Genomic DNA, 72089 nt, shown 5'->3' with positions numbered 1-72089 from the left:
CTATTTCCCCCATTTGCAGATGTAGAAAGAAAACTCAGTCCACTAAAAGTATGTTTTCCAATGAGTTAGATAGGGTCATGACTTCAGACCCATCTGACAAGCCGTGATTGTAAGTGTCTATCTTTCTTTTCCTAAGCGAGTATTAAATTCTACAAAATTTAAAGCAATAGCTCATATTCTGTGCATCTTTATATTTGACTTATATACAAAACATTTCTCTGATGCCGACAGCAAAATTTTCAGAAGATAGATCTAATTGTAAGGCTAAAAGCTACGCTTTTAGCAATGCAACACAAAACAATTTATAAACACTATAAGGAAAACAGGTCAAGAACAAAAACTTCTAAAAATATAGCTCACAAGTAATGTTTATTATATATTTCATGATTTGTAAACAATATTGTTATAAAATATGAGATTTCACGCTATGAAGCAGTTTGGTAGCATGAAACTCTTCATCAATACTGGTTAAGTTTTATCTTTATTATCTGAGAAAAAAACTTTCATTCATTGCACAACACAGAACTAGAAACGTTATGGAGATAGGATTTTCTTCTTGTTCAAATACTGTTGTGTTGGATGCCAAGGGTAAAACTAACAAACTTAGTTATTACTGTCCTTATTATAATAGACATGTTCTATTCAAATGTTGGGAAAGGGCTAATTGCATTAAAACAAAAAAAATAATTTAAAGTATAGAGAATAAGTAGGCACAAGTTAGACCTCTAGTTCAGAGTAATAATACTTTAGAATGGTTTAAAGATAATGACACATTGGGTTTCTTCTGTCACATTTTCAACAAGTTTAAATGCTCTTGATACATATGTTACACTCGGTAACTATAAACACAGGAGACAACAATTGAACTATTGTCTTGATCACTAGGATTCACTATGTGGAAAATATTGAGCTCAAATTATAAAACTAGCTCCATTTTAACACTTTATACAAATAATACTTGCTCCACTTAGCTGTTGTTTGATATTGTTCTTAAATAGATTCTTTCAGACAGATGAGGTCCCAAGAAGCTTTTAGGTAAAACTGCTTTATAAATGCACTGTTGGAATGAGGAGTGGAAAGAATTCTATAAAAACTGCACTGTTGTTTAAAAAAAAAAATCTGTCTCTGCAACTTATTTGCTTCCAAAAAATCCCAAAGAGTACTAAACCCATGAATCTACTATAGAAACATTTTGAGAAATGTAAATAGCTGCTGTGCTGTTTACACAGGAACTGAACATTTTAGAGAATTTAGTGGGGGGGAAGTGATATAAAAGAGGTTTCTCCCCTTTAACATTCCATGAAAAGACTTAAAAACCACAGCAATGTTGGCGGTTAAAGAATCTTTTGTGAAATCAGCTTCGGCTAATTGCCCTGATAGCTCACTGGTTTTCCACTTGTATGTCTTTGACTGCCTTCTTTTAAAACTATGGAGAGGGTTTTTATTCTGAGATTTAAAAGGAGAGATTTTCACAGAAGAAAGTTCTTGTGACTTAATTAATATTTTACAGGGAAAGTTAGTTCTAGCCCAGAAAGCCAAAGTGCCTTTTCTTTTGAATCAAACTTGAAAGTAGGCATTTATGGGGAAATTTTCTTCCACTTTGCTTTCAGCAGCTAAGGCAGTTGATTCCAGTTTGCTGCCAGTGAGTCAAAGGTCATCAGTCTGATACTTGAAGTTATTTTGCTTCACAAAGAGAAAACCCTGCAACAGGACATCTAGAACAGCCTTCTGTCTGTCATAGCCAGCTGACTTCTGGGACCAAACATAGCCCTCTAGTACAGGAGAACAAGCTCTCCAAAGTTATAATGAGTCCCCTAATGAGCAACATAGACATTATCTTCATCAGCAAATCGTTTTTGCCAAAATGCAGATAACAACTCTCAAAGGCAATTGGATTATTTTCTACTGTTTGGGGGATAAAATTGTTATGCATGCAAACTTGAAAAAAAGGCACAATATTTTGCCCAGAATTCACATGTTCGTTGTGTTCTTTTATTAAATAGGCTAGAAAATTCCTCTATAAAATTAGGTGGGGGATGTAAGTAAAACATTTCTGGTCTAAGACACGAGAGTTAGGATGCTCCAAAAAGAATCAATTGCTTTAGAGAGCAATTTAAAAATTATACCCATATGCCACTAATTTTAGAAATATGTGACTTATTTATGCCATATACTTAAACTTCATTTATCTGTTACCATCTTTGAAATATTTAATTTAATTAAAACAGTTTTTATGTCAGTTCTATATGGGAGAAATTAGTGGGGGGCGGTGGGCGGGGGATGCGGGGGAGAGTCGCCTCCCAAGAAGTTCTGGGGAGATCCAGGAGCTTCAGCCAGCTACTCTTGGCCAACCAGATCAACAGTTGAATTTTAGAGCCCAAAGGTAGTGCTGCTCTGGGTCTGCAGTCCCGAGGAATGTCCAGGCCACCCCAGCCATAGACTGGACATCAGGGCTGCACCTAGTAAAGCTTAGCTGTATTACATTTGTTAGGACTGAACCGGGGACAGCCCTGTGCAGAACATGCACTTAAACCACTGCACTATCTCTCCAGAACTGAGAATTTTGATTTTACTTTTTGTTGATCACGTGTCTAATTGTTTGGGGGCCACACCTGGTAGTGCTCAGGGCTTACGACGGGCTTTCCATTCAGGAATCATTCCCTACAGGGCTCTGGAAAACCTATGGTGTTCTGGGAATTGAAACCAGTTTGGCCTTGTGCCAGGGAAACACCCTACACACTGTGTTACCTCTCTTTACCCGCTCTAGTATTATTGATCACTTACATTTATAAGTATATAACTGTCACTGTCACTGTCATCCCTTTGTTCATCAATTTGCTCGAGCGGGCATCAGTAACATCTCCATTGTGAGACTTGTTGTTACTGTTTTTGGCATATCCAATACGCTCGGGTAGCTTGCCAGGCTCTGCCGTGCGGGTGAGATACTCTTGGTAGCTTGCCGGGCTCTCCGAGAGGGGCGGAGGAATCGAATCCAGGTCAGGCGCGTGAAAGGTGAATGCTCTACCGCTGTGCTATCGCTCCAGCCCATAAGTATATAAAATAAAAGAAATTAAATAGCACTTGGGCTCAGTTTTAAGCCAATCCTCACTTTGCTATGTAATGGCTAACTAATGTCTATAACTGAAAACTCTAGGGTTTCCTCTTCATTTATCCTGCCTGCACTTTAATGCAGCCCCAGACAATGGCTTCACTTGAATTTCTTGATTCCTAAATGGGATGATCATTTTCATATTCAGATTTCACCAGGCTGTTTTCTTGCCCCCTATTTTTCTGTAGCACTACTGAGTCTTCCCTCAGCTCTCCAAGTTCCTTGCAACTTGGGCTCTATGACATGGGTTTATTGAATTAGTTATAGTTTCCCAAATATGCATGTCAGATTCATTTATACTATGCCTGCAATTTGCTTCCAGCAGTCATCTCATCCTCTTCTGCCTTACAGAATACAAACCAAAGAACAATGATTTTTTGTATTCCTCTGTACATCATTCAAATACTTTGGATTTACCAAGGGTTACTGGACCCATCAATTGTTTGCAGGATGGGCTGTGATTAATATGTCTATCATTGTGTTTTTCTCTTTATCTAATATTTTCTCTTGCCAAAGCTCACTTTTATGGTAGTCATGTAAATCTTACCTTCAGATTGACAGTCTTTTAGAGAGTTCTGATAAATTTTTCTTTACTCTTATAGCAAGGAACTACAAAAAAGGAACTACTCTTTGTTTCTAAGTTAATTCAAGTTTTTGGAGTATGTGATATTATAAATACATTAGAAGAACTCAAGACAAAGACTAACACTGGGAATAGAACAGAAAAAGAAAATAAACTTGGCTTATTCAGGTCCTCAAATCTCTGAATTAATTCTGGACTAATCTCAAATTTGTTATGGAAAACCCAGAAATACAAAACAGGTTAAAAGCATTTGTTTTGCATGCAATTTAACTCTGGTTCAATCTCTGGCACCATATATGTTCGGTCCCCTGAGCACTACGAAGAGGGATTTTCTGAGCACAGAGCCAGGAGTAAACCCTAAGAACTGCCTGGTGTGGTCTAACAACCACCTCCTTACAAATTTTATGAGACATTAAAGTCAAGTCACATTTCAATGAGTCTTTTGATCCCTGCAGTCATCATCCTGATACAAATTCCATAGCTTCGAAGAATATCTATACTGAGGTAATCGATACCTTCACTAGAATTTACTTTCCTTATGAAAACTTCTCTTTTCTTCCTATTTTTTCCATTAAAGTTTATATGGAAAGTTTTTACAAAGAATTATTACAAAGAATTTCAATGTTTTCTGGCAAATTCACGACATTTAGGTATGCTAGGAAATCAGAGAAAATTTGTTTTCATCTGAGAAGCACAAATTTATTCTTCTGTTACCTCAAAGATAATAAAGAAAGAAAGCATTTACATCACCAGGAACCTCTATGATGGGATTCCTATACTGTATGGTTTCTGTTATTGTCCTCCTCTTATTCAATCCCTCTGCTTATCCAATCTTAGTCAGGTTAAATCATTTTTATTCAAGTTGTAAACAGACAGCTTTAAAAAGCTTAAGCTAAAATAAATTAAAGACACAGATTTAGAAGATTTGCCTTTGTGCTCCAGTCATGATATATGCTAGATATAAATAATTTAACCTAGTTGAAATCCAGTGGTTGTGAGACTTAAATTACATATGTTCTGAAATATATTCAACAAATTAAGAACTTAAATAAAAATTTATTACAGTTTACAATAATTTCAGAATTCTCTAAAAGTTCTAAATAATTTTACTTTAAATATAGAAGAAAATTCATACATAACAATGTTCTTTTGCTGCTTACTCAGAGGCAAAACATAAGCCATAACAGAAAAAAGTTGTGTGGGGCTTTAAAGACCACATGTTATTAAAATGAAATACTTGAAGACTTTTTCTTAAGCTATTAAACACATTTAAAACTGAACAATCTATGTTCAAATTAATAAAATATTTTCAAAGTATAAAAATTGAATTGCTCTTTGCAAATATAAGTTGTTCAAATAGAAGATACATAAAGAGGTAAATTATCTCAACAGATAGGATCAAAGGTGATGACCCCATTTAAAAGTTTAGAAAAGAAGACAAAATGATTCTTTCATGACCCTTATGCTATGCAAAGGCCTAAAAGTAAGTTTTAGCTACTAGAAGTTTACTAAATTTACTCTTTAAGATATTTTATTCCAGGGGCCTGAAAAACAGTACAGGGGTAAAGGCACATGCTTTGCATGTGGCTGACCGCCAGTTTGATCCCTGGCATCGCATATTCCCCTGAGCATAGCCAGGTGCAACCCTGGAGGACTCCTGAACACTGCCATGGCAGTCTGGGTAATCTGTAGCACCACAGGGACTCAAAAGCAACAAATCTGCAGGACTTCAATTGAATCTCTTTGCCTCATTAGCTTACAATTGCTGAAAAGGGCCCCTGAACAACAACAAAATGGCTTTTATTAAATAGTATATATTGTTGGGCTGGAGCGATAGCAAAGCAGGTAGGGCATTCGCCTTGCATGCAGCCGACCCGGGTTCAATTCCTCCACCCCTCTCAGAGAGCCTGGCAAGCTACCTAGAGTCTCTTTCCTGCACCGTAGAGCCTGGCAAGCTACTCGTGGCGTATTCGATATGCCAAAAATAGTAACAACAAGTCTCACAGTGGAGATGTTACTGGTGCCCGCTAGAGCAAATTGATGAACAAAGGGATGACAGTGACAGTGACAGATACATTGTTATAAGTACCTCAAAATCAATTTACACTTTTCCAAATACTAATATGAAAGAATATTCACAATGATTAAAACTCTGGACAATTGATTGTAGGTTCATAGACAAGAGTAGCCAGACTCCCAGTTCCTTCAGCCCTTCAGCTTTCACATGAATAATGATTACAGGTTCTCTTCAGGTCATTCCGAGGAGGAAAACAGAAGAGAGGAGACACCCACATCTCAGCATGAAGGCAGACTTTGTGCTGGTTCTTTGAAGCAGAGTGAGGAGATCTTCCAAGATTTTTGTATGGAGCAGAGATGGAATGCAAAACTCTAATACAAGATAAATCCTTACTGGGCCTGTGCTGGAGATTCTGAAGGGTGTCAACAAATTAATTACCTGTGAGTGTGACTTTCCTTTATACCTAGATTTTCCAGGTGAAGTCCAAAAATGTAGGATTCGCTGCCCTAGACCTTACTAGACGTTCTCTCAGCAGGAGAGATGTTCAACACATTCCTTCAAGGGTCTGAACAGAGTGAAGTGTGCTTGACACACCTTGTTAAAACACACTCACTCTGGAAATATCCAGACCTTAAGAACTCCACAAGATGTATAACTTAACCAAGACTATTATTCCATTTTTCCCTACTAATGAGATTCGAAAACTGAAGGGTGTTGCATGCCTGTCTAAACCCAGCACAGCAGATTGGAGGATAGGGGAAGAGAACAGCTAAGAATCTCCACCTCTATACTTGGTGTGGGGCAACCTTACATGAAATTTTCTCCTGAAGGATAAAGGCTGAGCTGTTCTTATGGACATTTGTGCCTAGAATTAATTATTATTCACAATTTTTTTTAAAAAAATGTCAATTTCAGTTAGCATTATAGAAGCTGATCAGCAGAAGTGTACAAAAATGATGTCAGTTTAGTAAAACTTCTGAGGCCTGCTCCCAGGGAATCTAAATTTCCCCACCTAAACAAGTGTAAAATCATATGAGTTCATGAGTTTTTTTTTTATTATGTTTATAGTGAGAATCAATTACTTTAGTTACTTTCTGTTAGTCCGGGAACCATTCTTCTGGTTTTCTGAAATTTCTAATACCATCTAACACCTGAGGCGTCTGTTGCTATTGTCTCCCCTACAAACCAAACACATGCCATTGAGATGTGTTTCTTTGAAAGAACATGCTTTTCAGTTAAAATTCCTTGTAAATGATGCTGTTGAAACTTGTCCTGACCACCTGTATTCATTCTCAATTCCCTCAGGATCTACTAATACTCAGCATGTGATCACTCCCAGTCTGGCTACCCCACTGACTCAAGATGTGTCACTTGTTTTATTCAGTGAACACATTATTAAACTTAGCAAAAAACTAACACATCCAACACATCCAACACAACTCTCCTGAAATCCAACTGAGGTGGTCCATATAAAACATCTTCATTTCAGGCACCTTCCTGTTTCCATATATATTTTTTTCCTGGCTTCACAGTACAAAAGAAAATGGTTAAACCCATGCAATTTTGATTACTTAACTTCTAAACTAACTTCATTTTACTAACTTTATCATTTACTAACTTTATCATTTTACTAACTTTCCTCACATAGTTTTATTAAGTTGTATTATACAAATGGCCATCTTGATAAAACAGTTTGAAAAATTCTCATTTCAGATGCATTATTTTCCAAACCCATTTGGAAAATAATGGCACACACACGTGCCATTAGGAAACCCTATTTTTTAAATTTATTTTTTATTTTATTCTTTTATTGAATCACCATGTGGAAAGTTACAAAGCTTTCAGAGGAAACCCTATTTTAAATGAATTTGATTAATTTATAGCTGCCTTTATATTTAATGGGAAAAAATTCTATTACTGTTATTATTTTATTGATGTAGGGAATGTGATTTCCATTATATTTCTTATCATCAAGATAAAGATAACAAGATACAAAGATATTTTACCAACCACCATGTCTGTATGTTCTGGGAATTCCAAGTATTAGGTGGATACTGTGTGAATGATTAAGATGGAGCAACAAATCTCTGAAGGCGTATTTGCCAGACTTCTAACTTACAAAGTAGGCTTTAATTCTACATCAGCGACATTTTACTTAAAAACAACATAAGAAACTAACCTAACCTATCTGGTGAGATATTGAGGTAGTCATGCATCGGCTTGGTCATCCCAATAAAGAGATTATGAGGTAGATGAGACATAGCTAAACAACTATTTAAGGGTTCAAGTTTTGGAAACTCAGTAAGAATCTGTGAGGTTAAATATCTGATTATTAAGAGTGATACTATAAGGAAATTTCTGTAGAGAGCAACATTTGGTTAACATAAGCATGAGAAGAGCAATACTGATGAGCAGAAAAGAGTAAGAACAGAATGTCTTCTACATCATTTTACCTGAGCAGAACCATAAGTCTCTCATACTCTCATACACTGTTAAAGATGAGATGAAAGGTTATAAATACATGTAGGCATTTATTTTAGGAAGTAATGTCATGAGTTTTCTCTATCTATAAGAAACGCTTAATAGTTTAATTTGATATATGATCTTTTTCATATCATAGATCTGTGCCCATGCTCCATGTATGCCCTCACCTACATGCATACTCATGAGACCGGAGAGATTATTCTAGAATTACTATTTCTGCCTCATTCTGAAGCAGGACTTAACAATGGGCTTCTGAATGAAATCACTCTATAATGAGTAGCTATGAGGTGGAACAGTGCACCTGGCAGGAAAGGTAAAGAATGAATCAGATATAAGCTTTTCTAAGCCAACCAACTAATTCAATTAATGCTGTTTTTGAACACTCCAAATTATGGAGTCAGAGGCAAGTCTGTCTGTCATGGTTTATAGAGTCTTACTTAACAACTCACTCTGTCACAGCTTCCAAGTGGATTCACCCTACAGAGGCCCATTTCGGTGGGTTCAGTTCTCAGACTTTGGGCAGAATAGAAAATTATATCCCTTTCCCACCATGTGACTACAATTTCATGGTAATGTTTTGGCTTTCATAAGTGACTGGCAGGAAGAACTTCAACTACCACTTTGGCTTCCTGTCTGAATCCTTTTGTACAGGATATGAAATGAATAGGCACTGCAACTTCTAATTCTTTCTCTAGATTTCTGAGATTGATCAGTCTTTAGTGATTTACAATAAATCAATGAATATTTCAGATAATTTAAAAATAATTTCCATTAGTTATTCTGTCAAAGATCACAAAAGACAAGAGGACATCCAAAATCAATGAGTTGGCCGAGAACAATCCATATATTAGTTTTCTATCACTGATGTAATGATAGGCCATCACCACCAATAGATGGCCTACAACAATGGAAAACATCCTCTAATAGTCTGCTGAAAGTTCAAATACAACTGTGCCTAGATGAAGTTGCTGACTAGGAGTCACTCATTTCTGAGGCTCTAGGGGAGAATCTGGTACTGACATCTTCCAGTTTCTGGTGGCTTCCATTATTACTTTATTTGTGTTTATTTGTGGACATATCACTTCAGTCTTTAACTTTAAATTCACATTATCTCTCTTTCTTTATGAGTGCATTGGTTTTTCTTTATCTCTAATGCCCTCTTACAAGGAAATGTGATAATTTTAGTTTACACAGATAATCCAGGATAATCTTCCAATCTCAAAATGTTTAATTAGTTAAATCTTTACCCAACATTCTTTTTCAAATAATGTCTCATATCCCCTTATAAAAAATAAGGCTCATACTCATGAAGATCTGGTGGCCCTGGAGTGCCCTCCTGGAATGCTTAGGCCCAAGATGCAGTCTGAAAGTTTAGTACTCAGGCCTACCGTCTGGGATTTGGGGTCAGTGGTGCTGGGGTCACCCAATTGGTGTTTAGGGGGCATCCAGGTGTTTGAGCACTCTAATGATGCTCAAGGGGACAATGGAGGTGAGGCTCAGATTTTGCGCACTTCACACTTATTAGGAAGTGCTCTATCACTTAATATTTGATCCCGACCTTCCAAATACTTTCCAACATCCTCTAATGGTATACATGTTAGTTACTACTATCTTCCTTCCACAAATGAGAAAACTAAAGTACAAAAACATAAAATTACTAACATCATACCTGAATAATGTATAGCATTATCAGTCAGGTATTATGGCTGTTAACTAAGTATTTATTATTGAATATAAAACACCACTTACAAAAGACCAAGAGGCCGGGAAGGAATAAAATTAATCCTTCTATAAATGAACTGGAACAATAGCACAGCGGATAGGGTGTTTGCCTTGCACGCGGTTGACCTGGGTTTGATTCCTTCGTCCCTTTCAGGGAGCCCAGCAAGCTACCGAGAGTATCCCTCCCACATAGCAAAGCCTGGCAAGCTACCCATGGCATATTCAATATGCCAAAAACAGTAACAACAATCCTCACTATGGATATGTTATTGGTGTCTGCTCGAGCAAATCGATGAACGACGGGATGATGGTGCTAGAGTGCTTCTATAAATATGAATTTTTTACAAATACAGAGTTTAACAGACCTTTTTCCTATTTAAAATATAAAATGAATTCAAATTAAGGGTCAATTTGCATAAAATATATAGGCCAGTAAAACAACCAACCCAGAGAACCAGTAAGTATGCATAGTGTGAGAAAACTACCTGAAAAGATGCTGTCTTTTTTAAAAAAAATTTTTTATTGAGTCACCATGTGGAAAGTTACAAAGTTTTCAGGTTTAAGTTTCAGTTATACAATGCTCGAACACCCATCCCTTCACCAGTGCACATATTCCACCACCAAGAATCACAGTATAGCTCCACCCCGTCCCCCCACACCCCCAGCCCCCCCACGCCCCTAGCCCCCCCTTGCCTGTGTAACTGATAAATTTCACTTTACTTTCACTTTGATTGCATTCAATATTTCAACAAAACTCACTATTATTATTTGGAGAGTCTCTCCCCTAAAGTCAGACCTGCTGAAAAGGAAGCATTTGACAATTTGTTTTCCATTGCTGAGAATGAAGAGGTATGAGGTCGAGTGACCGTACCTAGCGGCCTCACGGTTTTGGGTTTCTGTATTTTAGTATTTTAGTAACTAAGTCCAGAGAAATATCTGCCAGAAATTGCATTACTGCCAACTTTCACTTTTCAATTATATTATATTCCACATATGAGTGCAATCTTTCTATGTCTGTCTCTTTCTTTCTGACTCATTTCACTCAACATGATACTTTCCATGTTGATCCATTTATATGCAAATTTCATGACTTCATGTTTTCTGACAGCTACATAGTATTCCATTGTGTAGATGTACCAGAGTTTCTTTAACCAGTCATCTGTTTTGGGGCACTCTGGTTTTTTCCAGATTCTGGCTATTGTAAACAGTGTTGCAATGAACATAGAAATGCAGATGCCATCTCTACTATACCTTTTTGCCTCTCCGGGATATATTCCCAGGAGTGGAATTGCTGGGTCAAATGGAAGCTCAATTTCTAATTTTTTGAGAATTGTCCATATTGTTTTCCAAAAGGGCTGAACCAGTCGGCATTCCCACCAGCAGTGAAGAAGAGTTGCTTTCTCCCCACATCCATGCCAACACCGGTTGTTTTTGTTTTTTGGGATGTGGGCCAGTCTCTGTGGTGTGAGATGATATCTCATTGTTGTTTTGATCTGCATCTCCCTGATGATTAGAGATGTTGAACATTTTCTCATGTGCCTCTCAGCCATTCGGATTTCTTCTTTAGGAAAGTTTCTGTTCATTTCATCACCCCATTTTTTGATCGGGTTTTCTTCTTGTGGAGTTCAACTAGTGCATTGTATATCCTTGTTATCAACCCTTTATCGGATGGGTACTGCATAAATATCCTTTCCCATTCTGTAGATTGTCTTTGTACTTTGGTCACTGTTTCTCTTGAGGTGCAGAAGCTTCTTAGTTTGAGATAGTCCCATTTATTTATCTCTGTTTTCACCTGCTTGGCCAGTGGCGTGTCAGCTTTGAAGATATCAGTGTCTTAAATGTCGTGGAGGGTTTTGCCGACATTGTCTTCAATGCACCTTAGAGATTCTGGTCTGATGTTGAGGTATTTAATCCATTTTGATCTGACTTTTGTACATGGTGATAGGTGGAGGTCTAAGCCCATTTTTTTGCATGTAGCTGTCCAGTTTTGCCAGCACAATTTGTTAAACATGCTTTCCTTGCTCCACTTAGCCTTTTTTGCTCCCTTATCAAAGATTAGATGGTCATATATTTGGGGGGATGTGTCAGAGTATTCATCCCTGTTCCATTGGTCTGCCGCAAAAGATGCTGTCTTAACTGACTTAAACTATTGTCTGATGCTCATTCACTTTCCTCATGGCCTTTTTATAAAACTCTACTTATTGAAAGCACAGTGAACAGATTTTTAACATAACATATACCAACATTTTCTTTATTGCTTCTCACAGCAGAGACAGATTACAAGATATCTGAAACCCAGATATACCTTAGTGCTTAATTCCCATGAGGCTGGGAAAGGATGTTGTTACTTGGCAATAAAATCACAAAACTTATAAATCTATATATTCCCATCTCTGCCTTTGTGAACTCAGTAGAAAAGTATGTATATAGCACTTGTTCCATTTTACCTTCCAGTGCCTGAATTATAGAAAATAAACTGTGGTATATGTCACACTAGGGGCAAACCTATGAATATAATAAGACAAAAAAAGGCAAGTCAAGGGAAAATAAATCAAAACTAATAATTCTATATGCTTTCACAGGTATTGATAGTGAGATTAGTACTTGGAAATACAAATTCCTTTTCAGTTGTTCTAAGGCTACATTTAATGTGCTTGGGAGCAACTTCCAGTTCAATACTTGGGGCTTGCTCCTCGTGTGGATACAGGAATAGAACCTAAACCTCCTAAATGCAAATAATGTACTCAGTTCTGAGTTATTACTATATTCTTAACAACTCAATTAAATACTAATTACTAATACTACTTTCCCAAGTTAATAATCTTGGAAAATCATAACTTTAATTCTCCGAGGGCAAGAATAGGATTTATATTCCTATTTATTTCTATGGCCTATCATAGTTTTAATAATGAATAAAAAAATTGCAGAACTCTTTGGCTTAAATTGGTTAAAAAATAAAATTCACTTATAAATGCAGGAAGTTTACATTATATGTTTAATTAATCATTGGAATGGGGAATTAAATTTATAATTTGGGGGTATAAAATGACATTATTTAAAAATTAGAAAACCAGTAACTTATAATGTGTTTTAATTATTTTTTTATAATTTTTTTAAACAAAAGTACCCCTTTGTATAATTCAACTAGAATTAAATTGGTAATTTTCTTTTGGTATTTGTTGAATTTAGCCAAAAGTTTAGCATATATAATACTGAAGTTTATAGCTGCTCTATGAAAAATGGCTGGCCTCTAGAAAGTAAACCACAGCTCCATTCTGACAGTCTCAGTGAGGAAGAGAACTGAGATGTTGTTTCATGCCAAAAATCTTCTAAATAAATTCACAATCGCTTTTGCCTGGATTACCCAGCTATTTATTATATGGAGCAGTCTTAAATTTTGTTTTCCATATGTTTTTGTGGACAGTAAAACCCTATGTAGAACTTTTTTCTTGAATAGTTAATCCTTAAGACCTATGTTTTATTTTGTTTTCTTCTCAGAACTGTAAAGGGGATATATTTTAAAATTATTTTTTGTAACATAAGATATATCTCATTCTCTTTGTGCTTTTAGAAATGAAGCCAAAAAGGGATAAAGTCTTTGATGTAAATACTATATATAGAATTCATTTAAAATAAGGTAAATATTTCATATATACATAAAACTTGGAAAATTCCTAACCTGTTAGATTAATGAGATTTTGTAAAATGGTTATGCTGAAATTTAAAGCCATTTCCTAAATTTAAAATTGTTTCTTACATGAATATATGTATTTAATATACACCTATATACTTTTTATAGTTATATATTTATACATTTTATATTGAGTATATGCAACATAGATGCACATGTATATTTAGTTGTAGATCATTAAAGTTATTGATTTTTTTAAATAGAAAATAAATTCATTGGTTTTTAGCTTTGGAACTGATATCAGATGTCAACTACTATTTATTGAAAGAGAAATTCCCTGAGACAGTCACAAGATGTCTCTTAAATGCAGCAGGGACTTAAGTTCTTCCAACAAATTTCATTTTATTATTGAATAACTGACGACATCAAATACTCACTCCTTAAAAACATATATATAGTGTTTTCCCCAAAACATACAATGAAATAGTTCAAATTTATATCATTTCTGCCTGTTATCCATTATCCTAGCTTTGTCCTTGAGAGCACACACAGTGAATCACATACTCTTCTGCATAATACTTGAAAGTCAGTTTTCCCTTTCCAAGTCTTCATTTTTCTATTACAAAAAACATCAACAAATAACTTTTCTAGGGTAAAACTATTTCACAAAATATATTTATTCTAGACATTGTTCCTTTATCTTTTTTTCAAATATAAAGCAAAAAGTTAAACATCTACTGTTTCATAAGCATATAGAACAGCTGAAATACAATGTAGTTTTTTTGTTTTGTTTTATTTTATAAAAGCAAGATTTCATTTACTTAATGAGTCCCATCAGACCAGTAGGTTTCTGAACACTTAACTATGTTTCTATATTTTAATATTTTGTTGTTTGTTTTTAAGTCATACCTGGAGGTGCTCAGAGCTTACTCCTAGCTCTGCACTAAGGGATCACTCCTAATTTGGGGGATAAAACTCATATTTGCTGCAAGCAAGATAAACACTTTGTCTTCTATAATGCGATTTGGAGACAACTGCTGGACTAGAGCTGTTACCAACTGGATTCCACAGGATGTCAAAAGACCACAGGATGTCAAAAGACCACCCACGAGATGGTCAGACTTCTTCATCAACACCCTGAATGAACGGTTTGGGGCTTTTTGTGTTCCTGGATTGAGCAGATGCCATTGGGATACACTAGCACATGACAGGGATGAATAGAGATATTACTGGCGCCTGCTCGAGCAAATTGATCAATAACGGGATGACAAGTGATACAAGTGATTATCTCCCTGACCTAATTAGTTTTTATTGTTTCTTCTATCACCTGTTTTTCTTTCCTAAATTATAAGCATTCAAGTGTTGTATCTTCTCTTGATTTCCAAAAATTCACTTTCAAATTTACATGGAATGAGTGTACCATACATACTAACAAATTACAGAAAAGTCCCTAGAAATTGACTCACTGTTGCATTCAGATTTGATTTATATTAAGTAAATCAAAGTTGTATTTGCAGGTCAATAAACTTTTAGTGAATTGTTTTTGTATTTTACTACAAATTTTAGGTAATATGTTTCATTTTAGGAGAGATGGTGTGTAGGTAAGAATTAAAATAATTCTTGTATTATTCTTGTATCTTGAGATAATCACTTGTATCACTTGTCATCCCGTTATTGATCAATTTGCTCAAGCAGGCGCCAGTAATATCTCTATTCATCCCTGTCATGTGCTAGTGTAGCCCAATGGCATCTGCTCAATCCAGGAACACAATTAAAAATAAACAATTAAAAATAAAGAATAATTTATTCTTAAAAAATTTACACCGACAAGGGCAAATATTTAGTTCATTAAGTTAATACTATGAAATACCACAGAAAAACTAGAATCCAAATCAATCAAGAAATCATTATGCTAATGTAATTTAAATTTAAATATTTTTAGGATCACAAATTCAGTAAGACGGAACTTTGTATAGTCTATGTAACTGGTATTAAATCATCTAAGCAAAGGGTGACTATATTATACTGGATAGTTAAGACTAGCACACGTATAAGAACATTTTATTGTTTTTAAAGTTAATATTTTCACAGCAAAGTTAGAAGCTGTAGAGATAGTACAGTGGGTAATACTATCTTGCATGCAGCTAACCTATGTTCAAACCCTGGCACCTTACATAGACAACTGAGTCTGATAGGAGTGATATTGAGCACTGAGCCAGGAATAAGTCTTAAGTACTATTGCATGTGGCCTCCAAATCAGAAAAAAAAAGGTACAGTTAAGTGTTATGTGTGCAGAATAAAATTTATATATTCACCTATGAGGAACAGCATAGATGGACTATAAAACAGTTTTGGTATTATCTACCAATAAAAATAAAAGTGTGAATTATATTTAACTTATCTGATGGCACAGAAAATAAAAGCATCACACATTTCTCTAACAAAAATAAGAAATTCCTAATAAAAATAAGAACTTTTATAATGAAAAACATTTTTTATTGTTAAAACCTGAAAATACTATTTTATAGCCTATTAATGCAAGTAAAGAGTTTTCAATTTTCATTTGTAAAAAATGCATACTGAAGGGCTGGAACAATAGCACAGCGGTAAGGGAATTTGCCTTGCACGCAGCTGACCCGGGTTTGATTCCCAGCATCCCATATGGTACCCTGAGCACCACCAGGAGTAGTTTCTGAGTGCATGAGCCAGGAATCACCCCTGTGCATTGCCGAGTGTGACCCAAAAAGAAAAAAAAAATGCATGCTGAAGTTGGAGAGACGGTAGAAGGGTTAAGGCACTTACCTGGAAAATTACTTGACCCTGGTTCAATTCTTAGCACTGTATATGTTCTCCTTAGTACTGCTGCATTTCCAGGAATTAATGACTGAGCACATAACCAGGAGTAAGCCCTGATACCCTTTTTGCAGATGTAGTGCAAAAAAGCAAAACATAAATGCAAAGTATAAAAACGGTTGTCAAAATCATTTATCATCATCATCATCATCATCATCATCATCATTATCCCATTGATCGTAGAATTTCTTGAGTGGCCTCATAACATCTTCATTCATCCAACCGCTGAGATTTTAGAAGCCTCTCTCTACTCGTCCTTTCAATGATGCTGTACTGGAGGCTCTTTCAGGATCAGAGGAATGAGACCCACCTTGTTACTGGTTTTGGCATATTAACACACCATGGAGACCTTGCCAGGCTCTCCCATGTGGGCTGTAAGATATCTTGTGGCCGTAAAGTGGCCATGCAATTCCAGGAGCTGGCTTTAAGTCTCTGGATGCTGGCCGTTGACAGGATTACACGGCGCCGGGGGCAGTGCCTGGGTGTGACTGCCTAGCTACTGGGAGATGGGAAATCTGGGTGGAGGAGGCCCAGTCCCAATCTCAGCAGCCTTGGAGATCTCAGCCCCGGGTCCCACACACCTGGGTTCCTCTGCCGGTTCCTTCATGCGTGAAGCTCATCCAAACGTGTGGACTGGGGGCTTTGAGCATGGCTGTGGCTAGGCTCCGGATGTCTTCGGCCGCCGGGAGCTCTGCTTGGGGTGGGGAGGGAAGCTGGAGCCCATCCCCTCCGAAGACAGCCAGGTGTGCGGGCAAGAGACTCTCAAAATCATTTATATATAGTTTAAATATCCACCAAAAATAGATAGAAAAGTATTTTTTCTTCCTTAAATTTTCTGACATAATTCTGAAGGTTAGAACGTGTGCAATCTTACTCACTTTTAGGACTATTACTGAAAGTTCCAAATTGTTTCAAAGTTGGGGAAAATATTAAAGTGCAGAAAATAATTATCTACATATCTGGAATCAACTGGAAATAACTGAGTACTGTATTTCACTGCTATCTAATATTTTATACTGTAAATTATGTACATAGTATGTTGACATTAAAATTGAAGGGGAATGCATTTAAAATACTTAAGAATACCAGAGAGCCAGAACAGGGGGCAAGATGCTTGTCTTGCACATAGCTGATCCAAGCACCACATATGCTCCCCCCAGCACCACCAAGTGTGACCCCACAGAGCCAGGAGCAATCCCAAGCACTACTGGTGTTGGCCCTCCCAAACAAAATACTTGAGAAAAGAATGTATATTTTTAAGCATACAAGTTAGACTTTATTCCTAACAACATGATTTATATATTTACCTTGTGATAATAAATATATGACATGTATATCAAATTTTAATTGATACTCAAACATTAATATAAATTTTGTCAAATCATAAAAGTTTAAGATTAGTGAGACAGTATAATTATTATTTCTAAGTTTCTTGAATACAATTTCAACATTTGCTTTGATTCATGTATCTCATTTTAACTGTGAGTTTCAAGGATAAAAAAGTTCTATCTTATGAGATATCTAGTAAAAACCTCTTCATTATAAATAATTTACCATGAATAATTTTTTTCTTACAGTCTTAAATTCACACATTTTCTTTGCTCTTTGTAAAATAATGCTTGAATTATTATAATACTGCTTCCTATAAAATTTGATATTCAGATTGAGTTTCTGATAGTGTTTTGCATAACTTTGTGACATAGAACATAATAGCTCTAAAGGTTAAATACATAAATTCAGAAGTTTAAGAAAATTTTCTATTAATACTTCAAACATCCCTTTACGAAGCTGTCAGGGGCAAAGAAACTAATTAGAAATGCAATATAAATCAAGATTTGGGGGAGAGGGAGATTGTTAAAGGAAGACCTAAACACTGTGCTTTGAGGGTTTATGCGACACTCCCAGCAACAGTTGGTTAACCAGCCAGATGGTTCAAGGCTCGGTCCTGGTGTTGTTGCTTGGATATTTGGGTCTAATGGATCAGGGCCACATCTGGCATGGCTCAGGAGACCATGTGGCAGATCAAACAAAGCGTTTTGCATTTGCTTCTGACCGACTCCTGAGATATCTCCATAGCCTCTTAACAAACATGCATTAATAGAATAAAACAATTTTCTCAACATTCCTATTTTGAAAACACATGGGATATAAGATAATAAGGCAACATTCTTAAATGGAACATATTCTAGGCATAAAATTTGAGAAATACAAAATGTATACAAAAAATGTCAGAAGATTTTATGACATTTATGCTTGGACCATTATTTATATAATGTCAAGTTTCCGGAACTTAAGAATTATTCTTCTGGAAGTTTTTTTCTTTTTCATGTTTGAGTTTCAGTCATACAATGATCAAACACCATTCCTCCACCAGTGCGCATTTTCTGCCACCAAAGTCCCCAATATTCTTCCTGTCACTCACACTCCATCTCACCCCCTGCCTCTGTGGCAGGCAACTCCTTCTTACTCTCTCTATACATTTGGGCATCATAGTTTGTAATACAGATAGTGAGAGGCCTTCATGTTTGGTCCCTAACCTACTCTCAATGCTGAGTATTTAGTGAAACATATTGAGAAGCATCATAGAGTATATTTCAACAAAGCTGAAATTTAGCTTTTAACCATTTAACCAAAAATCTAACCATTTTTCTGGTTAGAAGGTGATTTCTTGGTCACAGGCTGATTACTTTGTAGACTAAAAGTCTGAGTGGCCACAAGGTTCTAAATCTCTAAAAGAAATCCTGACAAATTCCCCCTGATTTTTATTCTTAAAAATAATACCTTTAACATACCTTTGATTTATAAAATGAGTGCTTAGTATGATATTTCAAACATATTTGGTTATGGAATCTGAAAATCTGTGTTTTTCAGCATGGAATACATAGTGGTTAGAGAATTTTAGAAACATTGGGAATTCTTATAGAATTTCACAACACTTACCTCTGAAGGGAAATCAACTATGTTAACCTTGCAGGTATATGTGTTGATAAAGTTAAAAAGTGAATGTGAAAGGCTTAGTAGAACAGCTGGCATAATCAATTAAATTTCACATAGAATAGCTATAGATAAATATCTTTTCCTCCTTTAAATAATCCATGACCTTATTGCTTGTGAGAATATTTATAATGTAAAATATATTTCACTGTCACTGTCATCTTGTTGCTCATTGATTTGTTTGAGCGGGCACCAGTAATGTCTCTCATTCAGAGACTTTTGTTACTGTTTTTTGCCAAAATATATTTAATAAGCAAAAAACTGTCTGTAGACTGCAGTTATTAATATGTTTAAAATTAATTTTGTGATGCTTATTTTGTGATTTTATACATTTTATTTTCATAAAGTCATTCAAAATAGTTCATTACAGATAATATTCAAACACCCACTCCACCAGTGAGCATCTTCCCACCACAATAAGAGGGAAGTGTGGGAAGATTGTTGTATTTCATTCTGGGGCCATTTAAGTCCATGTATTAGAGAAAACAAGCAAGTATGTTAAAAACAAACAATGTGTGCTACTTTAGGTACATCAGTGGGTTAGAGTATAATAGGTCACAGGGCCACAAATGCGGCTGCATGCTCCAGAAAATAATGCATCACTCTCTTCCGGGAGCTTTATTGTTATAGTCTCTGGATCTTGGCCATTGGTAAGATTACATGACGCCAGTGGCAGTTTGCGGGTGTGACTGCCAAGCTGCTGGAAAACTGGGGAACTGGATGGAGGAGTCCAGTTCCTATCCTAGCCGGCTTAGAGATCTCAGCCACAGGTCCTGCCTACCCAGGTTCCTCTGCCGGTTCCTTCTTGTGATGCCTATTTTGAAGGCTGTCTTCACTTGGGAATTTCTTTGGGTGTGTACTAACTGCCTTTCTATAGAAAGCAGAATACTGGATTAGGGTCTTTACTAAAGATCCCATTTAATACTTTAAAGATACTTTCCTTTCAATAGCCATATGCTGAGAATATAGGGATTATGATATAGAAACATTAAGCAATACTGGCAGTAATTTCATTACAAAAATAAAACACTGCAGCTTTGAGCAACACAATTAAAAAGAGGTTCTTAAAATTTTCATTTTTTCATTGTAAGCTTAAATTTACCATTAAATAGAGTGCTAGTTGGTTACTTTGAAGAGACAAATTTACATTGATTGCTAAAAATTACATATATTAAAGTTGGAATAAACTTAATTTGTCTCAGTATTTCCTTCAATGATGCTCAGCCTATAACTTAATCTCATAAACTGTGTTTTATTCCAACAATCATAATTTGACATGTGCAAAGTTTTACATAACCTTCATGTTTTGTCAAAGAGTATGCAGAATAAATTAATTCCAATTTTGAGATACAAAGTAGTCATGGTTACACTTTATTCTTATGTGATCATCACTTACTTAACTATAAATGCCACTGAAGAATATGATTACTAGTAGTTTGGTACCACTGTCTTATTTCATGCTATTGTACCAAAAGTTATCCACAACATTGTTTGCCCCGATATTGCAAACGTCCAAATAGTGAAAACTGAAAGAAGTGTATTTGTGTCATTGACATATAAGTAAATCTGGGACTTCGAGGAGCCTCATCTCATACATAGAGAACCAGAGGCTTAAACATATGTTAAACAGCAGACATTCTGTTTGAATATGTAATTCCAATTATGCTATGTAAAGGAATTAAATAAAGGTTGAAATTGTAATAAGTATTTAGATATGTTTGATCTTTCCTTTTATACTTTGGCTATGCTGCTTAGAAAATTATGAGATTGGTGCCAAGACAGTACAGCAGGTATGGTGCTTGCTTTGAATGTGGCTGGCATCTATATAATCCTGGTAATGCAAATAATCTCCAGAGTACTGCCAGGAGTGATTCTTCATAAATGATTAGGAGTTACCAAGGAACACCATCGTATATGGCCCAAATAAGAAAAAAGAATTGTCAAACTGAATGAGGAAATTTGGAACTTTCTTGAGCCTAGATCAACTTAAGCATGTTTATTAATGTTTGTTTTCCAAAATTATTTCAATGAAATGTTTTTACTGCTACATATTTTCATCAAAGCACCATTTTGAGAAAGTTTGATTCACAGGAAAGAAGAACCTTGTATACATTTATAGTGTTTCAGTTTTTAATCAGATAATCAAATGTATATTTCATTTGTGTCTTATATGACACAGCTCCAGCAAGAATTTACACCCATTTTCACTTTCTAGGAAGTTTCTGAAATATTCTTAATGACTGAACATGGTGTGTAATAGCCAGAATTTCTCTCTTTAGTGGCTATCTTACTGCCTGCTTCAGAATTTGTGCTTGTAGTTATTTAAATGCCAAGACTGTTTTTCTGTATTTGATTTTCTTGTTTTATCTCTATTGATAGTATATTAATTTCATAAACTTTTTCAGTAAAACATTAGATCTCTTGAAAAACAAGGGACTTCTGATGAATAGAATTAGAATTAGGTAGTTTGGGGTCTGATTAAGTACTCACCAGACTCTGAGGGATTTTTCACTTCCTCCCTTCTTCTTTCCTTCCCTTTCCTTTCTTTGCAGTTGTGATGTATCTGTCATGTTTGGGGACTAGTACTCAAGCATGCTACTTGGGTATTGTTCCTTATGGAGACCATGTAGTGCCAAAGATAAATTCAGGCCACAGCCATGTATAGTACGTAATTGTAGCTGTTTGATCTATATTCCCAACTGTAGACTCACTTTTATCTTTAAACAATAAAAAATGTTATAAGTTTACTGCGACTTATAACTAGTTTATTTATATATGAATAGTTACTAAAATAGTAATCTAAAATAATCCTAAAATTATAAAAGATGAAAATTAACTTAAAAGTACTTTTCTCTATGCAAGGCAATGTACTAAAAAGTAAAGAAGATGATAGAAACAGCAGTGGAGAAACTTCAGGATTTTGATCGTTGGAGGGTGGAGTAATATTGTATACCAATGCCATAAACATTAACAGTACTGTAAACATGTTACCTAAATAATACTTTTTTGAAAAATCTGTAATTGTATATAAGTCTTGTTTGTTTGAAGAAAATCCATAAAATATCTCAACCAGAATATATCTCTTAATGGACTTGTATCAGCATTTTAGATACTTTTATTCTGGCTTGCTAAGAATAGATCTGGTTTACTAAGTTGCCAAACATATAAAAATTCTATGTTTCTATATTTCTAAGACCACCCTTATTTCAAAGTCTACCTCTGTTTTCCTATTAAACCTTACTTAAAGAATACATATTCTAAGAGTGTACATTATTTAAAAATTATTCAAATGCATTTTTTGAAAACCACAGGGAATTCCTGATTTCCTGAAATATATGAACCAGTGGTTTATGGTATTGATTATTTTGTAGAGGGAAAGAATAACCTTTTTAGTTAGCAAAGAACATCAAAGTTGAATTCAGCTAAATAAAATAGCCTGTAGGTATATTTATGATGAAAGAATTATTGAAAGCTTTGATGTGAAATGTTCTTGCTCAACTCTGGGTCAAATTTTAACCTTCTTTAGTCTTTGCTTGTCAATAATTTACTTTTTACCTTCTTACCTGCTGTACTATCTCTCTGGTCACTATTTTTTACTTTCATTTTTCTTTAAAAAATACTTATGGCTATATGTGGGCTTTGATGAACATTGGTCTGCTCTTTTGTATAATTCTGGTATAATGGAATTTAGAAATAAAGGTTTTTAATCTTAGGGAAAATACAGAAGATAAATATATGTATAATATGTATGTAGTAATATATATAACCATATATATTACTTTATACTTCTATGTTGTATATGTGTATACATACATATGTGTAAAAACTAAGGCACGCCGATGGGCGTGTACACTCGCAGGCTCTCCAGGCTACTCAACTCGGTCTCACCACCCTCGTTCGGTGCTCTGGAACCACTGTGTATGGGCTGTATCGGGACGGTCGTTGGCCAAGGACAGGCAAAGGAAGAGAGAGGACCAAGCTGACCGCTGATTAGTTACCGTTTATTCAATCTTCCATCTTTCCCATCTCCCACACTCCCAGCTCTAGCCTCTCTCTGGATCTACTGCCGCCTGCCCTACTCTCCTCCCTTTTTCTCTCCTACCTTTTGCTCTCTTGCCCTTGCCCCTAAGTTACACACAGCCAAGTAGCAAAATCAACATAAGAAAGCCCTTCCTGAGGGCCTTCAGGTTCAAAGGCAACACTACTTAAGGGCATTCCAAAGCCCTTCCTGACTCTTAAGGTGTTTTTCTCCTTTCCTTAGTCCAAACACTTATTCACATCTTAATACTAGTTATTTTTGTATGGACATAGCAAGCGATACATTGAGACTTGCAAGGCAGCTCTCCTGGCAACATCTTGCCACAGACTCAGATCACAGCACTCAGGCCAGATAAATTATTCCTAACCCTAGCAGGGTCCGAATCTAGATATTACCTTTTGGATCATGACAGCATTTGTCCATGACCAAGCTCTTAACTTATAGTTAAGCATTAGGCACTTCGGCCAGGCCCATCTCGATGCCAGGGTAGCACACAACTCACCGCTTGCCCTGGGTCCGTCCTGTCCCTCCTCGGGACCCTGCTTTTAGGGATGATAGGAAGTTTAAGCAGCTGAGGATTAAGTCAAGAGAACAGATGCCCAGGAGGAAAATATCATGTGGAGTCAAATGACTCCCAGGTTACAAAAGCATAGCATTTGCTAAGTCTTCCTGTGTTCATACAAAAGGACATAGCTCTGAATAAACTATGCAAAGGACTCAAGGAGAAGAGAAAAATAGTATTTACAAATCAACAGAACACTAAGAAAGAAGCTACAAATAAACAGAGCAATGGGAGCACTGTGATGGAAGTAACCCAATAAACTTAAACTACCTGAGGCTATGTTATCCTACACATATGCATATATGAATATATATAAATGTGCATGCACTTGATTATATATTTCAAATAATAAAATTTTGATTCCTATTGCTGTTGGGGAAAAGATAAGTGACCTAATTAAACTCCACCCAAATATTTTTATTCTTTATTCCACATATTCCTTATTCTCCTTAGATTTTATGTCTGATGAGAGAAGATGTGTGGAAGTGGAGACAAATTTTAGAAATGCAGAACATCTCTCTCTCTCTCAAAATTGAAATTTTTAACTTAATGAGGCTTGGGTCCTGAATAAAGTTTTGGACACTATCAATCTTATTTTCAAGAACTAGTCAGATACTTCTGGTTTTCTATTTTAATGTGTCATTAAAAATCATTGTTCACCTGGTAATTTTTTTTTCAGAGATGAAAGGTGGACCAATCCCAGCTGTACTTAGGGGCTGTCTATGATTCTTTCTGCTCAGGAGTGACCTACCATGGTTCTTAGGGGAACCATATACAGTATCAGGGATTTAAATTAGAGTTGGTCACATACAAGCAAGGATCTTTGCTTTTGAAATATTTCTCTGACTCCACCAGATCAGATTTAAATTATTTTCTGATGAATTAAGTTATTGAAATAATCACTTGCAATATATTTTTTCTTAGAGAAATTGAATATTTTTTGTATAGTGCTATTATTTTCTGTGTTTTCTGCTGATGCTGTTATCTGCTGGTGAGAAAAAGGACTGTGAGTAAACTAATAGCTTTACATTGGTCAATATTTAATTAATAAAATTATTATTAAATTAAAAATATTTTCCATAGCAAAAGATTAAATTATATCTATCAATTGACAATAGGAAAAAGGTAACTTAGAATAAAAGGAAGAAACAAAATATAGTATAGGATTAGGCTTTAATTAGAGAAACATATATGTCCTAGTTCTATCAAATTTATTTTAAAATTGAACAACTGGTGTGTTTCCAGTATGCTAGTGCCATCCAATTTTCTTCAATATCTCTGCTTAATTTTATTACTATTTTATATTAAAAGTAGAAACCCAATTAAACTTTGCTTCCAGAAAAATCAAAGAATTGGACAGCAGAAAGATTCTGAAGCAAATTGAGTGTTACTAGGTATTTTTCCTATGTGGAATATACTTCAGAAAAATTTTAAGTTTTGTGTGATATAATATTTAGTAAAGTGACATTATAATATCATCAGATAAAAAAACTTTTTTCAGTAAAATTTAGTTTCTACACAAAATCATGTTATGAAGTAAAACTTAAAATGTTAGGCATAGCTATTTGATATAGGTTTCCATAGAAATTCAATACTGCTTCATAAAAGGTAATAACACCATTTTGTCTTACCTTCTCAGATAGTCTTAATGTCCATTTTAACAGGATGAAAAATAAAACTGTCCAAAACTATTTGTATTTTTATTCGTCTTAATGTTAATATCAACTAATACCATTATCAGTGTGGTAGAATATTGCTAACGCATTACTTGGTTTTGTCTTCCATTTAGAACTTGAAACACAATTTGTGAATCTAAAGGAATAGAAAGCCACATTTCTTAAAATAAAAGTGCTTGAATAGCAAATGAACATTACAATTCTTTAGAAAGCAATGCACACTTTCTTAAATTCGATCACTTTGTTTTTTCCCCCAATAGATAAAAAATAATGCAAGAATGTAGCAAAAGATTCTCTAGACATTAAACAGTTTATTAACTTTCAAGTGATGTGAACATTCTTAGTTAGGATCCTCATGCAGCTGTTTCTTAATACCATTAGAGTCATAATTTTACTCACATAAAATACTCATATGCATGAGTGTATGTGCAAGATTGTTTATATTTTAATATTTAGTTAGTTTATATTTTATGCCAAAGTATTTTCAGAGTAAATTTAATACTATTACAATATAATTCAACATCCCTTTGTAAACTTGCTGAAAATTCTATTGGTAAAGGGATGTGATTCAGAAGTAGGGCTCACTAGAACCGAACAAGAATGTATATTAATTGCAAACTCAATTATTTAAATAACAAATTAAATTGTGCAAGACTTTATTAGAAATTTAAATATTTAAATATATTTAAATAATTGATGTAAATTTACTCGATATAATTCTCATATAATATTACATCTATGTAGGACATTAAGTTAAAAAAATCATTTTAATTTAAGTTTCAATGACTTCCTGGGTAAAATTAATGAGAAAAATTCAAAAAGTATCTCATAAAATATATTCAAGCTAGACTACATTTGTTGAGTAAATGTAGCAAGCATTGTATCGTGACTTTTTACTAGGAATGCTACTTTAATGATTAAAAGCAATTCTTAAAAATAAAACAAATATTTTTATAAAATATTTAAAATCACTTCTTTTCATTTGGTTTCATTTGTAGATGTGTGGTAACAGTTGGAGAAACTAATATGCAAGAAAGTATAATCGCTAGTATTTTTCACCTATTAACATGATTAAAGAGTGCAGAAATATGGAAAGGTGACAAAACAAAGGCAAAAGTCAGGGAGATAAGTATAGATCGTGGGCTGTTACACGTACCCTATATGCATATGTTCTGAATTTGTTCCTCAGCACTAGACATCCCTCTTCCCCCCACCACACACACATACACACCAAGAGGTATCGTCCTGGTGGCCCCTGAGCACGTCAGCTGGACAGTACCACCTTCTCAGTTCTGAGCAGCATCATATTTGAAAAGCTGAGTCACTCTACGCTCTAAGTAACACCAAGAGTGTCCCTAGATCCCCTGAGCACTGCTTGGCACCTCTTACACACCAATAGGCTAACTGAAAATAAATATTACAAACCAAAATTTTTCCATCTTTAATTACCCTTTAAATTAAAAAATAATTTCAAATACCACATGATTAAAAAAATTTAAATCTAACATTATATTCCATTTCTATTGCTTTTCACTGTGAAACTAATATGCATTCTATATGATCTACCAGCTAACACAAAGCTCACATAAAATTTCCCAGTGAGAATCTTGCGTAAAGTGTAAATGTCGAATATCCAAAGTTTAGGCCTGCGTTTTGGGGGAAGTCAGGAAAGTGGCTGCTCAAGGATGACTCTGACCCTGTGCTCAGGAATCATTCCTGAGAGTGCTTTGAGGGACCAGATGTGAGACCCATCATCAGACTAGGGTCAGCACATGTAATGCAAGTACAATCTCTGACCCTTACAAATGTTTTCACATACTGCTAAAAAATGTGCTTTGAAATGATACATATTTAGAATATATGGTGCATATATTCAATTCTTTGCTACTTTACAATATTTAATTGTGATTTCTTAATTATAATAAATAGAGAATGTAAAAACAATTGGCACATATAGTATAAAAGATGGATTTGGTCTTTGTTTCTCTAAGATAAGCAAAGAATTCTTAAATATTTTTGTTAGATTTCATTTATTCATTCAGACTTTAATTCATTCATCAAACCAACAGCAAATATTTATTGAACAAACTATATAGAAGTGAAGTTCCAGAAAGAACTTCAATTAGAGCTTGTTTTTTTCTTATCTTAAATTGATTTTTAAATTTGTTATGTCCCAAACTATCCTATGCCTATGCATACTCATAAGTTAATTTATATATCTAAATATGGTGAATCATGAACCTTATCCGGAGTGAATTGCCACATTTATATTTGGAAATATGATTTAATTTTTAAATCTATTTTAAAATTTTTAATTTTTTAAATCTATTTAAATCTATTTATGGGTCACAAAGATAGCTCCAATGAGTGCACACTGTGCATGAAGGATGGTTGTGTTCAGCCTGAACATTGTCACGAGTGATCCCAATCACAGACCAGAGACTACCACTTGAGCACCACCAGGTATGACTCCCAGGCCCCCTCCCCAAAAATCTTTTTCTATTTTAGTGACTTCAAAAACTGATAATGATTTTAATCCATTATTTATTTAACCTTTGTCTGATATCTTTCTTTTTAGGCATTATATTAATGTCAGCATTTAGTCTTATTGACTAAGATATAATTATAATTAAAATCACATTAAAAATTTATCTTATAATTCCTATCCTAAACAAATTTTTTAATTGAAGACTTATACTTAGAAATATAAATGCAGAAAGACAAAAATCAAGCCCCAATATTGAGAGAACATATAGTATTGTATTGTTAATATGCCTGAATTATTAACATATAATATGTCTATTAACAGTCTAGCAATCTAAGAAGTCATATATATTTTAATTTTTTTAAATTTTTAATTGAATACAGTGAGATACACATTTGTGAAGTTGTTCATAACTGGATTTCAGTCATATAATGTTCCAACACATTTGCTACAGCAATCTAAATATGTAATTAATTGTATCAAAACATCAGGAATAGACTAAAGCCACTATTCAAATTAGTAACATAGACAAGTGAATAGTAATTTTCTAGATTTGTTTGATGTTAGAGTATAACTTCAGATGGATAGTGAATAGATTTCTTTTGTAACTATATGCCTTTAAATGTGTGAGAACTGGTAATTATGTTTTATTGCCTAACTGATTTAGAATACATAAACATCTTCTAAAGGTTGTATATATGTCATACTTCTCTTACAAATGTTTTTCTGTTCCATTTAACTTGGTTAATTATCACACAATGAAACACATATTTAGGAGATGGTTCAGTTAATGGACATTTTTTCTTTATTATTAAACTTGATCTTAGACCTATAGAAAACTTAATTTGTCATGTAAGAATTCTATTGTAAATTACCATTCATTCACTGTCTTATATTACCAAAAACATTTTGAAATAACACATAAAAATTTAATAAAATTTAATATAATAAATAACATGTTAATTGCTCTGAAAGAAATGCAATCTGACTGGGCCTAGGAGATAGTATAGAGGGTATTTGACTTGTATTCGGTTGACCGAGGTTTAGCCCCCATTTTAATCCCCAGCACCCTATATTGTTCCCTAAGCTTGCCAGAGTGACCCCTTATCGCTGAGCCAGGTTTAAGTCCTGAATACCACTGACTGTGGCCCCAAAGCAAAAAATAAAATAAAATAAAATAAAATAAAATAAAACAAGAAAAACCTAGACAAAAATGAATGCTACATTATCATTAAAAAATTCCATTTTAAAGAGGTTGAAAATATTTAAAAGAAATTAAAAGAAAATAGCAAACATTTTTTCTTGAATGTAACTCTTCTGGGAACTATTCACCTCGCAGCTCTATAACTGTGAGGCCTATTGAAGCAACTTCTTAGGTTGTTATTACTCACATTATCTATGGAATGCTAATTACATTTTAAAGAGGAAAGCTATTAAATGTAGTCTACCCGTTATTCTCATTTTGTGTTTTACTTTTAAAATTTAATTTGCATTTAATCTAGCATGCAGTAGTTATAAGTGAGAAAAAGCTCTGCACTGCTTTCAAATCAATACATTGACTTTGAAAATCAGATAGCATAGATAAAATGTGTGTGTCTATTTAAAATTTATTGCTGTTGTAAACATTACCTCATAGGCTATAATTCAACAGCATAAATGTGTATATTTGTATTTTATTCTAAAGGTAAGTGTTATGCACAACCTTTTTAGCACATAAAAAATAATTATTCATATAGCTGGAATTCCAGGGGAATATATAAAAACATTTGGGAATTCTTTCAGGCAAGAATTGTAAAACAAAAAACACTATTTCTCAGACTGATGAATTAACTAAGATTTACTATTTTTCCCTTCCCCTTATCTATTGTGGCTGTTATCACTGCTGCATCATCTAGTATTCTTGGTTGCAGTGCTCACAGCTGATTGCAGTGCATCTGAGCTCATGTACTTAGTTGCAATGGTTGTGTGTGTATGTGTGTGGGGAGAGGCGTGCACAGTTTAGAGGGAGATACACTTGTTATTGTTGCAGATATCACCAAAAGCCAGGATTGCTTCTGGTTGTGTGGTGTTTCCCAGGATTAAACTTGTGACTGCACAGATGCACTACATCACTGAGCCATACCTTTGGGTCCAACTGTTATTGTTTTGTAAAAAAGTTAATTTGATTGAATATTTTCTATATATTGCCCTAGAAAATATACTGTAACTGTAGCACTGTCATCCCGTTGTTCATCGATTTGCTCAAGTGGGCACCAGTAATGTCTCCATTGTGAGACTTGTTGATATTGTATTGTGAGAAATGAAGGGAGAATTAATAATTTATGTCATTTAAAAATTCTGTGTCTCCAAATCACAATTCCTTTCTGGGTGGACACACCTCTCAAGTTTGGATGGGGCGGGGGGGTGTGTGTGAGGGTGACTCCCTAAGATCCTCAGGCAGGGAAATTCAGTTCTGGGTCCTGGAGATGTGGTGCTGCTCCGATGCTTTCAAGATTGCATATTAAAATGTTTCAGCCAAATAAGCTTTTTTCTCAACATGAGTAAATCGAATTTACTCATGTTGAATAAATTCGAATATGCCGCGGGTAGCTTGCCAGACTCTGCCACGCAGGCTGCATATTCTCAGTAGATTGTCGCGCTCTCTGAGAAGAACGGAGGAATCGAACCTGGGTTGGCTGCTTGCAAGGCAAACACCCTACCCGCTGTGCTATTGCTCCAGTCTCTAGAAAGTATAATATGTAAAATATTAAAGAACCAGAATAGCGTGAACTCTTGTCAGTCAGACAAAGCACTGGTATCTCAGAACAAAGTTTAGGAGTGGGCACTTTGTCAATACTAAATTACACTCCTGCTTGCAATGGAAAATGTTATTTTGTAATGACGTGGCCTGTTTCTGGAGGAAACCTGAAGATTAATTTCTTCATTACTTTCTATGCTTAACATAATCACTTATTTATGCATGTTTGTTTTGATTTTATACTTTCTTTAGGATTTACTCATGTTGAGAAAAAAGCTTATTTGGCTGAAACATTTTAATATGCAATCTTGAAAGCATCGGAGCAGCACCACATCTCCAGGACCCAGAACTGAATTTCCCTGCCTGAGGATCTTAGGGAGTCACCCTCACACACACCCCCCCGCCCCATCCAAACTTGAGAGGTGTGTCCACCCAGAAAGGAATTGTGATTTGGAGACACAGAATTTTTAAATGACATAAATTATTAATTCTCCCTTCATTTCTCACAATACAATAGAACCGAGTTTCTCTGCCTTTTCCTACCCTGACCTTCCAGCCTGGTTTCCTGTGGTCCCTTAACCTACCGGTAGACACCCTCAGTCTCAGGTTTTGACCCCTTCCATTTGTGTGATGTTTTACCTGTCACCTTCTTGTAACACTGGGAGCCCACAGAAGACCATATGGTCCCTGGTTTAGAAACTCTTCACTAGTGTAAGCTGTGAAGGAAGCGCTTCCCTCTATGGCTGTGCCACAGTCAGGTCAAGAGTATACCAGTACATGGAAGCTTTGTGCTGTACGTGAGATTTACCCTTTAAAATAAAGTGGATATTTTTAGCACCCAAAGGAGTTCCTATTTTTTCCTAAGGACTGGAATTAATAGTAAAATATTCTATTTCAGGTTGGGAAGGGAGATCACAACTGTTTTAAAGCTTTAGCTTGAAGGGAAAAAAATAGAACCACTTCTTATGTGTTGCCTCATTAGATTCAACACAAGCTGTTGCAGTATGCTATGAACAGTGAAAGGATGTGCAAGCATTTGTCAACAGAGAAAGCTTACAAGAGACACTGGAGTCTGAATCCGAGCCACGAGTATGAATCTATCAGATAAAACAAGGCAGAAATAGAGTGACATATTATAATTAACTTCCAAAGCCCCAGGAGTTTACAGGAAGATTGTCTAACTGGAAAACATGACACTGAGGCACTCCGTTCAATGTGGACTTTTCTTTCTGGAAATACACTACACCTCAAAATATTTTGATGTGTGTGAACACTAGGATAGACCAGATAAAATAGAATTTTGTAAATCATTGTGTAAACCATCTCTGTAGACATTAATTCTGTATAAAGAAACCAATCAATAGGTCTGAGAAGACCTCTGCAGAGATCAGTGAGGGTTCAGAAGATGTAAGGATGTTAGGTGAGAAGAAATCTGGATGATGGATCCCTTGCACCAAATAGGGTCCCCTGAACACCAATAGGAGTTATACCTGAGAACAAGGCCAGCCAGGGTTGACCCGAAAACCCAAAAGAAACAAGTAAGAAATGTGGACAACCACTAAATAAGAAACTGATGACTGGCTAAAGAAACTTTGGTACATCTACACAATGGAATATTATGCAGCTGTTAGAAAAGATGAAGTCATGAAATTTGCATATAGGTGGATCAACATAAAAAGTATCATGTTAAGTGAAATGAGTCAGAAAGAGAGGGACAGACATAGAAAGATTGTACTCATTTGTGGAATAAAAAGCAACAGAATGGGAGACTAACACGCAAGAATAGTAGAGATAAGTATCAAGAGGAGTACTCCACAGCTTGGAAGCTGACTTTCTTTAGGTAAAGAAGCAGCTCTGATAGAGAAGGGATCACCAAGCAAAGGGTGCTAGGTGGGCCCAGTAGGGCTGGGAGATACAGGCTGAAAATAGACTATAGACTGAACAAAATGCCTACTTAATACCTCTGTAGCAAACAACAACACCCAATCTTTCTACCTCTGTCCCTCTCTTTCTGACTCATTTCACTTAACATGATACTTTCCATGTTGATCCAGCTATATGCAAATTTCTTGACTTCATCTTTTCTACCAGCTGCATAGTACTCCATTGTGTAGATATACAAAGTTTCTTTAACCAGTCATCTATTCTTGGCCACTTGGGTTTTTTACAGATTCTGGCTATTGTAAACAGTGCTGCAATGAACATACAAGTGCAGATGTCATTTATACTATACTTTTTTGCATCTCCAGGACATATTCCCAGAAGTGGTATTGCTGGGTCAAATGAAAGCTCAATTTCTAATCTTTTGAACTCATCCAGATTGTTTTCCAAAATGGCTGAACCAGTTGGCATTCCCACCAGCAGTGAAAGAGAGTCCCTTTCCCCCCACATCCACGCCAACACCGGTTGCTTTTGTTTTTTTGGATGTGGGCCAGTCTCTGTGGTGTGAGGTGATATCTCATTGTTATTTTGATCTGCATCTCCCTGATGATTAGTGATGAAGAGAATTTTTTCACGGGCCTTTTGGCCATTCAGATTTCTTCTTTGAGAAAGTTTCTGTTCATTTCATTGCCCCATTTTCTGATAGGGTTCAATGTTTTCTTTTTGTAGAATTCAACCAGTGCCTTGTAGATCCTTGATATCAACCCCTTATCGGATGGGAATTGGGTGAATATCCTTTCACATTCTGTTGATTATCTTTGAATTCCGTTTGCTGTGTCTTTTGTGATGCAGAAACTTCCCAGTGTTAGGTAGTCCCATCTGTATATCTCTGTTTCCACTTGGTTGGCCAGTGGAGTGTCCTCTTTAAAGATACTTTTATCTTTAGCCTCAGTGTCGTAGAGGGTTTTGCTGACCATGTTTTCAATGTACCTGATGGACTGTGATCTGATGTTGAGGTCTTTAATCCATTTTTTGATCTGACCTTTGTGCACGGTGTTATGTAGAGGTCTGAACCCATTTTTTTGCATCAGCATTCTCTGGTGCTGTGGGCAAAACTCTCAGCAGGGGTCACACAGCTGTCCAGTTTTGCCAGCATCATTTGTTAAAGAGGCTTTCCTTGCTCCACTTCACATTTCTTGCTCCCCTATCAATGATTAGGTGATCATATATTTGAGGGTGTGTGTAAGGATACTTCACCCTGTACAAAAACAGAGCTGCAGACCAAAGGAGGAAGCTTCTGAGATACAACTATTTCATCAGGCTTCCACCTTTCAGCATCACTCAGTGAAGGGCAGGAGCGCTGCTAGGCTGATGGGGCTGCGGACCCCGAGTATCCTGATTTCCCTTTCTTGCAGCACTGGGGCACCTTCTCAGTGCTCGGAGCCTCAGCGACTGCAGTTCTGCTCTGTGAGTCACTGTCTGCAGGAAACCTGGCTGAAGGCTTTGATTTCAATCACTGTCACTTCACTGTTATCCCGTTACTCATTAATTTGCTCAAGCAGGCACCAATAATGTCTCCATTGTGAGACTTTTGTTACTGTTTTTGGCATATTGAATATGCCACGGGTAACTTGCCAGGCTCTGTCGTGTGGGCTGGATGCTTTCTGTAGCTTGCCAGTTCTCTGAGAGGGGTGGAGGAATCAAACCCAGGTCAGCCGCATGCAAGGCAAACACCCTACCACTGGGCTATCCCTCCAGCCCTTTGATTTCAATAAAGTGAGGAATCCTGAGGTCCATATATGAGTGGGAGCTCTACATTCCAAGCCAAAATAAACCATTTCCCCAATGGCGTAGATGATCTAGTTGATCTTCCCCCAGACTTCCTGTACCTGGATGCCACCTTATTGGAGGAGGTGGTGTCTTCCTGACTGATCTGCCCTGCGTGTGTGCACATAGGCGAGAGCTCCTGGTGCAGCCAGAACCTGAGCAAAGCCCTTTGGAGCATAAGACAGACCTCTGTCTGCACCAGCTCTGGTGCGTTGAGGTGACCTGCCACGGGGGCCTATTTAGACTCAAGCCGCACGCTACAGTTCTTAGAGCTCGTCTTCACGTAGCTAGTCAAAGCCAAGAGCACTCTCTCCACAACTCCGGGATGGAACGTCTCAGGGGAATAGCTGAATGAGCAGAGAGGAAGAGGGGTATGCAGAATGGACTCATGGATGCCATGTGCCATGCATTCATGTTTGCGTGCGTGCTTATGTTCGTGTATGTGTGCTTGCTCAGTCGGTGCTGTCCTGAGGCCCTGCATCAGCACTCTCTGGTGCTGCAGGCAAAACTCTCAGCCAGGCTCACACGTGGTTTTTTTTCATGAGAAACTCGACATTGACACTTAAAGCAACCTGGGAAGGCCTATAAAATGGCATTAGCAAAGTCTATTTGACATCAAGAGCTCTGGGCTCCGAGGAAGAAGTGTGCCTGGTGACTGTGCCGTCCACAGCAGCCAGACGCTGTTCTAGGAGGCCGTGACGGGGCGTGCTGGAGACCTGATTGGTGGAGCGCTTCTTGTCCACCACCAGATGTAGGGCGGGGTGCATCTCCCTTGAAGGAGGTTCTTCAGCATCATCTTGGGCCAATATCTACAAACTCAGGGCCGACCCCTCTTGAAGGAGCCAGGAGGCTGGGGACTAGCCCACTGTCGCCTTACCAAGCATCCTCCACCACCGGGTCATTGGTTGTTAGAAATGCTGACATGGAGCCCAGGGAAGCTGCAGGCTCTTTAGATAATGTCTCAACTTTTTTTTTTAATGTTAGGGTCACACCCAGGGGTTACTCCTAGGTCTACACTCAGGAATTACTCCTGGAGGTGCTTGAGGGACCATATGGGGTGCCGGAAATTGAACCCAGGTCAGCCACGTGCAAGGCAAACGCCCTACCCGCTGTGCTATCGCTCCCGCCCCAATGCCCCAACCTTTGACTTCCAGTTGAGTTTCTGACATTTCTGGTATCTTGGAAGCTGACACTTTCCCCAATATGCCATCCAGGGTCACGAAAGAACTTTTTGAAATTATGAACAGCAATGCGGAGCCCCCCCTTTCCTTCCTGACATTCCAGCCCAAGGGGTGACTGCTGGACTGCATCCTCAGCTGTTCTAAAGATGTACTTCAGGTGCTGCTTCTCAACAGCTGACCATTGCCTTTTCGGGTTTGTGATGTCTGTTATGTGCATTCAGCGCAGCAAGGCCACGAGGCCAGCAGCACATTTCGCACCTGGCTGCAGGTATGTTTCTACTGTACCTCTCACCAGTACCACTGGGACTGCTGCACCTTGCCCTTGCCTGCAACTTGGAGACAATGTTGGAAATGCCCCTGCCCATGGTGAGCTAGAGGAGACTGGATGACGGCTATACCCTGTAAAAAACTAAAGCACGCTGACAGGCATGTGCAATCGCGGGCTCTCCAGGTGGCTCTGTCTCACCGCCCGCATTTAGTGCTCTGGAACTGCTGTGTATGGACTGGATCGGGACGGCCGGTGGCCAAGGATAGGTGAAGGAAGAACGAGGACCAAGCTGGTTGCTGATTAGTTACCGTTTTTATTCAATCTTCCATCTTTTCTCATCTCCCACACTCCCAACTCCATCCTCTCTCTAGATCTACTGCAGCCCCTCTCATCTCTCTCCTCCCTTTTTCCTCTCTCACCCTTGCCCCCAGGTTACACATTGCCAAATCAACATAAGAAAGCCCTTCCTGAGGGCCAGGCATTCCAAAGCCCTTCCTGACTCTTAAAGCACTTTTCTCCTTTCCTTAGTCCAAACACTCATTAAATCTTAATACTAGTTATTTTTGTATGGACATAGCAAGAGATACATTGAGGCTTGCAAGGCAGCTCTCCTAGCAACATCTTGCCACAGACTCAGCTTAGATCACAGCACTCAAGCCAGATTAATCATTCCTCACCCTAGCAGGGTCCAAATCTAGTTATCACTGTTTGGATCATGACAACATTTGTCCATGATCAAGCTCTTAACTTATAGTTAAGCATTAGGCACTTTGGCCAGGCCCATCTCGAAGTCAGGGTAGCACACAACTCACCGCTTGCCCTGGGTCCGTCTCGTCCCTCGTCAGGACCCTGATTTTGGGGGTGCTAGGAAGTAAGGGCAGCCGAGGTTTAGGTCGAGAGAACAGATACCCAGGAGGAAAATATCATGTAGAGTCAAATGACTCCCAGGTTACAAAAGCATGGCATTTGCTAAGTCTTCCTGTGTCCATACAAAAGGACATGGCTCTGAATAAACTATGCAAAGGACTCAAGGAGAAGAGAAAAATAATATTTACAAGTCAACAGAACACTAAGAAAGAAGTTACAAATAAGCACAGAGGAGTGGGAGCACTATAACGGGAGTAACCCAATAAACCTAAACTACCTTAGGCTATGTAATCCTACAGTACCCTGCAAGGTAAGCAGATGTCTTTGCTCTGCCAGGTCCTTCCTCTCCTTTTTTACTTTCTCGCCCTCTTCTTTGTCTTCAAGGTTCCTATTTGTGGCTCTGTTACTCTCTTTGGTCTTCTGCTTTATCCTTGAAGTATGAAAATAGGAGATACACCTATACACCTTTCCTTTGTTCAGGTATGACTGGATTGTGGATTAGATGTAGTTTCAACCATCTTAGTGGTTAATGGTGGCAATAGCAGTTTGTGTAGAGTTGTGTGTCCAGCCCTGGTCTCTGGAGACCCAACAATACTTACTGTTATTCTTTCCAGTAAAGCAAGAACTAAGGATGCAACCTTGCTGCTGCTGCTGCTTCTTCTTCTCCTTCTTCTTCTTCTTCTCCTCCTCCTTCTTCTTCTTCTCCTCCTCCTCCTCCTCCTCCTCCTCCTCCTCTCTCTCCTCCTCCTCCTCCTCCTCCTCCTCCTCCTCCCCCTCCTCCTCCTCCTTCTCCTCCTCCTCCTCCTCCTCCTCCTCCTCCTCCTCCTCCTCCTCCTCCTCCTCCTCCTCCTCCTTCTTCTTCTTCTTCTTCTTCTTCTTCTTCTTCTTCTTCTTCTTCTTCTTCTTCTTCTTCTTCTTCTTCTTCTTCCTCCTCCTCCTCCTCCTCCTCCTCCTCCTCCTCTTCCTCCTCCTCCTCCTCCTTCTCTTCCTCCTCCAAGGGACATATATTTTTCCACACTTTGTTTCTCTCTGCTTTCTCCCATAAAGCTCCCCCTCAACATAATAGAAAAGTGTCAGGCATGCTATTCTAATGAATCTTTTAGCTCCTTTCCAACCAAATAATTTCCACTAATCTCTCTCAGGGAAAATTTTAGCTCAATGCACGCAGTTGACCCGGGTTCCATTCCTCCACCCCTCTCAGAGAGCCCGTCAAGTTACTGAGAGTATCTTGTCTGCACAGAAGAACCTGGCAAGCTACACATGGCGTATTCAATATGCCAAAAACAATAACAACAAGTATCATGATGGAGACATTACTGGTGCCCGCTTGACCAAATCAATGAGCAAAGGGATGACAGTGACAGTGATATAAATTATATCAACCTTCAATTTCATAAACATATTTTAAATTAATAATACTAACACAGCTTACATTTTGTTAACTAATACTGATTTTGCATTTTTGAAGATTATTTCTTAATACCCTGTCTTATTTTAGGGACATAAAAGTACAATATAATCAACTTGAGGAAGTGATTTAATTTTATAAAAGCTGTATTTTTAAATGTTTATAGAGAAACCTAAACATCAGATGCTCAGCCTTCGTCTTTCCATGTAAGATGTTCAGTGATAGTAGCTACTGGTTTTACATCTATTACACTTGTGAACAACAAAGTATTTACATAATTTTGTTTAGCATCAATGTAATGCTCTTGGCTTTCCTGTGGGGATTTATTTGACTTATTTTATACAAGTTTTAGAAACACTGCCCAAGATTTACATTGACTAAATACCCAAGGGCCCATAAACCGATGTCTAGATGAGTGATTATTTACACAGTATTTAGAATAATTATACTTGCAGCATCTGGGCATGTTTTTCAAAGTGCTTTTTAAGTGCCGGGGACAACTAGTAGTGCAGCTCCCTTTAATTTTTTTCAGAGTCCTATAAAAGGTGGAAATTCTGCAGTCAAATATCCATCACCATTGACTGATGGTACAGTGAACCTTATCTAGGATGATTTATGGGATTAGAAAAAACAGTTTTCTTGTCACTCTATAAGAAAATGAGACTACTAGGTCTCTTAAGTATTTGTTTGTAAATGCCACAGGAAAGGATTGGACCACCAGATTTTACTCAAAGGCTGAACGGGACCTTAAGCCCTAGAGACTGCTCACAGGGATGGAGCACATGAATAAGATGTGCTAATTGATTAATTTTATATCAGGCTCCAAATAGCCTCCTGTAAATTTCTTCTGGAAAAATCTTCGTATTTCTTCACACTCAGCCATGATGTTTTACAGGTTAACTCAGCAATTATTAATTTTATAAAATTGATCCTTAAAATTAATCATCACACTTTTTATTATATAGTTATAACTGTTTTACATGTATGTAGCTACTTCTTTAACTTTCTGTTGATAATATATGATTATAATGAAAAATTAAAGTAACTTTAGCATTAAGATATATCCTATCATATATATGAATGCTCAAAACAATACAAGATTATTTGGCTTTATTTCAAATTTGCAAGGAACTTGAAAATTTATACTTGAACACAAGGTTAGTCTTGCTATTAACTGATAAAAATTAAAGAGTCAATTCTATGTAAGATTACTAAGTATTGCTTACAGATTTTATCTTAATATTTTATGTTTTATTTCAAAACTCCCTACTTTTTAAGGTATAATTGTCAAATTAGAGTGCAAATTTTAAGCTGTATAACATGATTTTTTTTATTTATCTTTTGTAAAATGATTGCCACATCAAGCTAATTAACATGTTTATCACTTGGAATACTTGCTATTTAAACTTGATATACAGCCTTAAAAACATACTAATAATACGCCATATAGAATGGAAAAATATATAGAGCTAGGAGAAGGAAGTAAGGAAAGAGTACAAGTAGAAGAAAAGCTCACAAAACTCTATTTTGTGTTCTGTTTTTAAATTTTATTTTTGCCGTCAACTTTTAAAAAATTCTTTCATTTATTTTTATTGTCTTATGTTATCATTTAAGACTTTCTAATCACCTATTTGATATTTTCTATTTTCCTCCAGTTGTTAAGTATGCAGTTTTTGGGTTTCTGTGTTTTATTGTTGTTGTGATTGTAGTTTTCATTGATTAGACCTGGCTGTTTTTCAGGCCCATCTAGGGCATCTAGGGATCAAACATTGCGTGTCACACTTGCAAAGCATGTGCTCTGTCATATGAGCCATATGCCTGGTATTGTGCTCTAGTATTTTTAAGGTATGTAGTACTTGGTGCTTGGGAGTACTTCTATAACTTGGGCACCTGAGCCAGATATTCCAGTTGTAGGGACCAACAATATGGTGTTGCTTGGACCCAGGCTGGGGCCCACCAGGGCCACATCTGGCAGTGTTTCTGATTATGCTATGCCAGGGATCAAACTTGGGTCCTTGCATGTGCAGGGTATGCTTCCCCAACCCCTGAGCACTGTGATCCACGCCCTTGTAGGTTACATCAGGAAAACTCTTTAATTTAAAAGTGAAACCAGAAAGAACAGGGAAGAAGATTGAGGACTATAGATCACAATATGTGACAATATAGATTGAAAGATCATGCTAAAAAAGACTTCCGTAATGTAGAAAAGTGCGCACGACAATGAGAATGCATATTGATTCTTCCATCTTGAGAGCTATTTAGTGCTCTGTGAGAATTAAGGGCAGCAGAAAAAAAAGAAAAAAATCATCAGCAACACAAGTAACACTTTTCTTAAGTGTTCAGTGTAATCCCTGTAATGGCAATTGAGATGCTGATGTAACAGTGTAAGAAGAGTTTAAAGAAGCGCTACTAAATACTCATCAGCCTCTCTTTTACATAAAGAAAGATCTCTACAGGATCGATGTTTAAAACTATTTTATACCATGCTAAAAAATAACTAGTTTTTCTTATTCTGATTTTCTTTTTCCCTTTGGGAATGTAGACAATTAAAATGTATTGCCGATGAAATCTGGTGAGGGCTCAGAATGGTTCAGAGTCAAGCATCGCATGTATGATAACAGTGTTATTGTTTTCCTTTATTTGAGAATTCCAGAAAGACACTTGAACCTCTACGGACACTGCCACAATAAAAACTCAATAAAAAACCTAGAGATCTATATAAACCCATAGATACAGTTATGTGTTGAGATCCTCTGCAGCAAAGGTATGGCTATTGTCTTTGTACAAAAGAGATCAAAATATGCATGTCAAGAGTCTGTTTATATCTTTTACTGCAGAGTTCCCCAGTCTGGTCTGTTTATAAAATGCTTTTGGCTATTTGATCACAGGTAAAAGCGAATTGGTACATTCCTTCAAAACTATTCAAGCTCTAACACTGAAAATAGTAAAAGAAGTGATGTGTGAAAAAAAAGAAAAGATAAAGTCAGCAAGGCTAAATTTATATAAATATTCATATAGATATTCATGTGAATAGTTTTGGAAACCTCTAAATATATGGATTGCAATGAGAACATAAAAAGTTGGATGTGATAAATTAGTTGAAAGTTTTTTTTTATTCATTTCAGTGAAACTACACTGATGCAATTATTGTTTAAGTTGTTAAAGACTGATAAATCAACATAACAATGCACATTATTTGCTGATAAGTAGAAATATAATCACTGTCACTATCACTATCACCCCATTGCTCATCAATTTGCTTGAGTGGGCAACAGTAACATCTCCATTGTGAGACTTGTTGTTACTATTTTTGGCATATCAAATATGCCATGGGTAGCTTGTCAGGCTCTGCTGTGCGGGCAGGATACTCTCGGTAGCTTGCCGGGCTTTCCGAGAGAGGAGGAGAAATCGAACCCAGGTTGGCTGCGTGCAAGGCAAATGCCCTACTTGCTGTGCTGTCATTCCAGCCCAGAAATATAGCCTGTATTCTTAAATATAATGAGCATATGATTTGATCAATTATATGACTAAGCCACTAAGTATCATGGAGTACAGGAGAAGGACTTCTAGAAGCTGACTCACTTGTCTGAAAGTAGGTGAATTTGATTAGTGTGTGAATGTGTGTACGGGTGAGAGTATGTATGCAATATATGCACCAATAAACAGATAGCAGAACACTCAGAAAAAAAAATGTAAGAATAAATTTAAAATGCAATAATTCCGTGAGGAAAAACCATTTCAAATTACTTCAAGTGAATTAATAAGATAATTTGATTTATTTTCAAGTTATTATAGCAAGCTCATTTTCTGTTACTAAGGAAAATAGAAGTCCATGTTGATTGTCTCAATATTCTGTGAACTCCACAGTTTTGGATTCTCCAAATCCCTTTGACTTCACAGATTCTAGAGGAAAATGTTAACAATCATTTTGCTCCTACTCTTATAAACTGTGTTAACCACAGAGCCGTGCATATTTATACTAGCCTGTTTCCTGCCAACAGATCTGCTCTGTTCTCTCTCCTCTACACCCCCCACCCCATGACTGACATATAGATTCACAAACATGCACACACACTAAAGAAAGATTTATGATTCTTTCTGGTGACTAGCTATTAAAGGCAGCTTTCAGCTATGTGAAGATCACTAAAACATACGCAGGTTAGAGCCCTTTTCTAAGGAGAAGCAATATCAAGTTCAGGAAGTTTTTGCTAGCAACTAGCCATCAAATAGGATTAGAGTAGCTCCACTGAAGATTTTTTTAAGGGTTCTTAACTTTTTTTCCGCCTGTGCATATTATTATTTTGCACTCCAAACATCCAGAACTGAAGAAAACACCAACTTGTCTAGACATTGCCTAATACACCACAGGGAAGGAGGAGGGAAGAAGGGAAGGTTTACAGAGAAGAAATATATGGATAATGAGTTAAATGTCTGCTTGATGACATTTCCTCAGAACAAAGTATTGGTTGGACTCCACAAGTGCTTTGTGTAGAGAAGAATTAGTTTTATAGACTATTCAAAATAGAGAGCACATACTTTAAAATCTATGAAAATAACATGCTTCTGATTAAGGGAGACTTGATTAACTTGGGAATGGTTAAATAGGCACATGAAATAATGATTTATTTAAAGGCAGAAAGAAATGTCTACTTTATTCTATTATTTTCACACCCCCCAAAAAGAATAGAAGTTTTAGATGGAATAAAAGTTTTCCAAAAACTCCAATTTTTCTATCAATGTTGCTTTTTTTTTAATTCAATTGTCAAAAAGACTTCAAGAATAAGGATGATTTGGGACTATCTTAAACTGAGAAGCTTCTGTACCTCAAAAGATACAGTGACCAGAATACAAAGACAGTCTACAGAATGGGAAGGGATATTCACCCAATACCCATCCGATAAGGGGTTGATATCAAGGATTTACAAGGCACTGGTTAAACTCCACAAGAAGAAAACATCCAACCCCATCAGAAAATGGGGCGAATAAATGAACAGAAACTTTCTCAAGGAAGAAATCCAAATGGCTAAAATACACATGAAAAAATGATCCTCATCACTAATCCTCAGGGAGACGTAGATTAAAACAACAATGAGATACCATCTCACACTACAGAGACTGGTCCGCATCTAAAAGAACAAAAGTGACCGGTGTTGGTGTGGATGTGGGGAGAAAGGGACTCTCCTTCACTGCTGGTGGGAATGCTGACTGGTTCAGCCCTTTTGGAAAACAGTATGGACGCTTTTCAAAAAATTAGAAATTGTAAAAAAGAAAAAAAGAAAACAAAATCAAACAAAATAATTAGAAATTGAGTCACCATTTGACCCAGCAATACCAAGCAATGGGTACTCAATATTCTGGGAATATATCCTGGAGATGTAAAAAAGCATAGTAAAAGTGACATCTGAACCTATATGTTCATTGCAGCACTGTTCACAGTAGTCAGAATCTGGGAAAAATCTGAGTGCCCGAGAATAGATGACTAGTTAAAGAAACTTTGGTACATCTACACAATGGAATACTATGCAGCTGTTAGGAAAGATGAAGTCATGAAATTTGCATATAGGTGGATCAACATGGAAAGTATTGTGTTAAGTGAAATGAGTCAGAAAGAGAGGGACAGACATAGAAAGATTGCACTAATTTGTGGAATATAAAGCAACAGAATGGGAGACTAGCACCCAAGAGTTGTATAGAGATAAGTACCAAGAGGAGTACTCCACAGATTGGAAGCTGACCTCACATTCTAGGTGAAGAAACAATTCTGATAGAGAAGCGATCACCAAGCAAAGGGTGCTAGGCAGGCCCACTAGGGATGGGAGATACAGGCTGAAAATAGACTATAGACCGAACATGATGCCTACTTAATACCTCTGTAGCAAACCACAACACCCAAAAAGAGAGAGCAAGCAAATGGGAATGCCCTGCCACAGAGGCAGTGTGGGGTGAAGGGGACAGGCTGGGGGTGGTGGGAGGAATACTGGGACAATTGGTGGTAGAAAATTGGCACTGGTGGAAGGATGGACACTCTATCATTGTATGACTGAAACGTATGCATGAAAACCTGTAAGTCTGTAACTTTGTCTCACGGTGATTCACTAATATTTTTTTAATTAAAAAATGAAAAATGATTTTATGCCCTAAAAAATAAAGAATTAAAACTGAAAAATGAATGATTAAAAATAGAATACAGCAGGATTTATATATACCTTCATTAGATTTAAAATTCCTCTGTAGTGAATCATTATATTCTTTGATGTCAGTGCCCTCATCTTTTAAAGCCTTAATATAAACTTTCACTAATTTCTATTTTTATAATCTTTTAGTCATCTCTGTGTTCAAAATGTCTATAATAATGTAAAAAGCATAGCTTCACATCTCGTTTCTACAGATGAATATTGTCTACTTTATAAACAAAATTAACTAGACTTTTATTATGGAAACCAGTGGTAAAAAGTGAGTTGTAGTCAAGTAAAAAGTCACCCATGTTATGAATATATATTATGGTGCAGAGAAGAGAATATAACTTAAAAAATACAATGAGGAGTAGGAGAGTTTGGGAAGCAATCAGAGTTGTATTTCTTAATGTCATTGTGTATTTGTGTTTAAGAAATTTTATTTAACACATTAATTAATATGGGATAATGTAATATAACTCGAAGAACTCAAAGTATTGAATTTATGTAGATAAATCTGGAATGTCAAAATGAATTTACAAATAGGTAAAATTTGGCTTAAATATTTTGTAAATCAGAAGTTCAGGTTTTTTTTTTCAAGGAAAAACATTCCTTTTTATATTGGATATACTACTATGCAATGCTATAAGTTGACAGGGCTACCAGAAGGACAAACTCATCATGATATCCATTAATAAGTTTTCTAATTTCAAGATATTTTATAGTTTTTTCTTAAAAGAATAAACTAGGTTCAAATGGGTATAAAATTAGAATTTGGGAACCTCATTTAGAATATGCCATGTGCCAAATACATTGAAGAGAAAATGAGAAGAGAGCTAAGATTATTTCTCACCTGCAATGCTGCGTCCATCACTTGGTTTTTCCACGCTCCACCAATGGCATTTTGTTCAAATCTTGCAAAACAGCTGGCGATGCCCATCAGGAATCATGAGTAGAGTTCCAGCAGGGATCACACATAGAGTTCCATGCCTGGCATGCTGAGCATTGTGTAAGGCGAGATGGTGAACCAGGTTCAGGAGAGCTTGAGGGGTTCGGGCAGTTTTGTTGCCATCATGCCTGCAGCCCATCACTGTCACTGTCACTATCATCTCATTGCTCATCGATTTGCTCGAGTGGGCACCAGTAACGTCTCTCATTGTGAGACTTATTGTTACTGTTTTTGGCATATCGAATACACCATGGGTAGCTTGCCAGGCTCTGCTGTGTGGGCGCAATACTCTTGGCGGCTTGCCAGTCTCTCTGAGAGGGGCAGAGGAATCGAACACAGGTTGGCTATGTGCAAGGCAAATGCCTTACCCACTGTGTTATCGATACAGCCCCCTGCAGACTTTATATAAAAAAAAAATACAAGCAAGTATGTTAAAACCAAACACATATGTGCTGTTTTAGGTACATCAGTGGGCTAGAGCACAAGAGGTCCAGGAAAAACTGCATAGCTCTATTCTGGGAACTTTGTTTTATAGTCTCTGGACGTTGGTTGATGAGATTACATGGTGGGGGGGGGGGGGCGGGGGCAGTCTGGGTGTGACTGCCAAGCTACTGGAAAACTGGGGATCTAAGTGGAGGAGGCACAGCCTCAATCCGAGCAGGCTTGGAGATCTCAGCCACGGGTCCCGCATACCTGGGTTCCTCTGTCAGCTCCTTCATGTGTTAAGCTCGTCTGAACATGTGGAGAGGGGCCTTGAGCATGGCTGTGGCTGGGTTCTAGAGGTTTTTGGCTGGCGGGGCTCTGCTTGGGGTGAGGAGGGAAACTCAATCCACCCCCCTTCAAGGGGCCCTGGTGAAGACAGCAGTGGGGAGGAGCCCCAGGAAGTGGCTGGAGGCCCAGCAGCCAGGAGAGGAAATGAGGGGGTGAAGTGATGAGAGTCACCCCCAGTGGTCACAGAGGGGCATGCCAGAGGGGCTCGCTCACCGGGTGGGTCTGTGCCAGGTCCCCTCCCAAATTCTCCATTTCCTGTTGCTCATGAGGGTCCTGGCCAGTGGGCCCTGACTCCCCTCACTCCAGAAGTGTCTGCTGCCCAGAGACGGCCTGGAGCGCAGGTCAGGAAGCTGGGGTGGAGCAATAGCACAGCGGGGAGGGCATTTGCCTTGCATGCTGGCTGACCTGGGTTAGATTCCTCTGCCCCTCTCAGAGAGCTCCGCAAGCTATCGAGAATATCCTGCCCGCACAGCAGAGCTTGGAAAGCTACCCATGGCCTTATTCGATATGCCAAAAACAGTAACAAGTCTCACAGTGAAGATGTTACTGGTGCCCTCTCAAGCAAATCGATGAGCAATGGGATGACAGTGACAGTGATGTAGTTGCTTATTTTCCTTTTCAGGGGGATGCTTTAGAAAAATAAAATTCAACATTAGTTTTAAGGGTAGGTGATGGTTAAAAAGGTGTTTTATTATGTTAGGTGTAATACTACACATATATTTGTGTAAATATTTCCAAAATGTACTGATTTTGACTTTGAGGCAAGGGTCCCGAATTTACATTATACATTTCAATACTTTGCAATTATACCTATTAAAAGCCAAAGACAACATATTTTTGACATTATATAAAGACTCAACACTATCTTTTAGTATCAAAAGCTATTTAAACACGTATTTCACCACATCAATGAGGATGGGCTACCAAAATGTTTCTGATTTCCATCACCTATGTTAGTAACACTTTGAGCTCAAGTAGGATCTATACTATATGCCTAAAAAGGTGATGAAAATGTAGGAAGTTTAGTCTGAGAATTATTATAGTAATTTTTCTTGTTCTGAATTTTGGTGATACAGGAAATATGATTAGTTATTTCAAAGTCCTTTTTTTATTTTCTAGGTGATTGCACACAGATATAAAGATTTAGTTCATGATTTCTACAAATAAATAACTAAGCCTCAACAAATTTTCAGAAAAATGCAATTAGTATGTTTATGAAAACATGTTAACTTTCTGGATAAATTTTATATTATTTGCCATTTTTGACTAAAATTAAATTTATAGAACATAAATGTTATGACATGTTAATTTGTCAGAAAATTCCAAGGTTAGCAATATAATATAAAAAAACACACATTTGGTGACCAGAGAGATAGAATGATAATGGGGTAGGCAAGGTAGTTTTGCACGTATCTAACCTAGCTTCTATCACTAGCAACACATATAGTACCCTAAGCCCAGCTTGCTGAGGCCCAAAAAGCAAAACCGAAAAAGAAAGAAAAAATATAACTTTTTGTATTTATAATATATTATATTTGTATTATAAGATATAATTCTGAGACTTTTTATAATTGTCCTACAGCTGAGGGTAGAACAGAAATCACATGGTACTTTCTTAAAAGAGCTGCTGTATGACATCCAATTAGACTAAAATATACAACTTACTAATCATTACTAAAATTTATATCAAGTTTACAATGTGGTGAGATTTATAACTTAAACCCTTTGTTTTAAATATAAGTGCCTATAAAAATTATTGCTGCTATATAGATGGTGGTCCTGACAAAAGATAACCTTTTTACCAAACTTTCGAATACTATGAACATTTTTCAGATTATTAATAATAATCAGTATATTATTCTAAAACTTGCCTACCCTATTAGAAGCTTGAATCCTGATATATATCACATTAAATAGAGACCCCCTAACTCAATACCTCAGCATTTTTGGCTTACCTTAATCACAATCTGTATAGTTTTAGCAACAATCCTCTTCTCTATAATGTTTTATCCACTCCTCTCCTCAGCGTACTCATGGCTACCAATTCACATTGGACTTTTCTATACTTAGAATTGATCTAAAAAATATTTATTATAGTAATATATATGATTATTAAAATTTTCTTTTATAGTATTTCTTTTTTAGTTAACAAATGTGAGAATACTTTTTCCTCTCTTTTTCAAAGAGGTAATTTTGAATCAATATTAAAAAAATCACAAAATACCTTTGATATATAATAAATTTTAAAATGTAAAATGACTTAAATTTTATTTTCTCATGTTAAGTTTCATATTAATTCATGTTTACTATTCAAATGCTTGTTAAAACATGGTAAACACATATACCTTTAAGAGATCAAATTTTAGGTTAATACATTGCGCTGTCTGTAGCACTGTCGTCCCGTTGTTCATCGATTTGCTCGAGTGGGCATCAGTAATGTCTCCGTTGTGAGGCTTGTTGTTACTGTTTTTGGCATATCGAATATGCTATGGGTAGCTTGCCAGGCTCTGCCATGAGGACGGGATACTCTCGGTAGCTTTCCAGTCTCTCCGAGAGGAATGGAGGAATTGAACCCAGGTTGGCCGCATGCAAGGCAAACGCCCTACCCGCTGTGCTATCACTCCAGCTCTGGTTAATGCATTACTTTAAAACATTTAAAACTATTTTTGTCCTATGCCTCTACTGTATCAATAGTTGACAGATCTTTTTTATAATATTTTATCTTGGAATGCTTACTTTTAAAACAGCGATTAACGCCATACAAGCATTATCACTGTTTTCTATATGAGTGAACTATAAATGTGTTTACGAGTTACACAATAGCATGTATAAGATGTAAAGAGACAGTAATTGTCCTGTTAAGCCAAAATAGGAATACAGTTTGGTGCCTTTATAAAAGCTCAAACAACATATAAAATCATTAACTGTGACATATCCTACTGGGTTATATATGTTGGGGGTTGTAGGAGAAAATTAGGTAATGTTAATTTTATGTCCTTATTCGAGTTTGAAAAATGCAAATCACTTTTACTCTAAAATGTTAAAATTCAGTATTATGTCTTTGATTAATAACTGACACAAAATAATGAGGATATATTTTACTGCAACTAGGAATTATCATAACAAGTCATATCTCTAGGGGCCAGAGCTATAGTACAGTTGGTAGGACGTTTGCCTTGTAAACAGCTGACCTGGTTTCTATCCCCAGCATCTCACACAGTCCCCTGAGCACCACCAGGCCTAATTCCTGAGTGCAAAGCCAGGAGCAACCCCTGAACATCACTGGGTGTAGCCCCCAAACAAAAAAACAAACAAATCTCTAAGGAAGTTTCTTCTACAGTGTGATAGTAGAATTGAACAAAAAAAATTTGTCTCTACTAATCTAAAAGCATAAAAGTAGATATTTTTATATTTCTTTCTAGCACCATTTCAGAAAAAGAGTTCTAAGGCTCCTTTAATTTTTATGTCCAAAGTATAAACTTTGAGTCTACAATCTTTATATCATAAACAGTTCCATAGCATTGTCATAGCTCTGTTGTCCCGTTGTTCATTCGTTGTTCATCAATTTACTTGAGCGGGCACCAGTAATGTCTCCACTGTGAGACTTTTTGTTACTGTTTTTGGCATATCGAATACACCATGGATAGCTTGCCAGGCTCTGCCGTGCGGGTGGGATACTCTCGGTAGCTTGCCAGGCTCTCCGAGAGGGATGGAAGAATTGAACCCGGATTGGCCGCATGCAAAGCAAATGCCCTACCCGCTGTGCTATCGCTCCAGCCATGTATATAAACACACACACACACACACACACACACACACACACACACATATATATATATATACATATATATATACACATTTATACACACAATTGGGGGAAATATGTTTGCATATATATGTGTGTAGTGTATATAGACATTTTATATATACACACATATGTTATCCCAATCAACCTCAGCTGATCTCATTCTTATGATTTTCAAATTGATTTTGGCTATCAATATAATTTCCAAGTTCACTTATTTTACCCTCCTAAGCAACCTTGACATTTACTTATCTTTAGACTGACCACCCACTAATACAATCCACTCTGGGCCTCATCAGCACATCACATCAGAAACTCAGACTTTGTACTTGGCATGTATAATAAAAACTTCCTGTCTTGTTTTCTTTCCCACAGACCCACAACATTTATTCTCTAACTTTGTAGAATATGATAATTTCTTTGCTCCCTTTCTTGATTTAATTAAATCTCTCCATTTAAATATATTTGTGTCTTTCTTTGCTCAGACACTTTTATTCCTCATTTAAAAAATCACTTTCCCGAGCAGTTTTCCTAGCATTTTCCTGGAATATGATACTATCTAATTATTTCTGCTGTTTGGATTTGTAGAAGCGTTGGTAAGCAAGTGATCCAGAATTTCTTTGTTTTCTGCTTATATTTATGATAAGGCCTCCTTCTCTAGCCTCCTGTTATGTGCTTAGCCAAATATTTCCTGGCAGACTCACTTCTTGCTTAAAATGGTCATATTTATTTATTAATTTATTTTGGGGGCCTCCCAGGCAGTGCTAAAGAGGTTCTGAGTCACTCCCACAATTCCATCCAACCAGGCTAGACAGTTGAGAACTCAGGCCAGAGATGCAGTGCTGCTTGTGCTCTGAAATGCCAGGGACCATCATGACCATGCCAGTGGTCCTAGGGGTAGGTTCTGCAGACTGAAGTTTGGCTTGCCCCTATACTATCTCTATCTCCCTAGATATCTTTCTCTCCCTCTCTTCCTCCTATCCTCCCTCTCTCCCTTCCTTCCTCTCCTTCCCTTTCTCTTTCCCTCAATTCCTTCCTCCTTTCTCTCTCTTCTCTTTCTTTCTTCATTAATTCAGATAAATGCACCAGATAACAACCCAAGGGCACCACAAGCAATCTAATTTGTTCAGATCACATAATGTCTCCATACCAGTAGGAAACTAAGACTCAAAAAGAACGCTGGGACTCTACTTAAACATTTCCTTTGTACTAGTGACTCTTAAGCTGGAGTTCACAGTTATTCATGAATATGTATATCAGAATGTATTTAATAGAATTTATTTTGTTGGAAGACAACCAAAGCAAACATTTAATGTATAAGTGCAGTTCAAGGTTCAGAGTCTCCAGCTGATCGTATGTGATCATTACATTAGGACTCTGCATGGCTTTTTTTGCTTTCAAGATCTGAGAACTAAATGGACAGGTCATTTGTTCATATGTATCAAATACGTGCGATTAGGACACAGGAAAAACTATGCTCATACAAAAATAGAGCCACTTAAATAAAGAGCAGGGTTCGACTATAGAGCAGTATTGTGACTGTATAGTTACTCTAGATTACAGTGAAGTCCTCTAGAAGCCAGGCATTTCCTTACATAGGCTGTGATTTGCCTGGAGGGGGGACTTTTCTGTTTGTTTGATTTTTTTCACTTCTTTTATTTTCTGTTACCTCTTTGAAGGTTTCCAAAGTGAGGCTAATAAAACTTAGATCACTTACCACGACTAAAAGTTTGAGGATTCCCAGGTTACTCTAATTCTCAGAGTTATAGGCATTTCTTAGTTAAATTTACATTTACTCTTATTCATTTATCATAGTATCAGGACTATCCACCTGCTTCTTAAAAATCACTGTATCACTGTCATCCTGTTGTTCATCGATTTACTCAAACAGGCACCAGTAACATTTTTATTCCTCCCACCCCTGAGATTTTAGCAGCCTCTCCTTACTCGTCTTTCCCAACAATTGGAGATTCTTTCAGGCTTAGGGGAATGAGACCTATTGTTACTGGTTTTACTGGTTTTGGCATATCGATACGCTACAGATAGCTTGCTAGGCTCTGCCCAGCGAGTGGGATACTCTCAGTAGCTTACCGGGCTCTCTGAGAGGTATGTGTGTGTGTGTGTGTGTGTGTGTATGTATATTATATATATTATATATATTCCCTGGGTATATATACATATACATCACCATCATCATCATCCCATTGATTGTCAATTTTCTCAAGCGGTCTCAGTAACGTCTCCATTCGTCCTAGCCCTGAGATTTCAGAAGCTTCTCTTTACTCGTCCTTCCCAATGGTGCCACATTAGAGGCTCTATCAGGGTCAGGGGTATGATACCCATCATTGCTACCGGTTTTGGCATATGAGTACACCAAGGGGAGCTTGCCAGGCTCTCCCATGTGGGCAGGAAACTCTCGGTAGCTTGCCAGGTTCTCTGAGGAGAACTAGGCTATAAGAAGCAAAGCAGCAATGTGCGTTGGGAGCTTGGTTTTATAGTCTCTGTATGTTGGCTATTGATGGGATTACACAGCGCTGGGGGCAGTTTGTGTGTGTGACCGCCTAGCTACTGAAAAATAGGTGATTTGGGCGGAAGAGGCCCAGTCCCAATCCAAGCAGACTTGGAGATCTCAACCCTGGGTCCCGCACACCTAGGTTCCTCTGTCGGTTCCTTCATGGATGAAGCTCGTCTGAATGTGTGGAGAGGGGCCTTGAGCATGGCTGTGGCTAGGCTCCGGAGGTCTTCGGCTGCCGGGGCTCTGCTTGGGGTGGGGAGGAAAACTCAACCCACCCCCTCTGAGGGGCCCTGGGGAAGACAGCCAGGCGTGGGGGCAAGAGGCTCTGAAGAGGTTTTCATTAAAATGTGCAAATATGCTACAATCTATCAATTTTTAAGTCCCTTCACCCTAGAGACTCCAACATGAAATATTTCTACAGCCAGATATTAACATTAAAACAAACTGAAATTATGCCTTTTGGGGAAAAATGGGTGGTTCTTGAGGTGATTATGCTTCATGAAAAAAGACAGTAAAAGACAATAACCAGATGGTTTTCTTCATACATAAAATATAGCATAATTAAAACAACAGAACTCCTAAAATCAACAAATCAATGCTAAGTGAAGGGAAAAGTGAGGGAAGGTTGGAAAAAATGAGTATAGAAGTCTTTTTTTAAGGCAAGACTGGAAATTTGGTGGTAAGTGTGGAGAGTGGTGTACACATAGAAAGATATCAAATTCCACAATATTGTAAATCAATGACAGAGAAATAACGGGCCAGAAATAGTTCAACCCTAAAAATAACTTTAAAAATAAAGGCAAATTCGCAGGCTGTGTACTCCGTAAGGGGAGTATGTTTCCTTTCTCTTGACCCTGCAACCATATTCATTAAAAAAAAAAAATACGGTGCCTCCATCATCTAGGCTGGGCCACACAGCCTGTTTCTCCATATTAATACCAATATGTACATCATCAAGAGAAAATGCATTTTCCCACAGAACAAGGAAAAAAAACTTAATTGCTAAAATTGTTTAAAATTACAATCTTTGGCCCCCTGCCCACCGCGGCTCGGGGCTTCTCCTGAAGCCCCTGCCTGGCACCTCTCCGCCGCCGCCGTCGGATCCTGACCAATCTCCATCCTGCAGGTAAACAGGCAATCCCTTGGAGAGCCTGCCTCAGCGCGGAGAAGTCCCCTCCCCGCCCCCTGCCCGCCGCGGCTCGGGGCTTCTCCTGAAGCCCCTGCCTGGCACCTTTCCGCCGCCGCCGTCCGATCCTGACCAATCCCCACTCTGCTGCTTAGGGGCGTGTCCTCATCTCAGGGGGCGTGGCCTAAAAAGTGGGCGTGGCCTGTTTCCGGAGCGGCCAACGCTAACGCAGCCGCAGTTATTTTTTTTTTTTTTACCATTCCATGCCTTCTCCTTTGGCCACAATTGATAGAATTCATTCCTTTTAAGAACTCCCTGAGGCCCTCCCTTTCCCCCACTTCCCGCTGCCGTCTTTGTCTCCCGAGTTTCTGAAGTCACTCCCTGCTCGCCCGGCGCACCCCGTCTCCCAAACCGGCTTGTAACTGCGCACGTCGCCCCCATCAACAGGAAGACACTGGGGGCGTGGCCTGTGTCTTAGTGGGCGTGGTCTAAAGTGGGCGTGGCCTCCTCTCAGAGCGGCCAACGCTAACGCGGCCGCAGTTATTCTTTGCTACCTCAGCTCAATCCGTACTGTGTATTCCTTTGAAAACTCACTTTTGCGAGCTCAAACATTTACGCAAAATAGCCATTAGCTTAGGCTGACACTATAAAACCTATCAGTGAATAAGGGAAGTTTAGCACAATCGGAGCCCCTTCTTCCCACAAAAAGGAAGAGGAATAAATAACTACAAGCTTCCAACTCTGCACTTCCGTGACAATATGAAGAAACAGCGAAAATCCCCTCCACCAAGAGAGGGAGAAGAAAAGATACTAGAAACCTCAAAAGAGGCTCCCAACATCTACGACCTCTCAGATAAACAATTCATAGAGGAAATATGGAGGAGAGTCGACCTACTCCAAGCAACTATGGAACAGACATCCAATAAATTAAGGGAGGAGATGAATCAAGCGCTGGAACGGTCTACCAAGAAAATACAGGAAGAAATGAGAGCAGAAATGAGAGCAGAAATTTCAAACCTTCGAACCGAAGTCTCACAAATAAAGCAATCGGTAGATGAAATAAAAATATCACTAGATGCCCTCAACAGCAGAATGACTACAGCCGAAGACAGAATCAGCGAGCTTGAGGATGAGCTGCAGAAAGCTTACAGACAGCAACAAATAATGGCCAAAGACCTCAAAATGGCTATAGAGCGAATCAGAGCCCTGGGGGATGACTTCAAGAGGAACAACATAAGAATCATTGTACCAGAACCACAGGGAAGTAACCCCAATGAAAAAAACATAGTCAAAGACATCATCACTAAGAAATTCCCAGAGCTGGAGAAGGCAGGCGTCCAGATACAAGAAGTCCGAAGAGTGCCAGCAAAAAGAGACCCAAATAAAAAGACTCCGAGGCATATCATAGTCAGAATGGCGGATGCTGTAGATAGAGACACAATTCTACAAGTAGCAAGGTCAAAGAGGGAAATCACATACAAAGGAGCACCCCTCAGATTTACGGCCGATCTGTCAGAAGAAACCCTCCGAGCCCGAAGACAATGGTGGGACATAGTGAAAAAACTCAACGAAATGAATGCCTCACCAAGAATACTTTATCCAGCTAAACTCTCACTCAAACTCGAAGGAACCATACACTATTTCTCGGATAAACAACAGCTCAGGAACTTCATAGACTCAAAACCAATCTTGAAAGAAGGTCTAAAGGGGCTACTGTAAGACAAGGAGGAGCCCCATAAGAACAACAAATCCCACAGAAAGATGACACAAAACCACATCACAATAATCTCTCTCAATGTCAATGGCCTAAATGCACCTATCAAGAGACACAGAGTGGCTAAATGGATCCGGAAATTAAACCCAACATTCTGTTGCCTGCAAGAAACACACCTGAACAAACAGAGTAAACATAGACTCAAAGTCAAAGGATGGAAAACAATCCTCCAAGCAAACAACCCCCTTAAAAAAGCTGGAGTGGCCATCCTGGTATCCGACAACATAGATTTCAGGATGAAAAAGATCAAAAGGGACAGCGAAGGTCATTTTCTGTTTATCAAGGGATATGTACAACAGGAAGAAATCACACTCTTAAACGTATATGCTCCTAACAAACGACCGGCTAAATATTTAAAACGACTCCTAACAGACTTCAAAGAGGACATCGCTAACAGCACAATTGTAGTCGGAGACTTCAATACGGCCTTATCGCCTCTAGATAGATCCACAAGAACAAAACTCAACAAGGAAACACTGACTCTGAAAGAAGAAATTGAAGAGAGAGGCCTAATAGACCTATACAGGGCCTTACACCCCAAAAAGAAAGAATACACATTCTTTTCCAGTGCACATGGAACATTTTCAAAAATAGACCATGTACTGGGCCCCAGAACATACCTCAATAGAATCGGAAAAATAGAAATTGTATCAACCATCTTTTCAGACCACGATGCGCTGAAGATAGAAGCTAACCACCCACAAATACGGAAAATCAAATCAAACACCTGGAAATTAAACAATTCCATGTTGAACAATGAGTGGGTCAAGAAGGAAATCAAGGAAGAAATCAAAAGATACTTAGAAACAAATGAGAATGAAGACACGAGCTACCAAAACCTATGGGACGCCGCTAAAGCCGTGTTAAGGGGAAAATTTATAGCTCTCCAAGCATTCCTCAGGAAGGAAGAAAGGACCCACATAGATAGCTTGACTTCACGACTCAAGACCCTAGAAAAGGACCAGAGAAAGGACCCCAAACCAGACCGAAGGAAAGAAATAATAAAAATTAGAGCAGAAATTAATGACATCGAAACCAAAAAAACAATCCGAAAGATCAATGAAACAAAGAGTTGGTTCTTTGAGAAAATAAATAAGATTGATAAACCGCTAGCAAGTCTCACAAAGAAAGAAAGAGAGAAAACTCTAATAAATCGAATCAGAAATGAAAATGGGGACATCATAACAGAAACCAGTGAGATTCAAAAGATCATTAGAGACTACTTTGAAAGTCTTTACGCCACAAAAAAGGAGAACCTAAAAGAAATGGATGGATTCCTTGATTCCTATAATCTCCCAACACTGAAGAAAGAAGACCTGGAATACCTGAATAGACCCATCAATGTTAAGGAAATTGAAACGGTAATCAAAAACCTCCCCAAAAACAAAAGCCCAGGCCCAGATGGTTTCACTGGCGAATTCTTCCAAACATTTAAAGAAGACTTATTGCCTGTTTTCCTCAAACTTTTCCAGGAAATTGAAAAAACAGGAACTCTCCCAAACAGTTTCTATGAAGCACATATCTCCCTAATACCAAAAGCAAACAAAGACACCACTAAGAAAGAAAATTACAGACCAATTTCCCTGATGAACACCGATGTGAAGATCCTCAACAAAATACTAGCAAATAGGATCCAACAACTCATCAAAAAGATCATACATCACGACCAAGTGGGATTCATCCCAGGGATGCAAGGATGGTTTAACATTCGGAAATCAATCAACATAATCCAGCATATCAACAAAAGTAAAGATAAAAACCATATGATCATATCCATAGATGCAGAGAAAGCATTTGACAAGATCCAACATCCTTTCATGATGAAAACCCTCGCCAAAATGGGGTTTGGAGGAACTTTCCTCAAGATAGTCGAAGCCATCTATCACAAGCCTACGGCAAGCATTATCCTCAACGGGGAAAAACTAAGGGCCTTTCCTCTGAGATCGGGCACAAGACAAGGATGCCCACTCTCACCACTCCTCTTCAATATAGTACTGGAAGTACTTGCGATAGCTATTAGACAAGAAAAAGAGATTAAGGGCATCCAGATAGGAAGGGAAGAAATCAAACTCTCACTATTTGCAGACGACATGATACTATATCTAGAGAAGCCTAAAACCTCTACTAAGAAACTCTTAGAAACAATAGACTTATACAGTAAAGTTGCAGGCTACAAAATCAATACCCAAAAATCCATGGCCTTCATATATGCAAACAATGAGGCAGAGGAAAGGGATATGAAAAAAGCAATCCCATTCACAATCGTGCCCCAGAAAATCAGGTACCTCGGAATCAGCTTAACCAAGGAAGTAAAAGACCTTTACAAAGAAAACTACATAACGCTACTCCATGAAATCAAAGAGGACATGAGGAAATGGAAACATATACCCTGCTCGTGGATAGGGAGAATCAATGTTGTCAAAATGGCAATACTCCCTAAAGCATTATACAGATTCAATGCGATCCCTATAAGTATACCCATGACATTCTTCAAAGAAATGGATCAAGCAATCCTAAAATTCATATGGAATAACAAACGTCCAAGGATAGCTAAAACAATTCTTGGGAAAAAGATGATGGGAGGCATCACCATCCCCAACCTCAAACTTTACTACAAAGCAGTAACAATTAAAACAGCATGGTACTGGAACAAAGGCAGAGCCGTAGACCAATGGAACAGGGTGGAATATCCCTACACACAACCCCAAATGTATGACCATCTAATCTTTGATAAGGGAGCAAGAGATGTGAAGTGGAGCAAGGAAAGCCTCTTTAACAAATGGTGCTGGCACAACTGGACAACCACATGCAAAAAAATGGGTTTAGACCTTGACCTGACACCATGCACAAAAGTCAGATCAAAATGGATTAAAGACCTCAACATTAGACCACAAACCATAAGGTACATTGAAGACAAGGTCGGCGAAACCCTCCACGATATTGAAGATAAAGGTATCTTCAAAGGTGACACGGAACTAAGCAATCTAGTAAAAACAGAGATCAACAAATGGGACTACATTAAACTAAAAAGCTTCTGCACCGCAAGAGATACAGTGACCAGAATCCAAAGACTATCCACAGAATGGGAAAGGATATTTACACAATACCCATCAGATAAGGGGTTGATATCAATGGTATATAAAGCACTGGTTGAACTCTACAAGAAGAAAACATCCAACCCCATCAAAAAATGGGGCGAAGAAATGAACAGAAACTTTACCAAGGAAGAAATACGAATGGCCAAAAGGCACATGAAAAAGTGCTCTGCATCACTAATCATCAGAGAGATGCAGATCAAAACAACTTTGAGATACCACCTCACACCACAGAGACTAGCACACATCCAAAAGAACAAAAGCAACCGCTGTTGGAGAGGATGTGGGGAGAAAGGGACCCTTCTTCACTGCTGGTGGGAATGCCGACTGGTTCAGCCCTTCTGGAAAACAATTTGGACGACTCTCAAAAAATTAGATATTGAATTCCCATTTGACCCAGCAATACCACTGCTGGGAATATATCCCAGAGAGGCAAAAAAGTACAATCGAAACAACATCTGCACATGTATGTTCATCGCAGCACTGTTTACAATAGCCAGAATCTGGAAAAAACCCGAATGCCCCAGAACGGATGACTGGTTGAGGAAACTTTGGTACATCTATACAATGGAATACTATGCAGCTGTTAGAAAAAAGGAGGTCAAGAATTTTGTAGTCAAGTGGATGGGCATGAAAAGTTTCATGCTGAGTGAAATGAGTCAGAAAGAGAGAGACAGACATAGAAAGATTGCACTCATCTATGGTATATAGAATAACAGAGTGGGAGACTAACACCCAAGAACTGTAGAAATAAGTACCAGGAGGTTGACTCCATGGCTTCGAGGCTGGCCTCACGTTCCGGGGAAAGGTCAACTCAGAGAAGCGATCACCAACTACATTGTAGTCGAAGGCCATGTGGGGGAAGGGAGTTGCGGGCTGAATGAGGGCTAGAGACTGAGCACAGCGGCCACTCAACACCTTTATTGCAAACCACAACAGCTAATTAGAGAGAGAAAACAGAAGGGAATGCCTTGCCACAGTGGCAGGGTGGGGTGGGGGGGAGATGGGATTGGGGAGGGTGGGAGGGACACTGGGTTTACGGGTGGTGGAGAATGGGCACTGGTGAAGGGATGGGTTCCCAAACTTTGTATGAGGGAAGTATGAGCACAAAAATGTATAAATCTGTAACTGTACCCTCACGGTGAATCTCTAATTAAAAATAAATAAATTTAAAAAAAAAATAAAATTACAATCTTTTTATTACAAAGAATGATAAGGGTGCATTTGTAACAGAAATGTCCAAAACATCCATGAAATATGAAAACCCTTTTCTTTCCCAAATGACAACCATCAGATCTTCTTGACCACTAAGCCTGAGAGGAAGAGCAAAGGTCGGGCGAAACCCCCACAGCGGAGATTTGCCTGAGTATAGGGTGGGCAGTGCAGGACCCGAACCCATACATACTTAGAAGTAAGGATGGCAGCATCCCTGTTGAAGCTGAAACAGAGGAGAAAGACTAACTTATCAGTAGATGCCCCAAAATCTTAAGCTCATAAGTCCTGAGAAAGAGGAAAAGATTCCAGCAAGCCAGTTTCATGATGAACTTTCTAGAATTCGGAGTTAGGAACAGGGTTTTCCTTGAGCAGAGAGAGCCATGTTAGAGGATCAGTGAAGCATGGACTACAGCACCTAAGGAAGTGCCAGAACTGGCCTGGTGAAAGCAGAAGCGGATACCTCTCCCATGTTTCTTCCAGCCTCTTAACTCTACTCTCTCCCTCCTGGAACTATCTTTTACTTCAAAGGAACTTTCCTTCCATTCGTGCCTCCTTTCTCTTATCCTGACCCCTTTGTACTTGCCCTCCTTTCATTCTTGTCCATGGTGAGCTGAAATAACTGTGCTGCATTCTAAGTGTTTCTGTTTCAAAGGATAGAAGAGGTCAAGTGGAGTGTTCCACATTTCTAACTCTAAAAGTTCCAGGGTCTCAGCCCCAGCCCCTCTGGTCTGCTTTTCTGTTTTCTCCATCAACTAAGTAACACTATGAAAAGATTAAACACACACACACAAACACACACACACACACACACACACACACACACACACACACAGAGAGAGAGAGTCACTGGAGATTGGTGGATAGCAGGCAGAGGATCTCTGCTTCCGGGTCCTGTTGAGTCCAGAGTCCAAGGTCACAAAGTTCTGCATTATCTGGGTTCCGTGGGACTTCATTCATACATGAGGCTCAGCCATAGTGTTTGGAAAGTGGCCTAGATTATGGCAGCGGTTGGGTAGTGGAGGTTGGCTGCCTGGGCTTGGTCCCTTGGGGCGGGGAGGGTTCTCACCTGCCCCCTCTGGGGCACCCCAAGTGAAAACAGCCTGGTGCAGAGTCCCTTCTTAAAAATATAGATATTTATATACAGTAGCATGTAACAGTCTTAAGAATTTTAGTTGGAAGCAGAATCTGGGAGTGTTTTATTTTAACAACATTGTCAAATAATTTTCATCCTCTGTAAATATGGAAAGCTTATGGATTGCACTGAAGGTTCTTTGTTTCAATAATCCAGAGTTTAAAAGATAGAGACTAGGAAACAAAACAAAGGTAGTGATGAGGACCTTCACAAAATATAAATTGATCCTATATCTATAAAAATAGGAGCAGTAAATTTAAATAATTAAAAAAAATACAGGAGAATAAGGAGACACTTTAAAGATTTCTTAGGATGAGATGAAAAAGACTGTTTTATTGAGATAAATGTATATACACATACACATACTGTACATTTATCTATATGCATATGTATAGCTTCTCTTATTGATTTAGAGTTATCTTGCGCATAGATAAGAAAGTGATAATAATTTGGGATCCTAAACATGAGAAGTATAGGAAAAAAGATTTTAGTCTCTGAGGAAAGGTATTTTGAATAGTTTTGCTATAATTCTATTTATCTTAAGTTTACATTGTTCGACATTTCCCCCAGGTCTTATGTTAAACATGAGGTCTTGTAGTTATATTTAAGTGATAAAATGAAGTTGTGAATGATTTTTGTAAATCTTTTTTGAAGTTTAATTTTCTTTTTTTAATCACTTGGTGTTAACATACATTAAATAAATCTAGGACTATGAGACAAAAAAAAATAGAGAGAGAATAGAGAGCTCAATTGGTTGGGTCATGCTTTGCCTGCAGAAAGCCAGAGATTGGCCTCTGGTATCATATGATCCCTTATGTTCTCTCAGGACCTCCCTGAGCACAGAGCTGCAAGTAGCACCTGACTACCACTGGGTGTGTCTAAATCAACACCAAGAATGTCTGTAAAATTTCATTTTATTTATTTTTTTTTACATTGAATTACCATGAAACACACAGTTACAAAGCTGTTCAAGTCCTTAAGACTTTAACTTGGTGAATATCCCTCAATCCCTTAGGTTCCTATTTGATCATAGAAGAAATAAAATGTGTGAGTGCACCAATATCATGTTACAAAGGTAGCAATAATCTATCTAGTGGTCTTCTAGAAGTACTGATTCATTCTGTTTTGCTCTAAAACTTTCAGAAAAATTTGTCCATTTAATAAAGATAATAAGAATAAAGTACTCAAAACTTAGTCCTTGCCACAGGAAGATTAAAAGAAAAAAATGCCTCAGGAGAGTCTCTTAAATGACTCTGATAATTAAAGAAAGGTTCTCTGGAGACATATCAATATACCAGTAGTCTATCAGAAGCTTTATGTAAGCTTTCTTCTCCCATGTGGGATCATTTTGCCAGACCAAAGTACTTTTACCTTAGCACTGCCTCATTGCCATGTCATCATTTTTGCTACCCCTTCACCTTCCCTTACTGTGCTTCAGGACATCTCAAATTCTGTAAGACACCTCTAGTGTCATTCTAAAAACAGTGTTAACAAATTTTAGGTTCATATACAATATGAAATGTTAATATATCTTTTCAAATAGTTTTTATTTGCTTAAATGAATACATGTAGATACATTGCCAAAGATTTTTTAATTTGTTTCATATCATGAAAGATTTTATTTCCATTTCTGTTATACTTTGTAATGCAAGCTTTTCATTAATTTTGCCCTGTTTTGTGTATGTCAAATAAAAAAGATACACATAACCTGTGTATGCACATATTTGTATATGTTTAGGCCAGTATAAATCAAATTGAATTTATTTCTTAGCATAATCAGTCCTGTCCAACTTTCTTTTTGTTTGTTTGGGGTATTTGCATGGGAGTGGAACGGAACAGATTCACAAAGGAGAGGCAACTATTTATTTGCTTCTTAAAAAAAGCCCTAAAGATCCACTTAAATCATTCATTCATCTGAGAAGTCCTGAAAACTGATCTGTATTTGAGATTTATGAACCCTGCTTCTTAGTTTCTGGCTTTGCCATTCCCCACTGGGAAGTGGTACTACCTCACTTTTATAGCACAGCTAGAGCAAATAGCCAGAGGCTGTACTGAGGACCTGCAATCAGTGGAACACTGACATGATTTAAAATGGCAAAGCAGTAGAAACATTCTTCCAGTGGTTTAATGGTAATGCCTTTTTAAGAATGGTTTTATACAAGATATTCGCATTTCACCAATTTTGCATATAATATTTCTTATATGTAAGAAATATCTCTTGGAAACAAAATAATTGCCTTTTGTGGAAAAAATCTTGCTTGGTGTGTTATATAAGTCACTTTTATATCCAAATAAAATGAAAATCATTTAAAATTGGAACAGTGCAGATGGATGGAAACATTTTATTAAAGCAATGTAGCAGAATAGTTTTTTTTTTTATGTCAGTAGGATTAGGGGTGAAAGTATGTGGGTTCTGCATAGTCACTGAAGCCCGTGATGACTCTGGGTCCGACACAGTCTTTGTTATGTTTTGTTTATTTGTTTGTTTGGGGGGCATACCTGGCAATGATCAAGGCTTACTACTGGCCCTGCACTAAGGAATTACTTTCAGAGATGCTTGGGGGACCAAATGGGATTCTGGAAATTGAACCCCTGTTGGCCTGCATAAGGCATGTAACCTAATAAAAGAAATAATATTTGGAGCATAGACTTGTCCTTTTCACCTGTAATATTTCCTTTAAATATTCTACATAAGTAAATTGATGGTATATTCCTAACTGCAATCAAATCCACAAACTTCAGAGAGAGTATAAATTATTGGTCTTTATTTGATCATATGGGCTGGAGCGATAGCACAGTGGGTAGGATGTTTGCTTTGCACATGGCTGACCCAGGTTTGAGGGTTCGATTCCTCTGCCCCTCTTGGAGACCTCAGCAAGCTATCAAGAGTATTCTGCCTGCACAGCAGAGCATGGCAAGCTACCCATGGTGTATTCGATATGCCAAAAACAATAACAACAAGTCTCACGATGGAGACGTTACTGATGCTTGCTCAAGCAAATCGATGAGCAATGGGATGACAATGATACAGTTATTTCATCATATGAAGTTATAAGATATAATGCTTATTGTAAACATTTATACCCTTACATATTATTTTCAACAATTTTTATTTTTATTTCTTTTTTCACTTATGCATGAAGGGCGCCTGTAAAGGTGATTAGAGGCCACCCTAAAAGTCTTTATCCTTCTCAGAGACCCCTGTAAGCTACTGAGAGTATCCTGCCTGCACAGCAGAGCCTGGTAAGCTACCTGTGGTGTAATGGATATGCCAAAAACAGTAATAACAATGGGCCTTATTCCCCTGACACTGAAAGAGCCCCCAATATGGCAATGTTTAGAAGGATGAGCAAACAAGGAGAAACTAATTTCTTTTTAAATTAATTTATTTAAATTAATTCATTATTTTATAAGTTACTTCACAATATTTGATTACAATTAATATTCGAACACCAATCCCACCACCATTACACTTGCCAACACCAAACTCGGGATATTTCCATCCCAAGCCCCAATCCCTGTCCCAAAACACAAATGAAAGAATGTATTTTGTATTGTTTGTTATGAAGAGCTGCTGAACATGCTTACAAAAGAGAGTTCATACAGAAAACTGTGAAGCTGTTCTATTTTGGCAGGAGCCATTACGACATTCTGTAGGATATCACTAACATGTTGTTAAAATTTGAGTGATGTGAGCTTTGGTATATATGTCTGAAAATATGTATATAGGCATATATATATATATATTTCCCTCTATGATTTGTTTCCTACTGTCTAAACCCCATCACATATTGTGTGATAATTATGGAAAATGAGCAGGGAGTGTCTTATGATGTGTCTAAAGAGTGGCCTGGAGCGAGACGGCAGTTGTGTTGTGGAGGTCAGCTGCCAGGCCTGGGTCCCTTGGGGTGGAGAGGACCCACCCCCCTCTGGGGTTTCTCGAGTGTAAACAGCCTGGCTTGGAGCCCAGTGGCATGGTTATGGGGGCCTTATTTTATGCCCCCTTCTGGTAGAAGCCTAACTTTCAACAATTTATATTGAACAGAAGTCATATATTGACATTGAGTTTGTATTTGAGTATTATAAAGTATTAAAAATATTAAAAATATTTTTTTAATTTATTATATTGAATCACTGTGAGAAAAAAATGCAAAGCTTTCAGGTTTAAGTCTCAGTCATACAATGATTGAACTCTCATCCCTTCACCAGTGCGCATATTCCACCCCCAAGCACCCCAATATACCCCTCTCCCACCCAGCCCCCACCTAAGTAGCTAATAATCTTCATTTTATTCTCTATACTTTGAATACATTCAATATTTCAATAGAGAGCTCACTAGTATTGTTTGGAATTTCCCCCCAACAATCAGGCCTGCTGAAAAGGCATCATTTAATAATTTCTTTTCATTGCTGAGAATGAAGATTCTATGAGCTCGGATGGCCACAACAGTGGCCGCGTGGTTTTGGATTTCTGATGTTTTAGTTCAGTTCACAGTCTAGATGCATTTCTGTAAGAAGCCGCTCTGGGTGCCAAAATGGGTTAGAAGACCTCTTGGATCATAGTCTGTACGAGCAGAGGGTCTATTTCGCAAGCAGCAGCTCTGGATCTTCTCTGGGCCAAGAGCGTGCCAGTACCACCCCCATCCCATGATCGCCTATGAGCAACAGCATTGCAAAGTTCCTACCTCTGGGTGGAGTCTTAGGGGGTGGCTCTCGCCATGTGGATGATGCCGCCTCCACCATTTTCCACGCAGAAAAACAGGGTGGAAAGGGAAAATACCTCCCCGGGCAGCACATAGTACAGCTCCCAGTCTAGATGCATGTCTGTAAGAAGCCGCTCTGGGTTATTTTCGGGTGTCCCCTCGAAGTTTCAATGCCTCATCATGGCAGGAGGTGGCAATGGTTCCAACTGGTGAAGAGTGAATCAACAGGTGCCACCCAGAGAGCAGGCAGGTGTGTTTGTCAGCATGCAGATCGTTGCAACATGCCAGTGGACCAAAAGCTTGTATTCGGTAGACTGCGAGCGCTTGGAAAGTGCTTTGATAGCCATGTCCACCTGGCCACAAGCCAAATTCTGCAGGATGTATATGTCATTCCCAGTGTTCTCGCTTTTGAAATCAGATGTGCCATTTCACCAGTAAAGAAGCATACAGCACCCAGTCCCGACAAGGTCAGACCCGAACACCTGAAGAATCTGCTGCCAGTACTCGTCAATACACTGGTTCAGCTCTTCACATGCTACCTTTCTGACTGCAAGGTTTCGTCCCAGTGGAAAACCAGCAGGACCATTCTGTTGTACAAGAAGGGAGACATCCATGACATCTGCAACTATTGCCTGATCTGTCGATTGTCTATTGACTACAAGTTATTCACTCTAGTCATCCTGAATAGAATAGGCAGAACACTAGATGAAGGACAACCATGTGAGCAAGCTGGGTTCCAAAAAAGGATTCAGCATGATTAACTATATTTACCTAGTGACCAAGCTCATCAAGGTTTCATGAGGGTTCAAGATGAAGCTCTGTCTAATGTTCATTGATTTAAAGAAGGCCTCTGATTCTATTGATACTGAAGCAGTCATTGAAGCCCTAGCCAAACAGGGAGTTCAAACTCAGTACATCAGGATCCTCCGAGAGCTATATTATGGATTCACCACCAGGATCTCACCATTCTACAAAGAAGTGATCATCAACGTAGGTGATGAGAGAGGGGCTTGGCAAATTTCACCAAAATTCTTCAGTGCCACCCTCCAGAATATCATGCAATGACTGGAATGGGAAGGCAGCCTTCAAGAGCTTCAGAGAAGTTGTTAAGAGGAGAATAACCTCCTGCTCTGGGCACATCAATTTGACTCCACCATTCTTCCTGCACTAACATATGGCTTAGAAACCTGAGCCCTATGAAAAGAGGATGAGAACACTATTTGGGTCTCCCAAAGAGGAATCAAAAGAGCTATGCTTGGAGTATCACATTTCACTCAAGTGAGAAAAGGAATCCGGAGTTCCCGACCTCCGTCGATGATCAAGGATCAGCTACTGTTGCCTCGTTTGCCAACGTATCGAAAATTAGATGGGCCAGATACGTAATGCGATTTGGAGATGACTGCTGGACTAGAACCATTGCCGACTGGGTTCCACTGGACATCAAAAGCATGCCTGGCTGCCCACCTACAAGATGGTCAGACTTCTTCCTAAGACCCTGAAGGAACAATTTGATGCTCTTCATGTTCCTAGAGCGAGCAGATGCCATTGGGCTACACTAGCACACAACAGGGAGGAATGGAGACGTTACTGGCACCATCTCAAGCAAATCAATGAGCAACAGGATGACAAGTGATACAAGTGATTCTTTTAAGTGTAAGAATAATAATTCCAATAAATATCCCTAAGTAATTAGATATTGATTCCTTTTAAAAGACAAAGGTGGTAATTTAAGGACATTACACTCATTTTGATGTTAAGTCATTTGAATAAACTTTTGATAAAAGAGTGAAGCAAGGATACCTTTTCTTGCCATATTCTTTAATAAAAGTAAAAGAAAATAGCAGTTTACACACATATTTCCTGCAAGTAATTTTTCAAGAATAAATTATTTCCTCATTTTGTACCATATTACTCATGGGAAGATGCTCTAAGCATCAATACTACTGATTTCCAAGTGGTCTTTTTCACCTGATAGCATCCATCTTCTTGCTTGGTTATATATTTCTATACATCTGGGAGTTTTCTTTTGTATCCCTTTTTTAAAAACAAGTATATGTAGAATACAGTGTTTCAGATACTATGTCAGATATTATAAATATATTCCTTCCTGTAATTTTCACCGCACTAAACTTCAATGCTGTTTTTGTACTGTAAACCAGAAGCTTAAGGCTTGGTAAGTGATACATTATCTAAACCCTTTTTGCTTATCGAAAATGGAAAACTATAATTTTTTCAATACATTTTTAAAATGGGTTAATTGGTTTAATTTTGTTATTACTTCCCTCTCCTAACATATCTTCAATACTGTTGGGTTTTTACAGATATAAATATAACTGGATTTTGTAATTAAGTTTTGTATGAATTCTCAACTGGGGAGAATGACAACACTGTTTTCTTACAAAAACTTTAAACATATGTGGGGGTGGTTTTGATTATTAGTAGCAAAAGAGTAATACTTCTAGCATTTACTGTGCCTGGTTCATGAACAGAAAATATCCCAAAAGGGAAGACTTTTATACAAGAAAATTATGCTGGTTTAGATTGCTACAAAAGAATCTCTGGAATCGCACTCAAAAAATAAGTACAAAATGCAGCTGAATATTTGTATTCTTGTGTTCTTACTTAGAATTTTTATATTCTTACTGAGAATTTTTAAAACTTGGAATTTAATAAATTTATACATCATGAAACAAATGTTATGATTTTTTTCAATTTATATTGAAGTGCTTTGGGTCAAAATATTTTTAAATAATAGCTTTATACATAGGGTGTTTTAATTTTTATTGTGAGATCCAGTTACAATATTTTTATTTTCAGTCACACAATGTTCCAACATCCATCCCTCCACTATTGTACATTTCCCCTTTGTGATCAATATGCCCCTGTATCCTTCCTGCTATTCCTGCTAACCCCTCTCCTCCAGTCTGCCTCTATGGCAGGCACTTTTCTTCTCTCTCTCTCTCTCTCTCTCTCTCTCTCTCTCTCTCTCTCTCTCTCTCTCTCCCCCTCTCTCTCTCTTTCTCTCTCTCTCTGTGTCTATTCTTCTCTCTTTCTCTCTTTCCCCTTTTGGGCATAATAATTTGCAATACAAATACTGAAAGGCCATCATGTTTGATCATTTGCCCACTTTCAGCACACATCGCCAATCCGGAGCAATCTCTTCCAAACATTATTGTCACAATAGTCCCTTCTCTATCCCAACTACCCTCTTCCCTAGCCCTTGAGGCAGGCTTACAACCATGGACCATTTGTTTTTACCCTTCATACAGTGCTTTTAACACCTCACCCATCACCAGAGTGCAAACATCCCTCCACCAATGTCTCCACACCTCTCATCTTGATAAGATCAGTACTATAGATAAACTCTCAGATTTGCTTTTCTTTTGTCATTTCCTACTGTTTCATGATCTTTTAAGGTAATTTCAGACACTAAATACTACCAGGATTCATATGTGATCAGAAAATAATTCTTCTTACATCATCTTCATGATTTAGATATGGCTTCTCTTAAGTGAAGAGAATTAGAGGGTCCAGAAAGTCCTGTCTTTTATTCTTGATTGCTTAGGTGGAAAGCTATTGTTGGAAATGGGAATGTGTGGCTTCTTTAGCCCTTGTTTTTTTCTTGCATCACTGTGCATTTAGTGTTTATCTATATATTTGACTTCTGTGTTTAATTATATTATTTTAGAGTTGTTCTCTAGTTATTTACTTCTTCATCTAAGTTTTCTACATATTTTAATTTTTTTTACAACTAGAACTTGGGATCTTCTTTCAGCCCTTTCCAAACACACTATTTTTACATTGTGAATATTAGTTTAATCAGTGAGAGAAATGTCAGATGTTTGACAGAAGAGTTAGAATTCGGTCAATCAGCATTATCTTAATAAACTCTCCCTGCCATAACAAAATACCATATATGGGTAGCTTAAATAACAGAAATGAAACTCTCAGAATCTGGAGGCTCGTGTCCAAGGTTACAGTACCAGCTTGATTGGGTTTGTTATGGACTCTTCTTGGTTTGTAGATTTTCCTTTTCTATATAGTACATCTACACAATGGATTCAGAAAAATTAAGTCCTGAAATTTGCTTTCAATTGGATGGACATGAAGAGTATCATCCTGAGTAAAATGAGTCAGAAGGAGAGGGACAGATGTAGAATTATTTCATTCATTTGACCAGGAACTGAGTGTTGAAAGTAGGTTAAGGAGTATATATGATAACCTTTCAGTATCTGTATTGCAAACCACAATGGCCAAAGAGAGGGAGAGAGAAAGAGAGAGAGAGAGACAGAGAGAGAGAGAGAGGTGCCTGTAATAGAGGTGGTAAGCAAGGCAGGAGGGAAACAGGGGACATTGGTGGGTTTGGAAATGTACTTGGTGAAGAGACGGGTATTGGAACATTGTATGACCAAAACCCAATCATGAACAACTTTAACTGTGTATCTCAAGGTCATTTAATTAAATAAATAAATAATTGAAAAATATTCCCTTACTATATTCTATATGGTAGTGAGAGTCAAAAAGCTCCTTGGTATCTCTTTTCCAGAGCAATAAACTCATTATGAGAGTTTCTTCTGAGCCTAATTATCTTTTTCTCTTAATATTTGATGCACTGTCACTGTAGCCCTGTCATCCCATTATTCATCGATTTGCTCAAGTGGGCACCAGTAACATCTCCATTGTGAGACTTGTTGTTACTGTTTTTGGCATATCAAATATGCCATGGGTAGCTTTCCAGGCTCTGCCATTCAGGAGAGATACTCTTGGTAACTTGCCAGGCTCTTCGAGAGGGATGGAGGAATCAAACCCGGGTCAGCTGCATGTAAGGCAGACGCCCTACCTGCTGTGCTATCATTTCAGTCCGATTTGATGCATTGCTATATAAATTCTTTTTACACTCAAACTTTTGATTTCCATGTTTCAAAGACTAAGGTAATTTAAAATATAAAAGTTTGGACATATTTTTGGTCATAATTCCAAAAGAGGATTAGAATTGTGTTATCTTGAGGATCAGTAATCAAGTAAGGATTATTAATCTCAAACGAAAGTCATCTTTGATTTAACTGTATCACTGTATCTCTGTCATCCCATTGCTAATCAATTTGCTCAAGCAGGCACCTGTAATGTCTCCAAGTGAGACTTATCGTTACATAAAAAAAAAAAAGGAATTCTTGGAAAACTCTTTTGCATCTAAATAGCAGAATGAAAGGGAAAGGAAACTAGGCAAGAAGGAACAGCCACTTTTGTACCCCATGCTCACAATGGTTAGAAAATTGCTTCTGGTGCCAGGCACACTGAGCATGACCTGCTGATTTGATGGAATTCAGTGCAGCTGCTACTGTGGTCACTGGAGTCTGGCTATTTTTACTGCCACCACAGTGTTCCAGAGGACTTTTAAACTCCCAAGTTAGAACAGAAGTGCTGTCTGAGGCAGACAAATCTGACTGGTAAAGCAGAGCCCTAAGCCTTGGCCGAGTCACATGCCTGAGTGTGAACTGCCAAGGGCTTATGAGAACTGATGGGTTCCTTTCAGTTTCAGAGAGGTGCGCCCAGGCCTCACAAAGGGCCTGCTTGTCTGGTCAAAAGAATAACATGTCAATGCTAACTAGCCAAATATCAGGCAATATTCTTGTCAGTATACCTTTGGGATTTGATCCTGCCACTTTTGGCATTTTAATGTTTGGTTATACGGAAGCCTAAATAATTTTGATTTCCCCAAACTAAGTGATCAAGTATTTCTGAACTCTCATGCATACCTTCGACTGAATTTTCTAGAGATCTGTATCACTGTATCACTATCATCCCCTTGCTCATCGATTTGCTCAAGCAGGCACCAGTAACGTCTCTATTGTGAGGCTTGTTGTTACTGTTTTTGGCATATCAAAAACGCCAAGGGTAGCTTGCCAGGCTCTGCCATGTGGGCGGGATATTCTCGGTAGCTTGCCTGGCTCTCTGAGAGGGGTGAGGGAATCAAACCCAGGTTCTGTCTGCCACGTGCAAGACAAACGGGTACTATTTATGATAAATTATACTATTGTGTACAATTATTCTTCCTAAACCTATCATTTCAATTTCTGATTCAGCTTTGGCTCACTATTTATAATAAAGAGTTAAATTGTACCAAGATAATTTCTTTCTCATGAAATCACAGTAGGTCTACTGGATTTAATTACAATAGTGATAAACTAATTTAGTGTCAAGGTATTATGTAGCCATTTATTAGGGGCAGTGGTATATATTTGGTATTAATGAATGCTAAGAATGTACTGTTGGTGGGCAAAGACCAGAATATTGTTATTTGGCGTCAGACCTAGATGATTGCTACTATCTGCAGTGTCAGTACTAGCATATCCGTAAATGTAACACATGATAATTACATTTATTGATATATTTCCCTAAATAATTGTCACATGATACTGAAATGCATTTGTGAAGCTGTTAGTATATAGAACACAAACACACACAGGCATGCGTGTGTGCACATGTGTATGCACAAACATAGCTTTTA

The sequence above is a fragment of the Sorex araneus genome, chromosome 1 (genome assembly GCF_027595985.1).
Source record: "Sorex araneus isolate mSorAra2 chromosome 1, mSorAra2.pri, whole genome shotgun sequence".
Classification (NCBI taxonomy): domain Eukaryota; kingdom Metazoa; phylum Chordata; class Mammalia; order Eulipotyphla; family Soricidae; genus Sorex; species Sorex araneus.
This window is presented reverse-complemented; position numbering follows the sequence as displayed.